General features: G+C 37.5%; 1 protein-coding gene across 5 annotated transcripts; it reads left to right on the top strand.

The window, feature by feature from the left end:
• The first annotated feature begins 38,462 nt into the window (after positions 1 to 38,462).
• MANEA (mannosidase endo-alpha) lies at positions 38,463 to 51,532 on the top strand. Of its 5 annotated transcripts, none has more exons than XM_026666584.2 (5): positions 38,463 to 38,634; positions 43,519 to 44,106; positions 47,124 to 47,233; positions 49,053 to 49,129; positions 50,188 to 51,532. In XM_026666584.2, the coding sequence occupies exons 2-5, from the start codon at positions 43,563 to 43,565 to the stop codon at positions 50,822 to 50,824; spliced, it is 1,368 nt and encodes a 455-aa protein (XP_026522369.1). In that variant the 5' UTR covers positions 38,463 to 38,634; positions 43,519 to 43,562; the 3' UTR covers positions 50,825 to 51,532. The 5 variants fall into 5 exon arrangements, with proteins under 5 accessions (XP_026522369.1, XP_087799375.1, XP_087799368.1 ...); XM_087943249.1 differs by having other exon boundaries at positions 38,629 to 38,880; XM_087943242.1 differs by lacking the exon at positions 38,463 to 38,634 and adding an exon at positions 38,719 to 38,875.
• Positions 51,533 to 72,089: the final 20,557 nt, after the last annotated feature.

Genomic DNA, 72,089 nt, shown 5'->3' with positions numbered 1-72,089 from the left:
CGAATAGTCTCTAATCTGCTAAGTAAAAATAGCAGATAGTAATTATTGGATCCTGCAAATAGCAGGAAAAAATAAACACACACACTCTCTCCATTGTGATCCTGTTAAACTCCCACTTCCCAAACCTTCCTTGCATTTCCAGTATATATTTATACATGTTAACAAGTAGGTGCCTATTTGAACTATTAAAATCTTTTCTCCCAAATTAGTGGAAGCATTCCTATTAATTATGGTAAAAGGGAAATTTCCATAGCTCAATCATAAACTAATTTTGCAAAATTTTTGCTAAACATATTTGAATGACATTTTCCATTGATTGGGGTGGGGGAAGAGGCATGATGGAAGAGAAGCAGGCATTATCATCTCTGGTAAATAGGTGTTTCGCTACTGGCTGCCCCAAATAGTTCACATTGTGTAAACAAGTACATGGCACCTAGGTTTGAGGGAACAACAAACAGACCACCTCCTTCAGATCTCACCCACAAATGAACATGCTTAATTGCAGAGCAGAAAACTGTAAACCAAATAACCTTTAAAAACACTAAGCCAACAAGTGATTTTTAGCATATTCTCATATTCTTCAACTATCTTTGTGCCAATATACAATATAACAGTAATTTAATGAATTGTTGTATTGCCTTAACAGTGGCAGATGAACTAGAAGACACAATAAAGCACTAAGAAAGAAATGACTTAAGTTGTGGATAAAGCATGTGAAATTAAATGTATAACAGAATTGATGTTCTTAAAATGGCAATATATCTACCATTCCAGTAGAAGGAAACAGAAATGTCAATGTCAACATAATGACATTCTATTTAATGTAGAGTCCTCATTATTTTAAAAAATGGTAACAGAAACTCCATTTGATAAAATATAGAAGTAAATCTTAAATGTGATAGTGTCAGACCTCTCTCAGCCAGCAAGTAAAAAAGTGCAAGAAAAGAATTTCAAGACTTCTGAACTGTGATAAGTAGATTTATTGAAGCAAAGTTAATGGAGTTGTTTGGAAAGAATTTCAGTACTTATAGAGGAAATGGAAGTCATATTCTTTGCACTTCCTTTTCCCTTCCATGTGATAGATAACGTTCTTGTGCCAGAAAACATTCCCTTCTGGTTTCTCACCCCCTATAAGACATACTATTAGAAATTGTAAGATTAATTGATTGCATAGAAAACTAGTTATTGACTTTTCTCAAAAGAAAATCAATGTTATTTGGTACCTTCAATGATTATCTTTCTATGTTTTATATGTGTGTATCAGAGGTGGTATTCAGCAGGTTCTGACCAATTCTGGAGAACCAGTAGCAGAAATTTTGAGTAGTTCGGAGAACCAGCAAACACCACCTCTGACTGGAGATTTTACAGTATTCTTCCCCTGCCACGTCCACCAAGCCACGCTCACAGAACTGGTAGAAAAAAAAAATTTGAATCCCACCACCGGTGTGTATATATTTGTATTTGTATGTGTGTGAATGTATGTATGTATAAACATTGGGAATTTCTCAAATTCCAGTAAATCACACTAGCTTGATAACACATAGATTAAGAGATATAGATTAGGTTTTGAAATATTTGATGCCACAATTCACATATGGCCTTTCTACATATCTGTGCCATGTGAGGGTTCATTACAAATATAAGCAATATATTTACTGAAACCATGACAAAACCAGTTCTTGTATTCCCGTTGGTGATCAGCTGTACACATAGTTATTCCATAACTAGGATCCATGCAAAAATTAGCCAACTGATTTTACCTGTTCACCCTGTGCTATTTTGTAAAAATTATGAGAGTAGAATAATCCAAGTAACAAATACTTGGGTTTAAGGGTTATTTGTTTAGTTTAAAAATTTAGAATCATGTTGTGTGACCAAGGGGCTATAGTACGATTCAGCCAAAGTTGACAAATGTAAGAGATGAATTAATAAGTCACAATAACCTGTCAGTACAACTTCTGTGTGTATTCATAATGCTTTAGATCTGTTGCCAAGCTTGTCTTGAGCAACCTTTCATTATTCCAGCCAAACGCATGGCCACACAAAGGACTACAGGTCAAGACCATCATCACTGTTTCAATTAGACTGATCTGTAAGCACATAATAATAAAATGTGTCCCAGCAAGTAAGCAAAGCAAGTCATTTATTAGTTTGACATTAAAGTAATGATTTTGTATTTCCTTTTCTTGCCCTACCAGTCTATTTTGTTCATAATGAAACCTGCAGATATAGGGAATTTTAGAACATTCCTGTGTCAGAAAGCTTCCATGGACTTTTCATAAATTAGAAGAATATTCCTGACAATGAAACAATTTCATCTATATGCCGGTTTATGGAATTTGAACATTTGCTACATAGATGCCATGCATCTAGCACAGGACAGATGTAGAAGATGTAAAATACTGACTTCTTTAAAACAAAATTTACATTCACCTTTCCCCCTTCATTGCCTATATGCAGCCACAGAAAATTTCACAGGGCCTGCATGTATTCTAGCCAATAATTTAAGGAGTAGTTTATATATGCCAGGGGTCTCCAACCTTGGCAACTTTAAGACTTGTGGACTTCAACTCCCAGAATTCCTCAGCCAGCAAAGCAAAGCTGGCTGGGGAATTCTGGGATTTGAAGTCCACAAATCTTAAAGTTGCCAAGGTTGGAGACCCCTGATCTATGCAATCTTTAATGCAAGCACCTGAAGGCAAGACAAAAAACAATGGATGGAAACTATTTAAGGAGAGAAGCAACCTAGAACTAAGGAGAAATTTCCTAACAGTGAGAACAATTCATCAGCCTTCAGAAGTTGTGCATGCTCCATCACTGGAATTTTTTAAGAAGAGATTGGAGAGCTATTTGTCTGAAATGGTATAGGGTCTCCTGCTTGAGCTGATGGTTGAACTAGATGACTTCCAAGGTTCCTTCCAACTTTGTTATTCTATGTTCTATGATTATTTTTATTAATGTCCCTCTCCCCAAACAAAGCTATCATTTCAAAATCTTCTGTGTCTCAGACTCTCATTTATATAATCTTAGCTAATAATATGGCAGGGATTTGCAGTGAGCAATAGAAGGCTGATACCATCCATTACAAATAAGTTGGATCAAACACTGATTTTATGTTGATGATTTTTTCTATCTCTTAGCATTACATGATTTGAAACCTGTATTTGAAAGTTCCTACAGTATGTGCAAAGCAATTTCGAAACCAGAAAATATCTGGCATTGGTGACTAAATACTATTTTACTTACCAGTTTGCATAATCAGATTAAATATAGTACTACATGACCCTTCACTGTCAACATTTTAAAGGGAGGGGTTGTATCAGATATAGCCCATGCATTTAATTTCACTCACCTGCCTATATATTCCCCTTCAGCCAATTACTTAAAGACTGAATTGCTCTCAAGAAGAAATGTATATTGCTCAGTCTCTATAGTCTCTGAGGTTCCTTCTGCTGAGAAAACAGCAGCAAACTTTAACAAAGTCTACTTGTTGGTTCTTTTGTTAAGTGGGGGCTTCATTCCTTTTTCCTTCCTTCCTTCCTTCCTTCCTTCCTTCCTTCCTTCCTTCCTTCCTTCCTTCCTTCCTTCCTTCCTTTCTTACCTTACCTTACCTTACCTTACCTTACCTGAACTCAGGCATTATTCAGTTCACTTGAAGCTCAACTGATGCAAGTACTGAATAGTCTTTTTCTTTATAAATGATAACATTCTTCTCCTACTCAATCTTCAAACAGATTATATTTAGCTCATGATCTTTGCTTTGTTGAGCCAGTTGTTACATTCATTGTCATCTTTCATCTCTTGCCCAATTATTGTGGTGCCAATTAATACAAATGTAAAATGAACATTCCAGGTATAGTTCTGCTGGGGACAAATTTGGACTGCCAAGTTAAATAACATACTATCCTTTCAGACAGCCATATCTCTGATAAATCTAACTTATTCTAGTTTCTAAAAAAAAAAACCCAATAAACTGACCTCTCTTTATATCCAACCTTGGAGTTATGTCAATGCCTGATACAGGTTATGTCTTACAAGTACAAGAGCCTGCATTGCAATTTGAACCTAATGTCCTGGTGCAACTCTTCATATATGTTGTATTTTTTCAGCAGAGATTTGGTCAATTTTTTACATGTTTTGTTTTGAACATAAATGCACACATTTAACTGTGATATCCATGGTCTCTTGGAATGCCCTCGATATCTTAAAAAACCAGTAGATAAACCAAATGGGATGGCTGTGGAGCAATTTTACTTTCCCACTGGGAGCATCTCCATTTTTAAAAAGTCAATAGATATTATTATCTACTGACTTTAAAATCAATAAGCCTTATCTGGAGATCACATTACAATTTCCCCAGTTTCCAATCTCCATCCATCTAACTCACTTAGCTAATTAATGGTACAGACTTGTGTAGTAATTAGGAAGAGTTCAAGATTTTAGTGTGAGCTTTTTAAAGTTGGCAAAGAGAAAAAGACATGGAGTTTATTTTGAATGATAAGTAAGTTACATTCATTTTCAGTCTTTTAGATGCTTGGATAAGAACATAATTTAAAAAAATATTTTAAAACCTGAAATAAGCTGTAAATATAATAGAAATGGTCCTATGCATATCCTTATCCATCACATTTCTGCTACACTAAAATTGAAAACATCTTAAAATGAGTTCAGAATCTCAGAGGAGCTCATCCAAAGAGCCTCTTTTTCTCTTATCTTCTTACAAATATAGCTATACAGCTAGTCTTTGACTTATGATGAGTCACTTAGTGTCCATTTAAAGTTACAATGGACTCTTGAAAAGGTACTTAAGAACTTCCAAAGTTCTGACAGCTGCCACCCACCAGTATTTGGGGCAACATTTATGGCCATTTACAGTATCCCTCAGACACTTAACTGCAATTTATGACATTTTTCCAAAAACCAGCATTTACTTTTGGTTTTCATAAAAATAAAAACACCCCTTAGCAAACAATGGCTTCATTTAACAACTGTGGATTCACTTCACCATGGTAACTTAATGATCACCACAAAACAAATGGGATTACTTATTTCCTGACTCTCTTTGCAGAGTCAGAAGAAGCCTTTATAGATAACCCTCACTCCTTTTTACGTTTATAGTTAAAAGCAGAGAGCTCATAATTTCAATTTGTTGTTCAGTTTCTAATATCCAAGCTACAAATGTTCTTCTTTATGGAGCCAGAGCAACATACAAAAGAGAAGCTTGGAGAATACAGTTCAGAAGGGGACGAGAAGAAAAAGGAGACAGCCACAACCAGCCTACAACGGCTGAGCATTAGAGTGGTGCAAAGGCTTTGAAAGAGATGATTGTGCTTATTTTTGAATTGTTAAATCGGTGTGTTTTTATTCAGGCTAACACAGCTGCTTTAAAAGCCACTCTTAACTTTCCCCATATGATGTATTATCACAGTTTCTTTACCTAACTCATTTCCCAATGATAAGAAAATAACTAAGGAAATCAGGGAAATCAGGGAAAATGGTAAGGGCAGCCATTCCACATTAAACCATTTTGCTTCAGCACCTGTTTCTTTATAGTCTGTTTCTACTGAAATCAGTAATGGGACATCCTCTGATACTTTGATGTGATCTCCTGGAAGTGGTCTAGGACAATTTGCCACAACCACAGTTGTCTTGTTGGCAGCAGAATGACAGAGGCAACACAGAACAACCTTCAGCTGTAATTTTATTTAAAAATAAAGGGTTGCCACGACTGCTGCACTAACAGGGCAGCCAGCTGGCGGGCAACAGCTGATGCCATTTGACAGCTCCCTTTTATAGTCAGCTGTCAAACAGCATCAGCCAATAGGAGCAGTCCACGTTCCCGCTGGATGTGTGGACCAGAGTGAGAACTTCAGCTCAGTCTCTTCAGAACACAATACTCCTTTCTCCCTTAACGGAGCATGTGTAGTCCTTTAAGTAACTTGGGCGCTTGCGCAGTTGGCCAGATTTTCTCAGCTCTGTTGGTGCTGCTGCAGAATGGGAATCCTCTGCTTGGCGAAGAGTCTCTGGCGACGATGGAGCAAGCATCTGAGCTTCTGAAGGCTCAGGGTGCAGAATCGTCAACTGTCCAGGTAGGCTCGTGCTGCTGTCTGGTCTGTGGTGGCTTTCTTTGGGCGCCAGTAGTCTGGTTACAACAAAGCCGTCCAGAGGGGCACCTGTAGAAGTACTCCAATGTCCCCTTAATTGATCAACATGGCAGGGCCAAATGCGACCGTCTTGCAACTGGACCCTATATGGCTTAGGGCCGGTTACTGCCAATATTCGACCTGGTAGCCATAAAGGGTGACCTGCATAGTTCCTGGCATAAACCTGATCATTTTCAGCAAAACTCCTAGCCTGGCTATTGGAGCCCAAAGGCGTGAGTGGGACATAATTTGGATGGAGTCTGTCTAAGGTGGTCCTCAGATGGTGACCCATTAGGAGTTCAGCTGGGGACCTATTTGTGGCAGCACAGGGGGTTGTGTGCTGGATTAGGAGGTACTTACAAGTCTGGAGTGCCAATCAGCGGGCACAAGCCTTTCTAGAGCCTCTTTGGTAGATCTGACAGCTCTCTCAGCCAGGCCATTGCTGGCTGGGTGAAAAGGGGCTATTAGGGCATGCCTGATTCCTTGGTTAGCCAGAAATACCTTGAATTCATAGGATGTGAATTGAGGGCCATTATCTGACACAATGGTGTCAGGAAGGCCATGGGTAGCAAACATTCACAGCAGGGCCTTAGCTACAGCTTCTGAAGTTGTAGTGGGCATTAAGGCTAGCTCTACCCATTTTGAAAAGGAGTCAACTACTACTAGAAATGTTTGCCCATGGAAAGGGCCAGCCAAATCAATATGTAGCCTGAACCATGGGGACCCTGAATCTTCCCATCTTCCCGGAGTGGCTGCAGGTGGAGATGGTCTGGTGACCTGGCATGGCTGGCAAGCATTTACCCAGCTGGTGATCTGAGCGTCCATGCCAGGCCACCAAACATAACTGCGAGCTAAAGCCTTCATCCTGACAATGCCAGGATTGCCTCGTGAAGAACTTTCAAGACTGGACTCTGTAACTGGGGAGGAATAACCACCTTGGTTCCCCATAGCAGGCAGCTTCTCAAGGAAGACAATTCTTGCTGACGGATTTTAAAAGGCAAGAATTCAGGTGAAAAGGGGGCTTTAAGCCACCCCCTTCCCACCCAGTCAAGGACTTGGGATATTACCTTGTCCTTGGCAGAGTGGGCAGCGATGTCAGAAGCAGTGATGGGAAGTTTGAGGTCTTTGATCAGGAACACAGCATTGCTGGGTGCAGGATCCTCCACCAGAGTAGGCAGGGGATAATGACTGAGAGCATCTGCGTGGCTGAGGTGTTTGCCTGCTCGATGTGTCAGCATATAAGAATATGCAGCCAGAAATAATGTCCACCTGGTCATTCTTGGAGACAAAATCTGAGGTGTTTGTCTGTTGCCAGATAGAAGACCCAAAAGGGGCTTATGGTCTGTGTTTAGCTCGAAGTGGTGACCATAGAGAATCTCATGAAACTTTTTGACTGAAGCAACTGCAGCCAAAGCCTCCTTGTCAATTTGACTATAGTTGCATTCTGCTGGAGATAACATTCTGGAAAAAAAGGCAATGGGTGCCTCAGAACCATTGGGTAGTCTGTGACTTAAAATGGCTCCTATGCCAAAAGATGAAGCATCTGCAACTAAGACTAAAGGCAAATTTTTATTGAACTGAATCAGGACAGCTTTAAAACCATAGGCTTCCTTAGGTCCTCAATGCCAAGAGGAGTGTTTGTCCAAAAGTCTATGCAGAGGTTCTGCAATGGAAGCCTTATGAGGCAAAAATGAGGCATAAAAGTTAAGGAGTCCCAAGAAAGACTGAAGTTCAGTCTTGTTAGATGGTGTGGGTGTATCGTGGATTGCATGTACTTTGAATTCAATTGGGTGAATGCCAGAGGCATCAACTTTGTAACCCAGAAATTCAACCTGTGGTGTGGCAATAGTGCACTTCTCTTTCTTCAATTTGAGGCCTGCTCTCCTGAAACACTCAAGGACACCTCGAACTCTTTGTATTAACTGAGGTTTGTCAGAAACAGAAATTAATATGTCATCGAAATAAGGTGTTACACCAGGTAACCCTTATAGCAACCTCTCCATCAATGACTGAAAAATTCCTGGGGCCACACTGACTCCAAACTGGAGATGCCTACACCTGAAAGCGCCTTTGTGAGTTACAATAGTTTGTAGTTCAGTGGCTGTGTCATCAACAGGGAGCTGTTGATAATCTTGTAACATATCTAGTTTCGCGAAAATGGTCCCTGGCTCGAAAGAATACAGCAGATGCTGGATAACTGGGACTGGATATGCCCTAATATGCAAATATTTGTTTATGGAACATTTATAGTCTGCGCAAATCCGCAAGCTGCCATCTTTTTTAAAGGGTAAAAATAGGTGAAACACCTACTTTCCCATTTTGCAAAGTCCACAGTTTCCAATATTCCCTGGTTAATTAGTTAATGCAGATATTTGTTTATGGAACATTTATAGTCTGCGCAAATCCGCTAAGCTGCCATCTTTTTTAAGGGGTGAAACTAGGTGAAACACCTACTTTCCCATTTTGCAAAGTCCACAGTTTCCAATATTCCCTGGTTAATTAGTTAATCCAGTTCCTTGTCCAGCTTAGGGCAGATTGCAAAAGGCACACTTCAGACAGATTGGAACTGCTAGACAGTCAAAATTGAGGGATATTGGGGTTCCCACATAACACCTTAGGGCCTAGGCCTTTGCTGAATACATCAGCATAGTCTTTAAACAAAGCATCCACCTCTAAATTGGCAATAGAGTGAATTCCTCCTATATGAAGGCCAAGGGCAGGAAACCAGTCTAACCCTAGCAGGCTTGGGAGGGCACCATCCACCACAACCAAAGGCAAGTGACCCTTAAAATTTTGAAAATGAATGAAAAACTTGCCTTTTCTGATGACTGGGGTGGTTCTGCCTTGGTAGTCACATAGGGTTAGATTGCAGTCTTGAAGCCTCTTCTTTGTCATCCGTGGAAGGAGTCACTTCAAGGTGCTCCACGAGATGATGCAGAGTGCTGAGCCAGTGTCTACCTCCATCTTACAAGGTTTTCCTTCTAAATAAATAATAACACTAATTTTGTTAGAGCCTTTGTCTATTGGTTTAGTCTGGTAGCAGGTGAAACAGTCTTCAACTTGTATTTGAAAATGCTGAGTTGTGTGAGGTTGCTGTGGCTGGGTAAAAGTCTTTCCTGCCTGACAGATCCTGGCTAAAGGATCTGTGTTTCTTCGCCAGTGTTTCTTTGGCATTTTAGACAAATGGCATTCCTGAACTTGCAGGATGCCCTGAGGTGATTTCCTCCACAGCTTAGGCAGATGGGCTGCGATCATGGAGGCTGATTGGGAACAGACCTGTTTCCCCTTTGAATGGTTTTGGGTTGCCTGAGGCGATTTATGTCACTGGTTTCATCAGAGCTTTCCTCTGGAGAGGCTTCATCTTAATGAATGGCTGAGCTATTCTGGCTGACAGGGTTTCCTTGAATCTCTGCCACTAAGAGTGCTGATAGTTCAGCGGCTTGAGATTCCTCTATTGCTATTTTAAGGGTCAAATCCCCTTTAGCCAGAAGGAGTCTTTGTAACCTTAGGTCCCTGACTCCACAGACTAGTTGATCTAATAACATGTCCTCGAGGTAATCTCTAAACCCAAGTGTAAGGCAGCTGTTGATAAAGCTGCCATATACCTGCTCCTTCAGCCTGGGTTTGTCTTCTAAAAGTGTGACGCCTGGCAATACGAGAGGGCTTAGGGGAATAATGGTTACATAGGATTTCCTGCAATTCCTCCCATGGAACAGTTTTTACTGATCGCGGTGCCAGCAATGTGGTAGCAGTGTCAAACACCATGGCTCCGCAAAAACTTAAAAAGTACGCTTTTTTCCTGTGGGTAGAAATGTCAGCAAGGTCAATAGCATCTAGAAAGCAGTCAAAGTGATTTATGTAAGACTCCCATGTCTCTGCTGTCAGTCTGAAAGGCGGGAACACTGGGGTTGAAGTCATCTCATCTTCAGGCGGTGCTGGGTTCTTTTGAGGGAAATTGAAATTCGCGCTCACAAATAGTAACAATCAGCTCTTAAAGTGACATTCAGCTCAGTAGTGGCTTCAGCTCTTTAAGTGACTTTCGCTCAGCATTTGTACTTGGTTGTCTCTAGACATATCCCACCCTCGTCGCCAGTGTTTTGTTGGTGGCAGAATGACAGAGGCAACACAGATTAATCTTCAGCTGTAACTTTATTTAAAAATAAAGGGTTGCCATGACTGCTGCACTAGCAAGGCAGCCAGCTGGAGGGCAACAGCTGATGCTGTTTGACAGCTCCCTTTTATAGTCAGCTGTCAAACAGCATCAGCCAATAGGAGCGGTCCACGTTCCCACTGGATGCGCGGACCGGAGTGAGAACTTCAGCTCAGTCTCTTCAGAACGCAATAACGGTCAATTTGCCATGGTCAATTTGCCGCAGCCAACATGCCATGGGACAACTCATCATGGCCAACTCACCATAGGACAAGAGTTATACTAATATCAAAAAAATGGTGCAAAAGAATCATTTAGTAAAGGATGCAAAACAAGGAACGAAATGAAATGTGAATGACCAACTTTAAAATAATGTTTTAAATTATTTTAAATAATTAAATTAAATTGTTGAATTTTCCTGCAGTGAGTTGGCTGTTGGAAAGTTGGCTGTGGCAAGTTGGCCACAGTGAATTGTCCCGTTCCACCTGGAAGCCACCCTTTGTTTCCTTAATAGTGTTGGTGATGCAGTGATCAGCAATGATAAGAAGCACTCTAACAACAGATTAAGGCAATGCATTCCATGCTTATTTCTTAGTCACAGATATCAAGAGGCACTGATCCAGAGAGTAATTTGAAGGCATCCTGGATAGGAGCCATAGCTCCCTGGCTTTGTTTTTCATGGACTTATTTGATTCCTTTTTAGAGCTGTTATAGTGAATAAATCAGCCCAATTCTTTCAAAAGGTTCCCACATGTAGACAATGCAACGAAGTGCCAATGCACAAAGAAGATGAGGAATCCACCATTTATTTCCATGTCTGATAACTGATATACCGAGGGAATGACCCATAGCCTCTCCCTTTACTACAGGGAACAAAAGTTCAATAATCTTAGAATTCCAGCCTAAAGAAGAGAGGAGTGATAAAAAGGAATTTTCTCAGCTCTTCTCTTAGTTTAATAAGCCTTGTCTTAAGAGAATGAGATTGCGGGGAGAAATAACTGAGAATAACTAATTTGGAAGGACATCTGAAAGAAATCTCAGGCTGAGGAGTCTCTGGATGAAAGCAGAGATGGAAGTAGTTTATTAAAGAGTAATTTACTAATCTCTGTAGATTGGGGCTGGAATGGCTGGAATGGAAGTTAAAGTAAATCTTAAATCTCTGTCTTTGGGGAGAGAACTGTGATAGGAGAGATCTTTGGAAGAAAAGAGATGGAGGCAGAGGTGGTATTCAGCAGGTTCTGCCCAGTTCTGGAGAGCCAGTAGCAGAAATTTTGAATAGTTCAGAGAACCGGCAAATACCACCTCTGACTGGCCCCGCCCACATCTATTCTCTGCCTCCCGAGTCTCAGCTGATGGTTGGGTCTTCTTTGGTTGTCCTGCAAAGGAGAACGGAGCTGAAAAGCAGGTTAGTGAGGTGGGGAGGGAATGGGATTTTGCAGTATCCTTCTCCTGCGACACCCACCAATCCTTCCTTCCCTAATCCATGCCATGCCCACAGAACTGGTAGTAAAAAAAATAAAATCCCACCACTGGATGGAGGTAACTTGCTTGGAAACATCTCTGGGGGAAGAAAGAAACTGGAAGCGGAACAGGGAAGAATTACCCTAAAGTTCCTAAAGTCTGGTATCTAATTGGAGTCTGATGAAACCTAGAAAGGCAGAAATATTTACTGCAAGAATCATTCTTAATATTGCAAGGCATAGTAAACAGCTTTAGCTAGAACTTTCCATCAATATTTTAGCCTTTATTGTCTGAAGACTTTTCCTCCTTAGGGTAATTTTTTTAGTAAATATGTTAATTGAAGGTTAGGGTACTTTTGCAAAACAAATAAATTCTTATACATTTTTATTCCTTCTTAAACTTAAACTCAGTTGTCACCCATTTTGGATCTGTGATGTTTATTGAATTCCATGGTAATTTAATTCTTGTACTTTTGTGCTCCTTAAGTTCTTTTATCCCCAAATCCTATTCATAGTGTATCTGTTCCCCGTTTCCCCATAGTATTTCATGGACATCTGATGTTTTGGGATGCTGCTTGTGGTTTGTGGGAATTAGTGCTAACCCCCTAATTCCATCCACTTGAAAGTGAAAAAAGAAATAATAATTGTAATAAGTTTTATTTATTTACTTGGATTTCACTCTTCTTTTCAAAGGTGATAGGGCTGTTTGTTTCTAGTTACATACCTCAAAGTTACAAGCTGACATTACACAGTCTACTTTTCCATTTTCATCATCATTATTATGATGCCCTGTTTACAGGCAAGTAAGTGCTCAGGCTGCAAGATATTTTATCTCTTTCTGAAACTTGTTTTAGGCAAGACAGATGTTGGCAGCAGGAAAACACACACTAATCTAGGACAAGTTAGAAATGAGGGGAAGGTGCATAAAACTTTCGGAAAGAAGGCTTTATGACAGAAGGGGATTGACAGTCTTCTTCTGTCTTTTCTCTGATTGTAGTTGCAGGCTTCTTCAGCAATGACAGCTGCCTGATTGTCATTGCACCTTGAGGTGTCACAATAAGGGCCATAAAGAAATTCAGTAGTTTTTCTCTTTCTTATCCAAAGACTCATACCATAATCAAACTTTTTCAATGTTATTGCTCATTTGCTGAACTTAAAGTTCTATTCGCTCACACATTTACACATATATCCAAGGGTTTATTCTATGTCCAAGAAGGAATTTGATTTCCAGAAGGTTTAAGATAGGAAATCTACTGTGCATAGTGTCTCATCATATGTGAGAGCTTCCAGGGATTTCCATTCCCATACATTTTTTTCCAGCTTTCAACAAGGTTTGTCCAGTTCATTACAGTTTAGTCAGGCCATCCTAGAACTTTTCTCAACTCCTGTATGTATGTTTGTATGTATGTATGTATATGTATATGTATATGTATATGTATATGTATATGTATATGTATATGTATATGTATATGTATATGTATATGTATATGTATATGTATGTATTTTCTTGTAAATTTTAATATTGTGATTTTATACATTTATTTGTATATTTATGGCTTCAGTTTAATGTTTTACTCCCAGAGTTGTCTTATGGCATGACGGGCAGCAAATCAATTTAGATAACTAACTAACTAACTAATAAATAAAAATCCAGTGAAGAAGTTCTTTTTCTTGAAGTTACGATGAACCTCCCCAGGACTACCTGCAACCAGGATTTGAAGTTCTGATGGCCACTCCAGTCTCCTCCTACAGTCACATGATTGTATTTGGGGCATTCGGCAACAGGCCAACATTTACAGATGTTTGCAACATCCTGCAGTCATGTGACCGTGATTTACGATATTTTGCCAGAAGCCAGCATTTGTTTCTGGCAAAAAAAACATCTATTGCAGACAATGGATTTGCTTTACAACCACTGGAAAAAAAAATGTTTTAAAATCAGTATGCACGATGACTCCCTTAACAACCACCATGACATATGACCATAATTTCAAAATTTAATTACAGTGGTAAATTGAGGACTAACTGTAATGTCTTTCATCTAAGCTCCTGGAAGAAGATGCTGTTTTTCTTAAAGTCACTTTCTCATTTATGATGTGTTTATAGGCATCCCTTCCCTTTTGCTAGCTGATTTGCGTATCAACAATTTGATGAAAGTTACAGAAGTCATTAAGGTATCTTTTTAATTGAACACTTGAAAGCTTGAACAGCTTTCCTGAATAAGTCTATTTAGATATTTTGTTATCACCATATAACTTATGCTGACCTTTGAAATAAAACATGACAGTGAATTAAAAGAAAAAGTAGGATACCTGTTAACTGAGGCCTCCGGCTATTCATTTCCTTACAAAACTAGTTATTAAGGTTTATTCTCTTCTTGCAAAATGTGTCTAATGCAGAATAGTATGCAGTAAAGCAATCACATCGTAATAATATGTTCTACATATTTGGGGAAAGGGGTATTATTACCTGGTTTGAATTACACATCTTCCATTTCTGAGAAATCCATTTATTAAGTAATTAAATAGCTCTGGGATTCCATAAGTGGGTTTTGCAAACACCAAAGTTGAAGTATGCTCCTTCTTTCCATGCATTTTGCAAGAATAACCTCTATTTCTCTTGATGGATGTCGGGGGCCTCTATGTTAAATCTAGTGAGAGGGTTGAAAAAGGAAACAAGGGTAGAATGGAGATACATTGCAGGCGACTGCTCTCTGAAATAGAAACTGATTTATAGCACAAGTTAAATCAGTCTCGGCCCAAGAATTGACCCTGTGTATGTGCCTAGGGCAGTGGACTCACAGTCTCCTCAGCTATTATAGATTCTCCTGACTTTCTGTAGAACACTCTCCTCTCCATCCCATGCCATGCCATGCCATCACATCCATGACATAGACAAGACTAAGAAACCAGTGCTGATCAGGACTACTTATATTGAACAGCTGTAGTAACAGAATCTTGCCAATTTGAAATGTCCCTCCTTTGTTTTTCACTTCATCATCACCTGAATTAGAAGAGGATGACTGTAGTGTTATTTCAACTAGGAATGGGGCTCATAGCTGCCTTTGTAGCAGCTCTTCCTCCTGTCCTTCAAGGCCATTCCTGGTGCCCTCTAATATTACAGAAGGTGGGGGAGTGGCTTTTTTTTTAAGTGGGTTGCAGTTTTTTTGTTTTCTCTCCTAGGCAAGTGCAGTCCTGGAAGTCCATAGGTGCACATACATGCATACACGCACATGCCAGTGACAGTTTAGTTTTTCAAAGATAAACTTTTAACAAAATCTAATGATTGCGTAGGAATCTATTTGGGAAGGAATGCAGTTGTTAGGATGATTAGCTTTCTCTGCTACTTATAAGCAGTTTTAGAACACTTCTACGTGACAATGACTTTGTCACACTACCAATCAGGGAACAACTCTTCTGTTCACCTCTGTACCTAGCTCATGGTCATGATAACATACATGAAAGGAAGTGTGTAGGGGGGCAATGAGACATGCAGACTAAATTTGTATATGGGAGAGGCACATACCCTTCCTTTTCACAATTACTGTATATGGTATGTACTTTGAAGAGGAAATCTTTACACAAAGGTATGCATGGCTAACTCAGTTACTCTAAGAAGTATTTTGCATTTAGTAGTTCTGTGCTTTTCCAGAAGAAGCACTGCTAATCTTCATGCTCTTCATGTAGTCAAGGATACCATAGGTATCCTTGGGCATTTGACAATCACTTCTGTGGACTAAATAAACCAAGGGTTTTGTGGCATATTAAATACTAACAAATTTATTTCACAGAGGCTTTTTTGAATATGTTATTTTATCACATGGATTGAGCAAAACCCTGGTTAAAAGTTTTTGAACACAATCACATCCTAGTCATTCCATTAGATAATCATTTCACGCACATTTTTAAAAACTGCCATCATTTCCTTTCACTGACTGATCCTATTATCTTCTTTTCAGAAATACATTCAGAATTCTTATTTATACGCTTGCAAGTCTGCAGCTCACAGATAATATCTTCAGCTATTCATCAGAGTAAAGAAGAAATATCAGCCTGGTTTTATGGGTAATGTTAAGGCATGGTTTGTTTTAAGCACTTTTTTAATCATATTAAAATAAAACCAAAGAAGCCATATTTTGATTTAGTCTCATTATTCCACAGTTTTTAACTACCATATAAGTTTTTTAAATAACTTTTAATAACGACATTATCTTAGTCACATAAATAGAACTCCATTTTTATTCTTTTCGGAGTTCAGAATATGGAATATAACAGACATTTTGACATGGGACAAAAATTCTGTAAGCTATGCATTCATTTACATTCATTTGAGGATTTTCATTCAGTTAAAAACACCTTTGTCAATCAACTGTTTTCATTATTGTTTCAAATGGCAATTTTCAGACAGATTTGGTCTAGTGGCTAAGACACTGAACTTGTTGATCAGAAAGGTCAGCAGTTCGGGACTTCCGGTTTGTCGGCTTCACGAGCGGCAGGGATTTGCGAAGCTGCGCGATCCCTGCCGCACTAGCGTTTTTTGGGGCTCCGACCCAGACGGGTACGGAGCTAGGCCACCCTGCAGGGGCAGCTGAAGGTAGGGGATCCGGAGAAGGGTTTGGGGGTGTTGCAGACCCTCCCTGGCCGGCAGAACCCCTTTTCCCAGGACGGTGCAGCGGCGAATCTGTAATGGCCGCCACAAAGAAGCTGGCAGCCGGGTAAGAATGCGCAGGAGGAAGTGGAGAAAGTGCTTGAGAGGAGAAAGTTTTTCTTGGCTCCTAGGACTCTAAGACATATTTAATAAAATTCCTGAAAAGTATGACTTTCTGAATAATACCTGCCAGAAGAGGAAAAAGCGGCTGTTTGAAGGTGCTGAAAGGATAGCTTTCCTCTTTTCCTACGGAATAAATAACTGGATATTAAGAAACCTATTTCTTTTAGGTGAAAATTGGTTTTAAGCGATGAGTGGGAAGAGAGAGGATTAAAAAGAAAAATATTTGTATGCTAAGACTTTGTTGGAGCAGATGCCTTAAGGATTTGAAGACTAGAATATATTGTAATAAGATTTTAAACAGATTTGGACTTTCTTTCTCTTGGATTGATATTACCCCAGAAGGAGAAAGTGAGAACTCTGCCTTGGTTTGGACTGACTGATAACTTTGGGACTGTTTTATTTTTTTTTTATTTTCTTTTGAATATTCTGGTTGTTGTAAGAAGAAAGAAGGGGAAAAGAAAAGAAAAGATTTATAATGGCTCTTTCTGTTGAGGAACTAAGAAAAGAATATGAACAAGCAAAAAAAAATGGTAAAGATGGTGTGGAAGAGGCTTTCCTTTTTTTGGAAATGGCGCTTACTAATTATCAACAAACATTACAACAGATGAAGACAGCAGAGGAACAAGAAAGAAAGGAAGGAGCCATTTTTAATGAATCACAGAATTTGATCCAGAAAGAAGGAAGAGAGAAAGAAAAGAAAAGAAGAGAAAAGAAGAAAACTAAAGGACTTAAGGACTTAAGATCTAAAAACATTTAAGAAAGGGAAAAATAAGGTGCAAAACCAATATGATGATAGTAAACAAAAGGGAAAAGGAATACGACAGAGAAGGGAAGCCGGTAAGGCAGAGGCTAGAAGAAGGGGGTAGAAAGGTTTGTTGGGAGAAGAAAGAAAGGGAAAAGGTGGAGAAAAGCTACAATGTTTTGAAATTAAATGAAAAAAAGAAATTTTTTATGGATAATGGATAAAGTATAATTTTAAAAAAAAAGATTTTACAAGGTACATAAGATGAGATGGTAGTATTGTAATGGTTTAAGAGTTGATAAGAGATTAAAATGTTTAAATGTTTAAAAATGATTGGCTTTAAAACTTAATAATAGGGGAGGTTTAGAATATTGTTTTAATTAAAGAGTTTAATAAGATTATGGTATTGATGTTATTATAAAATTTTTATTATAGTATCTTTTTAATATTTGGATTTATTGTCTAATTATGTACTTAATTATGTTGGATGTATTAGTTAGATAGAATGTACCAAGCAAAATCGGATTGGGTATTAGATATTATTTTAAAGATTAATTTGATTAACTTAGGGGGAGATAGAAAGGCATCATACTCTGATTAATGATTTCAGGAGAAACTTATTTTCTTTTTTTTTTTATAAGGAATGAGACAAAGGGATGATAAAAATGGACAAAAGATATAAATATAATGATTCAAACTAAGATGATTAATTAAGATAGAATTAAGAAGTGTGAAATATGTGGGAAGTTAATATAGAAGGCTTAGAATGGTAAATAAAATAAGTAATGATATGTAAGATGAGCATGAATATAATTGAAGTCCATGAAGAGAGAGACACCTGGGTCCAAGTTACTTTCCAAAAAGATTTTTTTATGTTTTGTGTGTTGTGTGTATATGTCTTTTTGGGGGAGAATTAGTAAAAACTTGTAGAAATATAGAATGAGAATAATGGTAACTAAGTCAGAAAGAAACAGATGAAATAATAATAATGATATTGAATAAGAGTAAAGAGAAGTAAAGAGAAATTGAATAAGAGGTGTTGGTATGTTGTATGGAAATGGTTTAAAACAGAATCATAATTTATCTGACTTGTTAAATTTACAATGAAAAAAGGTTTAAACATGTAATGAATAATGATAATTTGTGTGTTTTAAAAATTAATAAAACTTGTTTAAAAAAAAAAGAAAAGAAAAGAAAGGTCAGCAGTTCGGTGGTTCAAATCTCTTAGCACTGCATAATGGAGTGAGCTCCTGGGACAAGTTTGCCAATTTTTACATGAAAGCACGTAAAAATTCAACTAGAAAAATATGGACCACTTTATGTTCTGTGCACCTTCAGCATTTAGTCATGCAGCCAAATGACCACAGAGACATCTTTGGACAGCGCTGGCTCTTCGCCTTTGTAATGGAGATGAGCACTGCCCCCTAGAGCCAGAAACGACTATCATGTATGTGCGAGAGGACCCTTTACCTTTACCTATGAGTTCTATTTCCACCTTGGGCATGAAAAATGGCTGGATGACTTCAGGCCAGTCACCCTCTCTCAGCCCAACTCACCTCACAGGGTTGTTGTTGTAGAGAAAATAAGAGGAGAAAGGAGAACTCGATATGTCTGTCATCATTTATGAAAATAATGAAAGCAAGATAAAAATATGTAACATCCATACACACACAGATCTTATAAAGAAATCATGGGCCTATGAATTTTGTCTGCCTTCCTGGACTGATGCTCCTTCATATTTTTCAGGTATACCAGGCAATTTAATCAATTGTGGTTATGAGATATGTCCCCCACAATACTTGAGAAGAACTAGTTAGCTTTTGATGTACTGTATTAGATATGGGATGCATACAGTACAACTCTCCCATATGTGGCCACTGAGCCATCTTCACGGCTGCTATCTAGGGCAGATATCGCATGGAGGGCTAGCTCTTGAGGAAATTATTTCTGGATTAGGCTGCTTAGAAACCATTCCTATTGATTTCAATGGCTAGTATTTTCATAATGTCAGCTTTATCTTGTGAAGTCTCAGTTTGGTAGGCTAATCATTACATGAGGCTGCAAAAAAAATATGTTAGTGAAAATTTAAGCCTATCTTTCTGCACAGAACTTTTCTGCCTGTTATTATTCATATTAAATGTTAAGAAGATAAACACATCACCAATCTATAAAATAAGGGGGCACAGAAAAAGAAGAAAAGACACAGTTACGGTTTGATCAATTGGCTAATAAAATGCAGGTTTAATTTATTTCAGTAAAAGCTTAGGAAAATCAACCAGTGAGAAAAGTGGCTTCCTCAGTGACAAAAGTAGATTGCCTTTTGGCAAGCCGTTGGGTTCCTTTCAGAGATGGTATTCAGCAGGTTTTGACCAGTTCTGGAGAACCGATAGCAGAAATTTTGAGTAGTTCAGAGAACCAGCAAATACCACCTCTGGTTGGCCCCACCCCCATTTATTCTCTGCCTCCCAAGTCCCAGCTGATCTGCTGGGTCTTCTTTTGTTGCCTTGCACAGGAGAATGGAGCTGGAAAGCAGGTTAGTGGGGTGGGGAGGGAATGGGGATTTTGTAGTAACCTTCCCCCAGGAGTGGGGAGGAAAAGGAGATTTTATACTGTCCTTCCCCTGCCACGCCCACCAAGCCATGCCCACAGAACCAGTAGTAAAAAAAATTGAATCCCACCACTGGTTCCTTTACTAGTATTCTAAGCTCAAGTACTTCGGTTTGTATTAACCATTTAAGAGAAAATATTTTTCAAGAACTGCATAATTCAATATGCAAATTTTCTGGCAAGGACTCAATACGCTCTTGAGTTGCCACCAGAATTTAATCTGAATTTAAAATAGCTACAGATCGAGTGTTTCTGTAGTGATTAGGTTATTTCTAAATGACCCGCTTTCCTCACACGATTTTACCAATGCCTAACAAAACTTGACAATAAGCACCCTTGTCTCATCAGGCATTAAGCAAATAAGTACCCATGGGTGTTCTACTATGGATTGTGGCTATGGTTTCTCTCCATTTCTCCCCTTCAAGATGAGATGGGGACAATGGGAGCATTCAGAGGCAATGAGTGAAACATTGTGTTCCGACTGAATTTGGATTTCTCAAAGTTAGGAGATGGCTTATAGTTGAAGCTACCAGTAGTCCAGTCACCCTCTCTCAATCCAACTCACCTCAGAGGGCTGTTGTTGGGAAAATGGGAGGAGGAATGTGTGTCTTCACTCCCTTGAATTATCTTCACCCCCTTGACTTGTAAAAAAATAATAAAGGGAGGGAAAGAAAGAAAGAAAGAAAGAAAGAAAGAAAGAAAGAAAGAAAGAAAGAAAGAAAGAAAGAAAGAAAGAAAGAAAGGAAGGAAGGAAGGAAGGAAGGAAGGAAGGAAGGAAGGAAGGAAGGAAGGAAGGAAGGAAGGAAGGAAGGAAGGAAGGAAATAAATTTCCTTAAATCAGGTTTGTGAACATATTCAGCCATACCAAATAAAGATCAAGGAGTGTGAGCTTTTACCACTTACTTGGTAACAGCTTTTTCCTTAGACAGGAAAAAATATAGGAAGCTTGTAAAGATATTTTAGTACCTGATTTATTGCCAGTGGGTTGCTTTTAGCTTTTGAGTCTTATGGACAGATCTATTTTTATATGTCATGAAGATTTCACCAAGCTTTTGGAGGCTGAAATATCTTTTATGGCATCCTTAACATTATACTTGAGAATTTAGAAGCGTGGGGTGGTTGTGACATGTCCATCTGCTATATTACATTAGTGATAATCATAATGTTTCTAATAAGCACATGGTTCACTTTGTACAAGACAATAATACCTCCAAAGTAGATTTCTAATAATTCTTCTTAATGGATATGATAAATTCACACATTAAATTTTTCAGACTTGAGAGCACATTTGTATTTCTGGCAAAACACCATCAATGCTGCACCTCTTGCCAACTATGAATATTTTAATAACTTGATTAACGTATTTGATTCAAAGAGTCATAGAGAGATGCTACATGAACTCTCACATATACTGTGAAGCACCTTGGCCCTTCAAATCCAGGCTATTACCACACAGCACACATAGAAATTCAAAGAAACCACATTACTGTCAATTGCTGTCAGGAGTCAGCTGGAGTTGGGCAGCCTTACAAATATGACTTATAAATAAATACAATAATAAACACAAAACAGATACTGTATCCATATAAGTTTTACTAGCACGTTCTAGGTTTTCATTAACTGTAGAAAGCCACCAGGCTTCACCCATATCTACTCTACTGTTCTCAGACAACTTCCTAAGTAGGGCAACTCAGAATCCTACAGTGTACAGGTAGTGTCCATCTTATGACCACAATTGAGCCATAGGTATTATTCAGCAGGTTCTGACCAGTTCTGGAGAACCAGTAGCGGAAATTTTGAGTAGTTCAGAGAACCAGCAAATACCACATCTGACTGGAGATTTTATAGTATCCTTCCCCTGCCATGCCCACCAAGCCACACCCACAGAACCAGTAGTAAAAAAATTTGAATCCCACCACTGAATTGAGCCCAAAATTTCTGAGGCTAAGCAGAACAGTTGTTTCGTGAGTTTTGCCCCATTTTACAATATTTCTTGCCACAGTTGTTAAGTGGATCACTGCAGTTGCTAAGTTAGTAACATGGTTGTTAAGTGAATCTGGATTCCCCATTGACTTTGCTGGACAGAAGGTTGCAAAAAGTGCTCACATGATACTGGGAAGACTGTAATAATCATAAGTCATGAGTGAGTTGTCAAACATCTGAATTTTGAGCACACGACTGTGGGGATACTTATGAAAAATGGTCATAAGTCTTTTTTCAGTGCTGTCGTAACTTTGAAAAAGTCACTAAATGAACTGCTGTAAGTCAAGGACCACCTGTAATTCTGAATCAGGGTAATATAGGACTGTTGAGATTTCTTGACTTCTAGTATAGCCAGTATTGACATTGATGTGGGACTGTGGGAAATGCAGTGCCTTACTCTAATAAGCATTTTCAGAAATCCAGGCTGTTATTGCCCTTGAATTTCTTGGGTTTGGTGATACTGTCTAACCCCCATTTAATTTGGCACCTTCTTGTAAAGCAGCAGTCCCCAACAGAAGTGGTATTCAGCAGGTTCTGACCAGTTCTGGAGAACCTGTAGCAGAAATTTTGAGTAGTTCAGAGAACCCGTAGCAGAAATTTTGAGTAGTTTGGAATACCACCTCTGACTGGCCCCGCCCACATCTATTCTCTGCCTCCTGAGTCCCAGCTGATCAGCTGGGTCTTCTTTTGTTGCCCTGCATAGGAGAACGGAGCTGGAAAGCAGGTTAGTGGGGTGGGGAGGGAATGGGATTTTACAGTATCCTTCCCCTGCCATGCCCACCAAGCCATGCCCACCAAGCCATGCTCACAGAACCAGTATTAAAAAATGTTGAATTCTACTACTGGTCCCCAACCTTTGCAGTTTGGCAGCCCAGCTGGGAGGGAGAGGGGATCCAGGCCATGTAAGCAGGAGACCAGCATGCACACAAACTGTGTGTATGCCCCCCCCCCCAGTCATGCAGCCTGGTTGCAAATAGGCCATGGTAGTGGGCTGGGGCCCAGAGGTTGGGAACCCCTGTTGTAAAGAGCCTCAAGCAGAATGTCAGAGGAGAACAAAAGTTATAGTTATTTATTATTCATAGTACAAAAAGCTACTATTTCATTATTTGGAATTATGAGTTTTTTAAACAAATTCCTTTTCTCTTCCCACTGTCTCGTTTTAGAACATGCATTGACAACCAGCAAAAAAAGTTTGTTATTAATGTTTATTAAATAAACAGAGAAGAGATTTCCAGTTTGACGTCAGTTGGGGTGGGAGAGCAACATGCATCATTTATGAGATAAATTTTTATCCCTATTAAATAATGGCTACCCAATGACTTACACAGATTTTGCTATCTAAAATTACACAGCTATGTCAAAAAACATTTGAATGATAAATGAAAGAATCCAAAGTGCAATTCTCCTTGAACTAGTGTCTCATGCTACGATTCTCATCATCACTAACTCTGGTCTTATGGGAAAAGTAACACAAAGTATTTAAGGTACACATTTGAGAAGATTGCCAGACTGCATGGACATGATAGAAATAAACCTGGTCATATATAGAATTTCCATTCTGACTACACCAAATATTATTATCAAGAAGAAATCCATTAAATGTTCTACAAGCATATGTGTATGTACAGGTTGTACTTGACTTACCACAGTTCGTTTAGTGACCTTTCAAAGTTATACTGGCACTGAAAAAAGTGACTTATGACCAGTTTTCACACCTATGACCGCTGCAGCATCCCCAAGGTCACATTACTTACATTCAGATGCTAGACAATTGACTCACATTATGACCATCATTTATGACCCAGGGTCATGTAATCACCTAATTCTTCCCATATATTATTTGCTATAATTCTTCTTACAAATAAAAAGTAGCAGATATTATTTTATCAATTAAGTCCAAGAATTGATAATAGATTGTTTCCTATACATTGGAATCTTCTTTCTAAATTCACTTAACAACTGCAGCCTGACTGCAGTAAATTGGGCAGGGTCACTTGATTTGTACTGGTTTTAATTGTACGCTGTCCTGGATCAGTTTTGAATTGGGCCACCCCCATATACGATAGATAGATAGATAGATAGATAGATAGATAGATAGATAGATAGATAGATAGATAGATAGATAGATAGATAGGCAGGCAGGCAGGCAGGCAGGCAGGCAGGCAGGCAGGCAGGCAGATAGATGTAGGTGCTTTGAACAACAACTGGCCACAATTTCTGACCATTGACCTTTTGCTCATTTCTAGCTCCTCCATGTCTCTACTTCAAAGAAAGCAGCTACAAAATATATAAAAGAAAATGTTTTCATTTCATGGCTCTACTATTCAGAGTGGAGAGTTCCCCAGTAAAAGCCACAACAGTAATAAAAACAGAAAGAGGATTAGATCAGGCTTTTGAAAATTACCAAAAATCTTTTCAGTGCCACAGTATTGTTGCTCACACAACTCAGGTTCTCTTATAAGAAATCTGTCAAATGTAGCCATAAAGATCAAAGACCTTATCAGCTCAATACCATAATAAGCTATGAAGTGACAGAAAAGTTTCAGGCTGAAATTACTGGAAACCCAGCTCTGATGCACAAGAACACAGTGTTCTGTAATACCAGTATTGTACTCTAATATCTTCCTTTCACATACTGCTCTGCCACCTCAAATGAAGCTTTTCAAGAAAAGGAAGTGCTATAAGCCCCAATGTGTACAGCTATTCATGCCTGATGATCTCACTGCCTCAAGGAAAAAATTGGCAAAAGAGGGAAAGAAATAATTTCATGACAAATCAGAAATTTGTGCCAACAGCAAAAAAAAAAAAGAGAGAGAGATCTCTTTCACCTCCTTTTTGCCTACGAGGCTTTTAAAATTGGTGATGACTAACTGAGCTGAAGAATGTACTCATTGCATATCTGGAATTTAAAAGCCACGGTGGCACAGTGGTTAGAGTGCAGGACTGCAGGCGACTTCTGCTGACTGCTTGCAATTTGGCAGTTCGAATCTCACCAAGCTCAAGGTTGACTCAGCCTTCCATCCTTCCGAGGTTGGTAAAATAAGGAGCCAGATTGTTGGTGGGGGCAATATGCTGACTCTGTAAACCGCTTAGAGAGGGTTGTAAAGCACTGTAAAGCGATATATAAGTCTAAGTGCTCTTGCTCTTGCTATTAAGTGCATGGAAAAACCAGAAGAGAAACATCCACTCAGAAGTCCGAGAGACCCATTGTAGAGGCTGTCCCACAGCATTATGGGCTACCCATCAATCCTGATTTGTGGAACATTGAGACAAAGCTGATCAGGCTCCACAAGCTGCTCCAAAAGCTACTTTTTAAAAAAAAACTGGGGTTGTTCATACACAGGAGTAGCTTTCTACGTGCAAAATTCTGCTGATTAGAAATGTGAAGGGGCACTTTGCTTTGAGATTTTGCTACTGTTTGAGTGCTTTATTTGAAGCTTCATCAAAAAAAGTGTCTGTTCCAACTACAACATGGTCCTATAAATAGTCTAGTTATATTCTCTTGAGTGTGATGGATGAAATGGGAACATGCTTTCTGAATAAAATAAATCAAATCATGTAAGCTTGACTTTAAAGCTTTTGGAGACAGATAAAACTGAACCCGAACCCTGTTCAGAAATAGCTCAGCATGTTAATAATAGATGCACGTATTCTCTTGTAGGAAACTAAACCTTTGTCATTTTTTGGCCTCTCGCATTAATGATAACTGAAACCAATAAAACATGTGGTGAGGTGAACTAGTGAATTGTCATGATTTGCAACACCCTGTAAGAAATACACAAAGTGTGGGACTTTATGAAGGACAAATTTTAAAGAGCAAACTCAGACCAATCTGCAGATAAGTACCTTAAGTAAATCATAAATGAATGTCCCAGTACCAATCTTTCTTCTCTTTAATTGCAATACAGATATTTAAGGAAACACTACAAATCAATATTAATACAGTCAGTGTTCCTTTAGACAGAATGGTCCAATATGACTTCATCAAATACAAAACTTTATTTGACATCCTGGTTTTGCTCATCTATCAAACTTTATCAGCTGGCTGTTCTTCTTCCAGATGAGTTTACTGAAGCTTTGATGGGCAACATTTATCAAAATAATCATAATGGAATATATTAAAATAATTTAATGTATTATTAGTACAACTTATAAGTCAGTTACATATGCCTATCGGAGACAATCATTTTGACATGATGCTGCTTTTCATTTTATAAAGTTTAATCAAATCCTATCAATCAAATGTTCATATGAAATCCAGAACATGTATAGGAAGCCTATTTTTACCACCTTACAAAATATTTGACATTCTTGATTAGAATGGACAGCCCTATTTATTTCAGGATCTACTACCTCAATTTAGAAGTTAATATTCTATTGTCACACTTCATCTTCCTTGTTCACACACACACAAAGAACATAACAATCTTCTATCACTTCAATTTTCATATTTCATGTTCCAGACACTAAAAATATTATACAGTACTTCTTTATAAAAAAAAATCTTCATAATGAAAACCACACCATTAAATAAACTTGAGTCTGCATTCATTCATTCATTCAAAGTGAGTGGATTTATTGATCTTTTCATACTCCATTCCTCCCCAGCCCCCCAGCCCCCGAAATCTCTATGTCTTAAGAACATGATGCACACTGTGAATGAGACAAAGATAAACATTTATGTATACTGAGAGTATTTACACCAAGGCAAATTCCTTGTGTGTTTAACCACACTTAGCCAATAAAGTATTCTATTCTATTCTATTTGTATCCAACCAGATGTCCACACAAGTTCTGTCTACTGTCAGCTATTTGCATATCAGGAATTTCAGTAATCTCTTCTGAAACTTATTGGTCCATTTACTTATTATTTACCAGTTCCCAAGATCAGGTCTCTATTCCTTCATTTCAGTAGTGGGATTCAAACATTTTTTTACTACCGGTTCTGTGGGCGTGGCTTGGTGGGGTGGTATGGCTTGTTGGGTGTGGCTTGTTGGGTGTGGCAAAGGAAGGATACTGTAAAATCTCCTTTCCCGCCCACTCCTGGAGGAAGGTTACTGCAAAATCCCATTCCCTCCCCACCCCACTAACCTGCTTTCCAGCTCTGTTCTCCTGTGTAGGGCAACAAAAGAAGACCCAGCCAATCAGCTGGGACTCCGGAGGCAGACAATAGATGGGGGTGGGGCCAGTCAGAGGTGGGATTTGCCAGTTCTCCAAACTACTCAAAATTTCTGCTACCAGTGCTCCAGAACTGGTCAGAACCTGCTGAATACCATCTCTGCTTCATTCCAACTTTCACCTCAATGATCTTTCTGATCACTAAGAGTGATTTGCATAAGCAGGTTGATTTGGTGCTCTCTGAGCTTGCTTATTTTCTTGCAAATGTTTCATTACCCAAGCACTGATGATGTTACTTAGTTTGGGTAATGAAATTCTGCAAGAAAACAGGCAAGCTCAAAGAGTGCTAAGAACCCCTCATGTCATCCTTGAGTTACAAATATTCTCCTTTATTTTTAGAACATAGAATAACTTTATCGTCACTTTCAATGTACACTCATCAGCATACATGTAAACCATTCCTCAGATGGCAACACTGGATAGAATAAAAGGAAGACATGAAAAAAGAATCTCTATTTTGAGAAAATAAGCCAAAAAGAGGAAGGAGGGAATGCAGAAGTCTATACACAATTTGCTTCATTTTGCAATATAAGTTCTTGTAGCAATGTGTAATTCTAGAACTAGAAAACCTTGAATTACGCCGTCTTCGGTCTGACTTAAGCATGGTATATAAAATCATACATTGCAATGTCCTACCTGTCAATGAATACTTCAGCTTCAACCATAACAACACAAGAGCACACAATAGATACAAACTCAAAGTAAACCGCACCAAACTTGATTGCAGGAAATACGACTTCAGCAATAGAGTGGTCAATGTCTGGAATACTCTACCCGACTCTGTAGTCTCTTCCCCAAACCTCAAAAACTTTAACCTTAGACTGTCTACTATTGACCTCACCCCTTTCCTAAGATGTCTGTAGGGGGCGTGCATAAGCGTCCCTGTCCTATTGTTTCTCTTATTCTTTTATTTTTCTTATATGTACCCATTTCATGTATTCACAACTATGTATACACTTATACTTATTATCTTGTAAACAATTGGCAAACCAAATTAAAAAAAAAAAAGATACTGGCTAGCAATATTAAGGATATTAAGAAAATGTTTTCTTAAATTACATTTGATTCCAAGAATTACCTCTTACATGAGTTGCAATCATTTATGAACAGACATTTATGAACAGACAATAAATAGAAATATACAGAAAACATAAGACAATTTAGCATTTTCTTTGGATGTTCTTTGGTTCAATGCCCATTAGAGATTGGTATATTAGTTCCAATCACTTAGAACACAGAAATCCTGGTCATAGAACTGGCCCTGAAGGTCATTTACAGCCCATGGTTTCATACAAAATACAATATCATTTTTCAACTCAGGTAAGATGGCTAATATGTTAAGGTGGTAGTGGGAAGGACAGAGAGAGGGAGAGACAGGAGGAAGTGTGTGAAAAACTAATCTATAAACATTTGATAAATATAAACTGCTACATTCTTAATGTTTTCTCCAATGACAAATTTTGACACACAGTTCCCTGACATGCTCTTACCTGAATCATAAAAATAGTGCATCTGTCACTAGCAAATGGAGGAGGACTTTTATTTTCCTGGAATATATTGGTGAAAATGCTGAAAGGTAAGAAAAGCTCATCCCTCATAGCATGCCTTTGTTTCTCATTACGGATGGAAGAGAAATCTCCTTGTTTCAAGCAAATGCACTTAAATGCATAAAGTGACTTTCTTAAAGGAAAATGATTTTGCAAATTTATAATGTGCTCAATTAGGAGAAAACTTGAGGAAAATGCAAATGAATTTTCCTACAAGCCACCCACCCACCCACTACTTTTTAAGCCACGCGCTGATGTGGAAATAGAAAGTGTTGAACTCAAGGCTGGAAAAATGAAAAGTGATAGATATCAAAACAGGCTTTCAATTCCAGACTTTTCATTTATTTTAGCATCCTATGAAATAGTCACAATAATATATTAAAGATAATTTGTTTATTGGGGGAAATTACATGAAACATTTTAAATCCATGTTTATCAACCTATACACTTAGGTTGGAACAATATAGAATGGCATGGTGGCCTAGAGGTGAAGATACTCACCTCCCACTTGGACGGTTGAGAGTTCAATCCTAGGCAGCAACAGATGTTTCTCTATCAAGGTGCAAAGAGAAAATATCTGTTCCACATAGGAGCAAGAACGGGCATCTGACCAGTAAATGCATTGTTCCATTCAGTCACCCCAGCTCCATCCCAAATAAAAAGGTCATAAAAAGAAGAAAAAAAACCACTTTGGAACAAAATAAATAATGTCAAATTGTACAATGAATCCTACAAAAACTTCCAGAACCCTATATCAAAAAATATATACCTGTACTACAATAAAGTTTGCTAATGATTTCTCTATTTAGTGACTGTATCTATCTATCTATCTATCTATCTATCTATCCGTATATATATACTTCAGAGGTGGTATTCAGCAGGTTCTGACCAGTTCTGGAGAACTGGTAGCGGAAAATTTAATTTAGTTCAGAGAACCGGCAAATCCCACCTCTGACTGGAGATTTTACAGTATCCTTCCCCTTCACGCCCACCAAGCCACACCCACAGAACTGGTAGTAAAAAAAGTTTAATCCCACCACTGATATACATGTGTGTGTATAGCTAGGCGCCTTCAGCATAAAAATTGCAGTTTGGATTCTCATTTCTTTAGGCACTCTGCTGATTTACATAATGGCAAAGCTATGAAACAGTGTGCACAATAATCCAAGTCTTAATTCAATTCCAGTCAATGGTTAGTGCTGTTTGATTTGGTCTATGATGTGGCAATACTGGAACAACTGGTTTTGTTTTCTGAAAGGAATTTAAAACTCCCCCTTCCTCAATTGTTTTTGGAAGATTATATGCTTGCTAGGAAAAGTCAACAATTGGACACATCAGGATTCAAGTGTGGTGCACAGGCTTATACAGTGTATTTTTAATATATGGCTGCATTTGGAATTCTATGTACAACTCAGAGTGACTCATTAGGATGCTTAGGGTGATACTGACTGCATTTTTATCTCTTCATTTGATATCTCAGTTGCATGGATGAGTCATCGGTGGAAGCTTCTGGGAGCTATTTTTTAAAAAATATTAAAGCTGGGAAGCTTTTTAATTTAGAGGATTAAAATATCTAATAAATATGTAATACAATGTAGTAAAATAGAGCAAGAGGTGTTGTTTTGCCTCTTCAGAATTCAGTTATAAAATTAAATTGATGGACAGTGGGTTTAATACCAACTGGAAAAAAATAGCATTTCTTCCTAAAATGCATGATTCATTGCAGCAAAATTAATGATGATCAGTAGCTAAAGTCAAGAAGGATGATTTTAATTTTACTTATCTGCACATCTATTGATAGTTTTAGTCAGGATAATGTATGAAATCCCTGATTTTGAAAAAAAAAATGTAGTGGGTAGTAGATGAGTGATATGGGCAAGTACTTTCGAATTCTTCAAATTCATAAATGTTTAATTCTTCTTTTTAAAAGCACACTGACAGATGGCTTTCTGTATTGTAATTTGTTCATAATACATAACATTCCTTTATTTGACTTAATGGATCTGTAATAAGGCAAATCCAGCAAGTTCTACCTTAACGTACCTGTGTTCTGCATGTAAAATGATGCCATTAGATCTATTTTCCTTTTCAATGGACTATATTGGGGTTCCCAAATCCTGGTCCATGGCCCAGTATCAGATGGCAGCCCAGTACTAGACTGCAGCATGTTGGGAATTGGCCGTGCAAGCAGGTGAGCACATGAGCGGGTGAAACTCCATTTGCACACAAGTTGAGGGTGGTCATGCAAAATTATCCCATCTTCCCCTCTCCCGCCATTGCTGCCACCGCCGGTCCACCAAGCTGGAAAGGTTGGGGATCACTGGACTATATGATAGAATGACCACTGGATTGTATGATAGAATTAATGTCACTCCCAGAGTTTCTGATCTGTGCTCAGTAGATTTAGATTGTTTGTTTATATTTATATGGCCACTCAACTCACATACAGTAATTCCAAGTGACATACAGCAATAATAACTTTATATTAAGAAATACATTTGGTTATTTTTCAACTTACAGATTAACAGAGTTGGAAGGTACCTTGTAGGTCATCTAATCCAACCCCCCCACCCAAACATACCCTACACCATTTTTGACAGATGGCAGTCCAGTCTCTCCTTGAAAGCTTCCAGTGATGAAGTTCCCACAACTTCTGAAGGCAAGCTGTTCCATTGGTTGATTGCTCCCACTGTCAGAAAATGTCTTCTTTTTTCCAGGTTGAATCTCTGCTTGGTCAGTTTCCATCCACTATTCCTTGTCTGGCCTTAAGGTGCTTTGGAAAATAGCTTGACCCTTTCCTCTCTGTGGCAGTCCCTCAAATATTGGAACACTGCTATCATGTCTCCCCTGGTCCTTCATTATTGTATGATATAGTGTTAAGCAAGTTAAATACAATAAAATGGAATGACAGTTCCATTTCTGACAATGGACAATGGACTGGAGGATATATTTTTTCTTGTTACCATCTCAAAATCTATTCAACAAGTCCCAGCAGCTTTCTAAAATATGTTTGTATTCAGATTTATAAAATAAATGTCCACTTATAAAGTGTTGGATTTCATTTCCAGATTGATGTTGATAATTTTTCTTTAATAGTTATCCTAAAAATGAAATAAAGATTTTAACACTTTTTTCTCATTGACATAGTATTAAACATAAATGAATTGTGTTACAACTCAGGTGAGAAATAACTTAGGAAACCTGTGCATATTATTCATTTTATCTTATTGCAGTATTCAGGTTCAAAATCTATCTCAGTACAAAAAAAAGCAACTACTACACTTAAGTTATATAAATAAATTCAAGATGAAATAAACTCTCAATCACCTTAATACTAATAATAAAAAGCATGACACAGAGTGTGCATAAATATAGCGCATAATGAGAAAATGATAAATCATTACACATATAAATAAAATTTTAGATAGTATTTATGGAAGGATCCTTGGTGCTCTCTGAGCTTGCTTTTTTCTTGAAGACATTTCGTGACCCAAAGTAGGGAGCATCATCAGTGCTAGTAAGAAATGCAGTTTTCTGTCAGTTTATATTCTGGTGGCTTGCCCTGTCAGTTTTGGAAGGGGGTGGTCTTAGACATTCTTTGATTGGGCTGTTTACTGTTTGGCTTTTTAGCAATTTTTTGATTGGAGTATTATTTATTTGGTCTGGGGTTAACCTTGGAATTAATCTATGCTGATCTGAGTGCTGCTTACTGGTGGAGATGTGCTGGAGTCTTTTTGTTCCCTTTTGAGATGGTTGAGTGTCTCTTTTGCATGGGCTATATGGCTCAGTGGCTAAGATGCTGAGCTTGTTGATCAGAAAGGTTGGCGGTTCAGCGGTTCGAATCCCTAACACCATGTAACAGAGTGGGCTCCCGTTACTTGTCGCAGCTTCTTCCAACCCAGCAGTTCGAAAGCATGTAAAAATGCAAGTAGAAAAATAGGGACCACTTTGGTGGGAAGGTAATAGCATTCCATGCGCCTTTGGTGTTTAGTCATGCTGGCCACATGACCATGGAGATGTGTTCGGACAACGCTGGCTCTTCGGCTTTGTAACAGAGATGAGCACCACCCCCTAGAGCCAGAAATTACTAGCATGTATGTGCGAGGGGAACTTTTACCTTCACCTTTATATATATATTGTTAATGTCTATGTGTCTATCAATGGCTAATTAGTCATAGTGCCAGGCTTCTAGAATTCCGTGGCTTTGTTGGACTTGACCTGATCTAGGATGGTCACATTTTCCAATTGAAATTATGGTTAAATCTGTCTATATGTTGTGAAATTAAAGAATTTTCATCATGTCTTCTGATTGCTTCATGGATGCGTTCTGCCAGTCTTCTGCCTGTTTGTCCTACATAGTGGTTGTTGCAGTTCTTACATTGTATGTTGTAGGTGATTCCTGTTTTTTCTTCTGGGGTTGCTGGGTCTTTTGGTTTGCTTAGGATGTTTTAAAGGGCTTTTGTTGGCTTGTGTGCTATGCTGATTCCATGTGGGTTGTAGTAGTCTGTTGGTGGTTTCTGAGATATCCTTGATATATGGCAGTTTTTAAAGTTTGTGTTGGTTGTGCTGTATTGGGTTGAGTGGTCAGGGACTTTTTGATAATGTTGTGTAGCCATATTGTTGGAATATGTTGTATAGATGCACCATTTCCCTTTTCTGCTGTTCCAGGTTGCTGCAGAGACAATAACTTCTCTTGAACTGAGAATATCTCAAGGCATATATCTGATGATTAAACTAAATCTACATTCAATAGTAATACATTTGGATCACTTAAACTAAAAATGTAAAATAAAATGAAATAGAGCCCTGAAACATATTTTCAGAAATTTAGTTCACTGATTCAGAGTTAATTTGGGGAAATTTCCTTCAATTTTCAATCAGAAAGCTTTAACTAAGTCAGATCAGTTATGGCAAATATTTCTTACCTTAATGAAGGCATAACTACTGAAGCTTAGTTTCATTAAGTTAGAGATCCCACTTCTTCTGCAGCTGCTTGCCCCCATTTGCGCGTGTCATCCCCGGCCTCCGTTTTGTAATCAGAGGTTTCTGGAAAGGCCTCTGCAGCCAATAACAGAGCTCTGGATCAATCTGGAGCTGTTTAATCAGCTACAAATGCTTTCCAGAAAGCCTCTGAAGGCAAAACAGAAGCCAGGGTGTGCTGTGCATGTCAATCCAGAGCCCATAGCTCAGCTGCAGAGGGCTTTTCAGAAGGCTCTGATCGCGAAATGGAGGCCAGGGGTGATATGTGCAAGCGGCAGCAAGCAGCTGCAAAAGAAGTGGGCCAGCAGTGGGCTCCTGTTGGGTGGGATGTTGGTGCCACTGCCATGAAGCAAGTCAATAATTAGATCCCTTAAAAGAAGCCCTAGCCGTTTTTTCAGGGGTCAAAAGAAAATAAGACCGGGTCTTCTTTTCAGGGAAAAACGGCATATAGAGGTAAAAATTACCATTACAATAAAAATATTTTATTGCAACTGTTGAATGCTTCTATGTTTTATAGGAAGAAACAGGTAACTTCAATTAATTACTTAAAATACACTTGGATTGCAACCAATATGGTCTAGTGTTATTGTGGTGTTATTTGGGCAGAAACCATTTCACTATTACTTCTATTAATTGGGTTTTAAAGATATTTACATTATTCTGAATTATATACGTCATTGGTTCTGAAATTAGATGGACAAGAGAACTGAATACTGGGTGCTCTTACGTTTGCAATTCTAAAAAATATGTAAGGTTAAAAGGATACAAACCAACAGCCTGACTACCAATCCGAGCTACTAATATTCAAACACAATTCAAAGGATACATACTCAGTTACACAATGGTTTGAAAAAGTTATTTCTCTTTCTATTGAACTGTTTAAATGGATTTACATGAAAAATGTTCAACGCTGAATGTGATTCAGTATGTGGCAGGCCAGACAATGTATTAACAAGCTTTGGGATGCCTATATAACACTCTGCTTTGGAAAGTGCATTGGTTAACAGTAGGTTTTACAGGTATAAGTCAAGGTGCTCAAAGGTGGGATTTAGCCAGTTTGGCCCGGTTCAGGCGAACCAGATGTTAAATTTACATCTGGTTTGCTGAACCGGTAGTCCACCCCTCCCCTCCCCGGAATTTTGGATGCAGGTAAGTGCAGGGTCCATGCGGAGGCTCTTGGAGGGTGAAAACTGTGTTGAACCGGAAGTTCCAGAAGTCCAGAAATGGGTCTGTTTCTGGCTTCTGGAGCCCCTCCAGAGCCCAGGGAGGCTGTTTCGCCCTCCCAGAGGCTCAAAGAAAGCCTCCGGACTCTAGGGAAGGTGAAAAATGGCCAAACCGGAAGTTCTGATAGGCCATGCCCACCATGGCCACATCCACCCAGCAACTGGGCAGAGAACTGGTTGCTGCGATTTTTAAATCCCACACCTGAAGGTGCTGGTTATAACCTTCACGACATAAGGTCTAACTACTTGATCTATCTCCCACAGTATCCGTCCATTCTATTCCATGTTTAGCATGCAGATCAATATGTTCAAGTCCCATTGATAATACAATATGATCTGATGGAACTTGGAAGCATGCCTTCTCTTGTCATCACTCCTACCATCTGGAGCAGCACTCTCTCTTAAAAAGTGCATGGCTCTCAATCTGATCCTATTTTTAAAAAGTTCTTAAAACCTGGTTCTTGGGCTAATATGAATGATGCATCCTTTCTGGAGGCTGCTAGGGAAATCAGTTGGATTTTGCTATGTCATTTGCCATCTCTTTCGTTAATTGTTCTATCTGCTGTTAAATTTGTCCATTGTGCAGTCACGTTGAATTAGGCAGCCTTATAAATGAAGTAAATTAAGCTTCTCGATCTGAATTTGCATTCTACAACTGAAAGTTCTGATCTGACCCACTGAGCCAATTTGAGGATATTAACTGATCTCTCATCATCACAATTTCTACTTTCTGGGACCACTGAGAAGACAGACAAATGGACAGCAATCGAAGCAATGTAATGTGTGAGGAGATGAATGCTGCAGCTGAATTAGATCATTTATTTTGAATGGAGGAAATAAAATATAGCCAGAAGCATTTAATTCTGAAAATGAAAATTCTTCAGCAAGAAATTAAAGCTATTGGATATAAACTAAATGATTCAGCAACCATGGCTGAGTAAGTAATAATGCTGAGAATAACATTCTGGGGAGGAAGTGAGATGACATAAAAATGAAATTGATTTGTGCCATAAAATTGGGGACCTGGAAAGCAGAGAGAGATATAACAGTTCAAGGTTTTACAGAAAAGTATGCTAGACTTAATGTAGAATCATTTATTATCAGCTGGCCGACTCAGGTGTTAAAAGTAGATGGTAGTGTTGCACAAATGATAGAAACAGCACATGAAGTTGATACATCAAATAAATCATAGTGATCACTTTATATGTTAAAAATGTGCATGAAAGTAAAGTTTCTTCATGGCAAGATTTGGACACTAGATAGAAATACAATTTGCTGAATGGACAGTGCTAGGGGTAAAAACAACAAAGTAATGTAACAAATTTAAGGATAATTTTATCAGTAAAAAGTGGTAAAAAGAGGTGACTGAACCTGAATATAATAAAGTTGCCTAACAGTGGAAAAGTAAGAATCCTCAAAAGTCACACCTTCAAATGATAAATTCTTCTTGTAATATGATTGTTGCTGAAATAATACAAAAAGGGGACTTTTTAATCATTAGAACAAATCCAGAATCCATTCTGTGGCAAAACTTTTAATGGTCAAATGCAAACTTATAATATAGTAGTTTCTTTCAACCCCCCAAAAACCACATTTTGGAGGCCCAAATATTAAAACCATGTAAGGTTCAGAAATGAATGAGAAGGGCTTTAGAAGTTGTATGTACAAGTGGTCCTTGGTTTATGCCTCAATTGGGCCAGAATTTCCAGATAGAGTATCTCTGTCTTTAGATGAGGAAATTTCTTGTGGATTTTCCCAACTGGAGTCAGTGGGAAAGCCAGCAGGAAGTTGCAAGCCCCAGGCCAGCTGGTAGGTAAGCAGTGGCAGGTGAGGAAGAGAGCAAGGGGTATGTGGGAGTCATGGAAGGCATGTGTAGGTCAAGGAGAGTGTGCAAGGGTGTGAGTGTTATGTGTCATGCCCCTGTTGGAGTCTGAATCCGAGGAGGAAGACGAACAGCTGACAGGAAGCGGGTGTGTGGCTCTGTTGGCTGTGGAGGAAACTGGGGAAGGGCAAAGTCAGACTGGGCAGAGCAGGAGAGAGGTAGAACAAGGGAGTTCAGAGGAAGACCCAGGCCCACCCCCTCTTCATCCTAGGGCATGCAGGGAAGAACGGAGAAGAAAGCAACGTGGGTTGCAGGCTTATGGGGGAGGAAAGGTCCCTGATTCCCTTCATTAGGCATAGAGAGTTTAAAGGAGAGGCAGCTGAGAGCGGCATTTTCTGGGAACAAACGTGAGTTTATCTTGTGTTCACTGTGGTTATCTGCATTCTTGGCAATCTCACAACTGGGTTAATTTTCTGCTGTTCCTTCACTTCTAGAACTCCTTATATTGCCCTGCCGGGTTAATTACCTCATCTTGCCTTGATTGGACTTAATTAAAATTTATTATAATATGAACTACAAGTAGAAACAGAGATCAGAAAATACAGGAAAAAGGAGAAAAGGGAGAAAGAATGCTAGGGAAAAAAGTAGTAATTGGGCTTTTTATGCCCTTAACACAGGGCTGTGAAACTCCCAGCCTGCGGGCCAGATGCATCACATGTATGCCCGGTTGAGCAAAGGGGGGGAAAGTCCAGATACATTACGGGACAATGATGTGACAACTTGAGTTTTACACCCCTGCCTTAACATGGGAGAGGCAATTGGGCAAAAAACTGGAATGTTGCGGACTCCTCCATTTTAAGCCTTCCCTTTTCCTCCCCATCTGATGATTCAGAGAGAAACTATTGTAGTAATTCCAGAACCTAAACACAGGCTTAATTTTTTTCTTTTTGGGCAATATTTTGCCTGAAATACTAGAAACATGAACAGTACAAATGTTTTTGAGTGCTTTGTTCATTTTATGCTCCAATGCATTGCTAAGAAGACTGCATTTGCCCTAATCTGTGATTTAAACTTTAATTCAGGGGAAGATTCTCACAAATGCATTCTTGGTCCAACATACAGCCCCTTGATTAATCTCAGAATGTACAGAAAACTTTATGTAGAAATATATATTAATGTTCAGTTCTATTTTGATAAATACGACAACCAAATTCAGCCAATAGGATACAGCAGATGTACCCTGCTACCGGTATAATTTTTTTGTCAAATAGTCTAAGAATTAAATTTATTTTTCTGGTTCGTTATTTACTGTGCTTCGATTTGAAAAAGCCCATAATGTATTCTGTAACAGATAAGCAAAAAAATAAATAAATGTATTTCTCTTTCTCTAATGTAACACCTGCCAGATATGTACGATCTCAGCTCCACAGCGGCTAAAAAGCTAAGAATGGAATTAAAATCCAACACACGTGGACTCACACACGCCATAGGAATAAGTGCACGGAGTGTCACGGCTTGCGAGTTTTTCTCTCTGCAAGAATGGATAACAATGAGTTAGTGAAGATGGCATCTTCGCGTTTCCATGGAGGTTTAAAAACCCACAGTGGACTTCTGAGCACCTTATCAACAGGCCCGCAAATGGACGCTTAACCGAAGAAAAAAAAAATTCGCATGCTTGCTAACTCAGGTCGCGAGCCCCAACACTTCCGGAGAAGAAGAAGAAGAGGGAAAAAAAGCCCGAAGGTAGTTCGGTTGTGCCGACAAAGAAAGAGAGGCGTGATCAGAGTAACTTTACTGCTTTCCTGGAGGTAAGGGCAACGTGCCTTCTACCTTGGCAACTGCGCATGCTCCGATGGAGAAGACAACCGCAAGCTAGGGGGAGCCAACTCCGAAAAGAGGCTGGTAACCCTGAGCCTGTGCTTCCTTCCCCGATCGGTCCATTTTAAATCTTCCGCCTCCTCCGCCGTTGCTCCCCCTCCCCCTTCTTTCGAATCCTTGCTTGAACTTTTCAGTCCGGTTCTGCAGACGGGTGAGTAGCAAGGAGAAAGGCGCCAGGGGGTAGCGCTTGCTGTGGATGCCGCCTCCTCCTCCTCCTCTCCTGCGGTCTTCCCATTAGCCCGCTTGCCTAGGGATAACGCGGAGGGGGCGGGGAGTCCCCGGGGGTGGTGGGGAGAGGATAGATCCCCTCTCCTCTGCTCTTCGGTTGCGGGGAAGGAGAGCCTCTGCCTGCGCAGCCCTTGCGGGGATCTCGAGTGGAAGAGGGCTCCTCGGTCAGGTGCAGAGCTATTAAAAGCAGCAAACAGGAGCCTTTGGGCTGGCTGTGCAAGAGAAATAATTAGGCCAGATATCGGTTACTCAGCTTGGCTGGTTACGTGAATATTTGTGTGTGTGTGTGTGTGTGTGTATATCTCTGTGAAGATTCTCAGTCATTCAGGTCATTATTGTACCAAAGGTGCTTTTCTTTTTCAAGAGGCAACTTGGACTTTATGGTTTTTCTTTGAAGACGTTTCACTCCTCATCCAAGAAGCTTCTTCAGCTCCTTTGTGTGTGTGTGTGTGTGTGTGTGTGTGAGAGAGAGAGAGAGAGAGAGAGAGAGAGAGAGAAGGAAGTGTGGGGGGGGGAGGCAGAGTTATCTGGAGAGGTAAGATCAAATCTCTCTAATCCAGCTCTATCCTTGAAGACTTCATGAATGTCTCAGTAGGAAGGCTTTTTTCCTTTAGCTTCTTCCCAGGTTGTTCTTCTGGACTTCCATCTCCATCCTATTATAGCCTGGGATTTCTCAGTAGTCTCCCTTCCCTCTGCTAATAAGAAACAATTGTTTCCAAAGGCAGCTGAACTTGAAGAAGTGCTTTTCAAGATCAGCCAAGGTCAATTTCTCAACATGAGTGTGTGCGGGGTTTATTGTGAGACCCAACTATGATTATGTCTAGTCTAGACCTCCTGACCTTTTGCAGATGCTTGTGTCCCTCGTGTGGCATAAGCTTTGATCAATTACAATTCACATCAAGAAGCTTATGCCTTAACACATCCATGCTATTTTTGGGTTGTTATTTTTAATGTATCGTGAATATATCCGTTCTTCTGGAAACTGCTCATGATGTTAGTTGAAGATATCAATCAGAGTTCACCTTGTTTTTCTACATATTCAAATTATCATTGGTGGTTTTTTGTTTTTTTTACATATTGCACTCACTTCCTTAGTTGCCAATTTTGTTGACTATGTTGCTTGGGAATTGGGAGAGCTGTAATAATTTCAAAACTGACCCTATATTGCAAAACTTGTAAAATATTGTAAATCTGCTTTGGATGAACACAGAGAGTAAATGCAGACTATGTAATAAAGAAAACTTGATATTCTGTTAATGAGGCCTAATATTTTTCTTCAATTTTGTCATTACTGAACAAAATACTTTGGGAACTTAGTAAATCACAAGTTATAGGCAGATTTGCTGACTTCTAGCCTTCCTGAAACTGAATGGTAGATCACTAGGGATTGATCATTAAATGTTTATGTTTTGAACACCCATAACAACTCTTATTTCTCCATCCTCCTGTGTTTTTACCAGCTTAGAAAGCACACATGGAAAACATTCAACTTCTCTTTGTCTAAACTAATTTCTCCTGGCTTTTAGCAGAGGTAAAATTGTCAAAGATAAATGAGTTATGTCCTGCTTTTCTTTGTGCATTATGTATCTTTCTGACAACATATGTCATGTTCTCCATGATAATAGATTATATTTAGATTTACATCTAAAATCTAAACATCACTTAAGATATACCAATATAACATTAGTGCTTCATGAGCTGCATTAGCTCCTAGTATCTGATTTTCAGATACAATTCAAACTGTTAATTTCCAGCTACAAAGTCCTTCATGATTCAGGGCTATCTTATTCTGGACTATCCCCAATTATTTCTCTCCAACAGAGTGGGCATGGTTGGGTCTCCTGTATAAACCATGCCATTTAAGGTGCAATTTCTCTATCATAGCCTCTGCCCTAAGAAGGATTTATTCCTTCCCCCAAATCAGATAGGCCTGGCCCTGCAAGCCTTTCATAAGGCTTTGAAAACCTGGCTTGTCTCCCAGGTCTTGGGCCCGGTTTTTAGATGAGCTCATTCTTTAAAGATTAAGATAATAATTGTGATTGGCTTATTGGTGTTATGTTTTGCAATTTGCCTTCTGGGCTTTCATTGTGGCTTTCATTTGTTTACTTGTTTGTAACTCATTGTTAGGCATCCAGAGTTGGAATTACTAGTTGGGTGGCAATATAAACTGGGAAGTGTATGGAAATTCTTTGTCCTTTGCATTTTGTCTCCATGTTACAATCCAGATAGTAAAGTAAATGTGTCCCAAAATGGAGATGTTTTGTTCTTCTTCTATTGACTTGAACATGTCAATCCTTTGAGACTAGTAGAAGGGGGAAGCTTAAGCTGGTATGGTTTATATTACAGTAGTTCTTGTTGTCAGAGAAATCACATACCATAAATGATTTCTGACTTTCCCATCCTCTTCAATCCTCAAAGTACTAATAATGGGAAAAGCAGGACTGTGCTCAGTGTCTTTTGAATAAATGCCCTGTTTTATCAAGATGTTCATATCTATATCACTATATCTGAATGAGATACTTAAGGTTATAGAAATAAAGAGAGGGGTGTCAACCAGGAGATCAATAAACTCATTGAGAGCATGGCAAACAGAAGACCAACCTGCCTTCTTTCATTAGCCAACGAAGAACCGTGCCTGTTTTTACTTTTGTGTTCTTTTCTTATTCCTTTTGCTTTTTCTTTTAACCTGTTAGATATCGTCCTGGGCTGGGACTGTTTTATATTTTAAAGATAAAGGGTTCCTTGTCTCAATATTAGAACAGTTGCTTTATGTGTAGAAGATCCCAGACAGGCAAATATTGAAAGAAACATTGTTGTATTGTGCCACAAGATCCCTGGCTTTCATGACCCATAAGCAAATGGGTCTTGTATTGAACAACACTGAATTTGTAATTCCGCCCTTCCTTGCCCCTCCCCCCATGTCCTCATTACCCCATCCTAGCAGATTAGCCAGAGACTTTTTCAGGTAGCCTGGGATACTGTTTAAGTAGATGAGGTACTGCATAGCCCTCTCAACAATGGGAAGCATTTCCAATTATTCAGGCTTGAGAAGGACTTTGAGCTACTCAGGTGACAACTTCCAGTTCTTTCACATGCTCATTGAACAGCTTGTTGAACTACTTTGCAGGCAAGAGAAGACTAATTGACTGACTGACCTGACTGACTGACTGAACAGGGATGGAGATTGATAAAGTGAGGAAGAGCTTTTCTCCATTGCATATCTGCTGTTGTCTGAACATCACTACCCTCATTCTTTCTATTTGAAACCCTAAGCTTCTATTGTGTATTTTCATGTACTGTATTATTAGATTATTTGCAAGCAACAGCTAGAAGCATGATGTGTCTTGTTTTCCATCCTTAATGCTTTTTGCAAAACAGAAAATATCTCCCTAAGTCAGCTCCTTCTTAACTTCTCCGTTTTGCTTTACTTTTCCACTTTTAGTGGAATTGTTATTTTAATTTGTGTTTGAAAGTCCACAGTAAAAATATCTCATAGCAATGCAATTTCTTAATATGCTGTAATAATAAAACATAAGAATTGGAAGCAATAATCTGCAGGGTGACAAGGGGTAATAAGAATATTTCTGCAATTAAAAATATTTAGAAAATAGGGTAATATAGATACTGATAACTCTTATTAAAGGGGGGGAAATATGCTGTGGAATCCAATTGAGAAGATGTAATGACTAATGGTTTATTGGGAATTAAGATGAGGGAATAAAGGTATATTCTAATCATTAAGGTGGAACACTTAAAATAGTAAAAGGGGAAACTTATACTTGTTCTTTTTTCTTTTTGTGTGGGTGTGTTAAGATCTGTATTAATTTAGAATTTATAAAAAAAAAGTGTAATGGAAAGGGAATGTGACAGACTAAAGAACCAGCTAAATTAATAAGCTTAATAAGTTTAATATAGATTATTAAAAGCAAGGAGAGACATTGAACTTCATTATTACCATTATTAGGCAAATATATATTGTTTATTTTTATTTTTAAAATAAATATTAAGGATTATACTTGAAATAATTGAAATGAAATTTAAAAATGTTTAGATTGGGATTAATGAAAGAATTTAGAATTAAACCTTATTATTATTTATTAGGCAAATATATATTGTTTATCTTTACGTTTAAAAATAAATATTAAAGGATTATATTTGAAATAATTGAAATGAAACAAAATTGATTGAAATTAATGAAAGAGGCTAGAATTAATGTGTTTGTTTCTCTCCTTACTGAAAATTTGGAATGGAAAAGGTAATAATAGAATTAAGTATGCATATATCAATGTATAATTTCTGTCATATTTGTATGTAAAGATGATGACCCGGAAATATGTTGTCCACTAAAAAGAGATTTTTCTTTTTAATGTGAAAACTGAATAAAGTCTGTTTAAAAAAAAAAAAAAGAATTGGAAGCAATAATTAGATAATTAAGCTCAATATCCTGTGTCTCTTATATTAACATCTTCCTTATAAAAAAGTATTAGTTTTGTTTCTATCATGGGGGTTGGGAAAGACTCTTGATTTTTTTGATAGAATTATTAATGGATCATAACATGAAAAAATGAGAACTGTAGCCTTAGAGAACTGGAGTGCTGTGATCAATACTAATAGCATTGAACTAGATGATACAATATGATCAACATAAATCAGTTCAGTGGTTTCCTATGTTAAGATGTATTCAGGGTTTAGGAAATTTTAGGTTATATATAAATATTAAATAATTCTATAATGTTAGAATGAATTTGGTTTAATTGATTGCAAAATTTAAAACTCTACAGTCATGTTCTTTTTTTCTTGTTTACAGGCAGCTGGACGCTTCCTACCTGTGTCCTGAACTACCATGATATCATGGCAAGATTTCGCAGGAGAACATGCATCGTTTTGTTGCTTTTTATTTTATTTATTTGCTCTATAATGATGGCGCTGAAAACTCTGAGACCAGAAAGAGTTGGGTTTGGAGATCCATTTGGTCTTGGCCTGTTACCAGATTTTCAGCAACAGACAACACATTTAAAAAAGAAGATCAGTCTGCATAAAGGAGCAAAAGAAGACAGTTTCCCAAGAACCAAAAGTGTTCATCCTCTACCGATGAATCTCAAAACACCTGCAACTTCTATAAGAAAAATGGAAGAGCTACCTCCTCCAAATTATAACTTCCATGTATTTTACTACAGCTGGTATGGGACTCCACAGTTTGATGGAAAATATATTCACTGGGACCACCCATTATTGACACACTGGGATCCAAAAATTGCAAGTGGTTATCCAAAAGGCAGACACAGTCCTCCAGAAGATATTGGCTCAAGCTTCTACCCAGAACTTGGACCTTATAGCTCTAGGGACCCATCTGTCATAGAAGCTCACATGAAGCAAATGAGATCAGCATCCATTGGTAAGTATTCCATCTCTTTCCACCTCGCTCCCCCCCCCCCAAAGCTCTTGTCTGTCCTACATCCCTTTGCTTGCTTGCTTGCTCTCAGCCTCCTCTCAAAACCTTGCAATCTTCACCTCATCTTTCCAGACCATTTATTCACCTTCTGATCCAATTTATTCACCTTCTGCAGCTCTTTTTTTTTTTTTTCATTTCCCTTCCTCATTCTCAGAAAACTCCCCTAAAACAAACTGGTTGCTTGCTTGCTTTATGCAGTGGTGGGAGCAGTAATGGTCATCCCTCAGTAACACCCCAGCTTTGTGAGCTGTTTGCCTTGTGAGTTTGCATTCTGGTGCAATTCAAGATACTGATACCCTGTTTCTCCAACAATATGGCCTCCCCCAATAGGAAGTCCCAGCATGTTTTATAGGCATGAAATAAAATTAAGCACCTCCCCCCAAATTAAGGCCTATATTAAAACATGCGAAATGGGGGGGGGGGGAATGGTGGTGGGGGCTTACAGTTAGGAAGTACTTTTGTTGCACACCCGGATATGGTGTTGCCTGCGTTGACCCCGATATGAAGTGCCCCACCAACACCGAGGTCAACATCCAAGCCATCGCTGCCCGCCCGAAGATGCAACGGGGGGGGGGGGTGGAATTAAGTCACCCCCGAAAAGACGGACTAGCCATTTTTTCGGGGCTCAAAAAAAAATAAGACCCGGCCTTATTATATGAGAAACACGGTAGTTATCTATAATCTTCACTATCTGGCATAGAGCCTGATTTACTTGAGGGACTGCCTATCTCCCATAGTATCTACCTGGCTGGTTTCATCAGGGTCGATGTGCTCCAGGCTGCTTCAATTAAACAATGCCATCTGTTAGAATCTGGGAAGCATGCTTGCTCTGTTCCCTCTAGAATGAGGCTTCCCAAGATCCAGAAGTCTTCCACCCAGGCTGGTGTTTTGAAGGGCCTTGAAACCTGGTTCTTCACTCAAGGCTTAACAAAATAGAGTGAAACCCCTTCACTTCATCCCTGCCCAATGTCTTGTTCTTGCCATCTTTTTGTGTATTTATTTATTTTACTCTGTATTATTGTATTTCCCTTGTTTTAGTATAGGTAATTCTCATTTAATGACACTGATTGAGACCATTTTTTTTGCTAAATTATGCGGTCGTAAAGTGCAATATCATTTGATTCTTCCAGTTAGCAAGAGCCGTTCCAATAGTCCCCAATTACCATTATTAAGCAAATCACTGTTGGTCATAAAGTGAGGACTCACATGACCATGACTTCTGACTTCCTCTCGGCTTCCCCATTGACATTTCTTTCAGGAAGCTGATAGGAAAAGTCATACATCGTAACCATTGGATGCTGCAGTGGTTGAAACTTTGAGGGCCAGTCGTAAGTGCAAACTATTGCTGAACAAGTGGGCATTAACCAAGGACCATATGTAACTTTTTAAAAAAGCAGCAGCAGAAAGATGTTTCCATCTGTTTCAAAACACAGCTGTGCTGTTGTTGTAGGTAAAATATAACAAACAAAAAATTAGTCCTAATGTCCTGTACTGATGAGAAAGCCGTAGCTGATTTTGCTATTGTAAAATATTAAAAAGTTAATTGATCCAGTTTTTGGAATGTGGCTTTCACTGCGGTATACAAGCCTAATGTGATTTTTGAGCTGATGGAAAATGTGCACCCCAGATCTGTTTGATATGATCATTTAGTAAATTGCATAGATCTTTTCCTCAGTGACTGAGTAAAAAGCCACAGAGTTCAGTAGTATAGAATGCCACTTGATGAATTGGCCTGTAATTTAAGACTTGAGCCCTTTTTATCAAGCCTTTCCTTTATATGTTAGAACTTACCCTGTCTTGTTACTCATGGCTTCTTTTGCCAGTTATTTATTAATTAATCAAATTTATAGGTTTGCCAATTAAACTTTTGGCTGTAAATAATCTAATACAGTGCCAACAAAAGAAAGTGATAGCCCCGAGATTAACATCTCAAACTCAGCAGCACATATTTCCTAGCCTACAACTAGAGAAAAAAGCCCAATCTTCAAGGCCAATTTAAAGGATATCAGGGCACCTTAATTTTTTGGGAAATGCTATTTAAGAAAGCAGGCATCCCAACAGAGAAAGCATGCCACTAAATCTCATCAGAGGAGCTTGTTTTAAAGATGGGAGCATGTCCACTCTTTCTTATCTTAGAGAATAGGCAGAAACACTGAGAGAAAGACAGTCACCCAGATAGTAATAGTAGTCCAGCCCTAGATCTGGTAAGACTTTGTGGATCACAAACAGCAAGATAAATTATGCCTGGAAGCTTAACTGGCAATCAATGCACCTCACACCAGAGAAAATTAGAACATCAATCACTGCCTTCACTACTTCCTTCTGGACCAGTTGTAGTTTCCAAGTGGTCTTTGAGGGCCACCTTATGTTGAGAGCATTGTAGTAGTCCACGTGGGAGGTGACTATGACTGGTATCATTAGTGACTATGTCATTATTGGTACTAGTGACTAATCATTAGTGCCTATGAGAAGGGATTCCAGTTAAGAAAAGAGTGCAGTGGTGCAACTGATGAATCTGGGGGAAAGCCTTCTTAGAGACAGCTGCCACTTGCTCTTTGAGAAGGAATTGAGTCCAGGAGAACCTTCAGATTGTGAATTTTGGAAAATGCTATCCAGTTTCCAACTAAAGATGGAAAGCCCTTGATGCGTTTCTTGGTTGATAGCTTGAAGTTGATACGTGCAGCTGGTATCATCAGCATATTAATGATACCCAACCTCATGCCAATAGATGCTTTCGCCCAAAGTCTTCATGTAGATGTTAAACAGGAGAGGTGACAGCACTGAGCCCTGTGGTGTCCACACGTCATCGGCCTATTATAACTGAAGTGGCTTATAGCAAACTTTAAATAAAAACTTCAAAATGTGGTTATTTTGTGAGGCTTTACAGAAAACATTCGGGGTGGTGGTGGGGTGGTATCAATTCAAATTTATAATAAAAAGGTATATGTTTTATTCCTTAGGGGTTTTGGCTCTTTCCTGGTACCCTCCTGTTATGGCTGATGAAAATGGAGAGCCCACTGATGGGCTTGTGCCTATAATTTTGGATATTGCACACAAGTATAAATTAAAGGTATAGTATTTGAAATTTGTAAAAACTAGCTGTAATGGGTTGAATAAAATAGTCTACACTGTTATAGCAATAAAATGAGTTGATATTTTATATCCATTTCTCTCAGATTAAATTCCATTGAACTCAGTTGGACTAGTTCTGAGTAGTCATACTTGTAATTGTACTATTAAATATCATTAATAATTTATTTCAGTAAAAGAGTGCTTACAAAATCCTATGTTGTTACCTTTCATAAGTTATATATATTCAAACCGACAGCAGTCCTATCTTTTAAATTAATTTTAATTTTGTACCATTCTAGTTAGAAAGCTATTTGAAGCAGTTATAGAGTCGTCTTCTTAGAAGCAACAGTTCCCTCTCTTAATTCAAAGCAAATATTACCAGATAAATATATATGTAAATATATGAGACTTTTCTATCTCAAAATTTGTTCTTAATGACAGTAACTTCTAATTCTTTTGAAAATGGAAGAATTGTCCTTAGTCAAAACTGAAATGATTGCCCTTAAAAAATGCAAGAGTTAAAAAATAATTGGCATGTGTTTGAGAAATCTAAGGTACAGTTTCTTTAAATCTAATCATAATTGGATTATTTAAATATTTAAATATTATTGTAAATATTATTTAAATACTTTGTCCCAACCCAGAATTGGAAATGACACTATTCCATCCCAGATTCTGAGTAAAAGATAACATGTACACTGGCTAGAAATTGTGTGAAGAAATGGTCAACATTAGCCTCTTTAGTAATGCGTTGTCATTATTGCCAGTTATCTCTTCCTTTCAAAGGATAAGGTTGATTAGGGAAGCAGGGGAGATGTGTTGGAGAAAATTGTTTGCTAATAAGGTAAATCCAATTACATATTCAGGTAGAAATTGCTGAACTGGAAAATTAAATAATTTGAACTGCCCAAACCCTAAAATCGATCCCAACACTAATTAAAACTGAACGTTTAATAAGTTAAGCATTTCTTGCAAATTAGTACATATATTTTTCCTGGAGACATTAATATCTTGAAATGCTGTTTCTCTGATAAAATAATCATCTAGTGAATTTAATATTAGGTGACTCAGTGCCTCTACAGTTTTGCACAAGGCTTGAAACTATTGGGCAGATATGCTTCAAAAATGAATCATAGATGGCAATGACACTGAGACTCTTAATCATTTGAAATTCCAGACACATTTCTCTTTTCACTGTCAGCACATTTAAATTTGATGTTCAGATTGGAGTTGGCAATGTGCTTATATTTTCTTTTTCTGTGGGCAAATTTAAAACGTCACAGCATTGTGTTTAGGTGATTTTTCAGCAGAGGAAAACATAGTTTTAATACTAAAGGGCTATTAACTTTCTCCTGGGTGTCATCTACCAGCCCTTTTTTTCTGGTTTAGTTAATAATGGCTGCCATATATATTTATTGTAGTACTATACTGTAATTGTTTTTAATTGTCTTTATGATTGTTGCTGCCTAGAGTCACATCTTAGAAGGGTGGCCATAGAAATTAATTAAATGAATAAAGCAAAAAATTAATTGACATGGCAGCATAGAGCATTTTTGTTCTGTGTTTGTAACGAATAGCTATGCTTTCCATTTTCTAACCAATCTGTGTTGGGTGACAACAGGACAAACTCTATTCCCATGTAAAGAACTAAAAGTTTCTTTTCCTTTAGTTTTTTTCTCTTATTTTTCTACTAAACGTGCAAATATAAAATAAAATTTATATTCTTCAGAAATAGAGGGCTACTGACTTTAAGATTTTTTCTGCTCTTTTGAGACATTCCATTTTTTAAACAAAAAAAAAACCTTTTTATGTTTCAGGTCACTTTCCATATTGAGCCATATAAAGACAGAGATGATCGTAGCATGTACAGCAATGTCAAGTATATTATAGACAAGTAAGAACTTGGTGCAATATTTGAATATGAATATGATAATTTTATTTTGTCTCGTCTGACTTTCTTATTTACCGTATTTATCGGCGTATAACACGCACAGGCGTATAACACGCATCTTCATTTTAAGAGGGAAATTTCAGGAAAGCGCCCGTTTCACCCCCACTCCCACCCCCCGCGCGCGCTTCAATCCACAGTGTCCCATTCTGCCTGCCTGCCTGCCTGCCTTAGTTTCTGGTTGTTTGGGAGCAGCTTCGGCTGAGAATAATAACTATTCGCCTCTTTTACTCAGCCGAAGCTGTTCCGATTCAACCATTAACGAAGGCAGGCAGGCAGGCAGAACGGAGCACTGCGGGCGGGCGGGGTGGGGGTGGGGGAGAAACGGGCGCTTCAGGGAAGCCCCCCCCCCCGCTTCTTTGAAGCAGTTTCTTCCTGTGCTGGTGGAGGAGCGAGAGAGCGACTGACAGAGCTGACCCAGAGAGAAGGACAGGCTTCGGTTGCTTCCTCCCTCCCCTTCTTTCATTTGTGTCCTTGATCCCCGATCCCAGCAGCATTCACCGAAGGCTTCTTAACATTATATCGGCGTATAACACGCATACATCATTTGCCCCCTATTTTCAGGGGGAAAAAAGTGCGTGTTATACGCCGATAAATACGGTATATGTTTCATGGTGGTTTATCAATTAAAAATTAACTCCTTATCAATAGACACAGTTATCATTAAAATAAACTGAACTCCCATTCTTTTTGTTCAAATTCACAATATTTAATATCATTGATGTCATTTTTGTTACTGTGTCATGCAGCAACAAATAGGGGGTTACAAGCAGAGCAATTTGGTAATTTTATCTTCCTAATAAGACTACGTTTATTAAATTTGCTTTGCTGAGTTGCAGTTAATTGTGTTTAAAGACTTATCTAATGCTATTTATGACATTTGAAATGAAGTATAATTGAGAGAAAGGCAGGAAGAGTAACTTTTAAGACGATTAGAAATATATATATGAAACATTTACTTTTTTTTCTCCCCCCCTTTTTTTTTTTTGGTTGTTTGCTTTTAGATATGGAGACCATCCAGCTTTTTACAGACATAAAGTCAGTACAGGTAGAACGCTTCCCATGTTCTATGTTTATGATTCTTACATCACAATCCCAGAAATGTGGGCAAACCTGCTCACAGTATCAGGATCTCATAGTATACGTAATACACCCTATGACAGCTTATTCTTTGCCCTTCTTGTAGAAGAAAAACATAAACACGAAATTCATCGAAGTGGCTTTGATGGAATTTACACCTATTTTGCCACAAATGGCTTCTCTTATGGTTCAAGCCATCATAATTGGCCCAGTTTAAAAGCTTTCTGTGACATAAAAAACTTAATGTTTATTCCAAGTGTGGGCCCAGGCTACATAGATACGAGCATCCGACCTTGGAACAATCACAACACACGCAATCGTGTCAACGGGAAATATTACGAGACAGCATTCAGTGCTGCGCTTCTAGTAAGACCTGAAATCATTTCCATCACCTCTTTTAATGAATGGCACGAAGGGACTCAGATTGAAAAGGCCATTCCTAAAAAGACAGATGTGACAACTTATCTGGATTATCAGCCGCATAAACCAAATATTTATCTGGAGCTTACTCACAAGTGGTCTGAAAAATATAGCAAAGAAAAGGACCAGTGGCTTACATGAGTTGCCATTGTGGTTGAGAATTCGACAATGAATCTATGACTGATAGATTGAGAAGATGTTGTGAGGAAGTGGTCTGACTATTTCTACAGCTTTGTTATAGAAAGTTTTCACTTTAAGGAACAAAGGTAACAACAAGCAATACTGTCCCTTCAGTTACTTTATTATATGAAGACTATGTTGGCTATGCTTAATATTGTATATATTGTTCTGTACTACAAATACTGTTTCCAGAGTATTTGAGTGATAGTACAAATAGACTGTTAAAAGAGCTAAATTCAAAATTGGCTGCAATTAAAATAGTTATATAAGATATCTGCATGCAGCTGATTTTTTTCCCCCATTTGGGGGGGAGGAAAACCACTCTCAAAGCAAAACAAGTTTAGAACCCATTTCAAATACAATTTGAAAAGCTGTAGTTGAGAAATAACTTCAAGCAAAGGTAATACTCACAACTAGTCCTTTCTCAGAAAATCTCTTGGATCAGAAGCTTGGAACAACTATGTACAAAGATATTTATCCAAGTCTATTGAAGATTAATGTATATATGATGCATGTTACTGTAAAAAGAAGAATTTCTCTGGGAACTTTTTAGTTCAAGAACCACTTAAAATTAGTGCTATGTAAGAGCACAGTATTGTGGTCCTGTTCAGATCTTGTTTAATCACCATGTGAATAGCTGGAATTGGTAATAAATTCCCTGTTATTATATTTAGTGTGCTTTTCATGAAAAACCTTTTATTTGCCTTTACTTTATTAAAATTAGGGAGGGAAGTAAAAATTTCATAATATTTCTAGACAGTAATAGTTTCAATTTAGTTATTTCTAAGAGGTGGTAAATTTCCACCCACTTTTTTATGCAAATCACTTCAAATAAAATTATGAAACAATCCTAATTCTCTTCCTCCCCCGCCCCCAAAAAAAAAAAGGTTGAAGGAAGGAATTAAAACAGTTACCAACTAAAATTGAAATACTAGGAAATTTAAAGTGTCATTCAATTTATTCATAGAATAGTCTGACCTGGAAAAAGGACTTTTAACGGGAAGGGCTGTTCCTAATACAGAGAGCTGGGTGGAATGCTACCGGTTCTGCCCGGCTCTATAGAACCAGTAGCTCTGAAGTGCAGCAGACAAAGAACCGGTTCTATGTCTGCTGCTGTTTGGCCCGCCCGCCTGCCCAGGCTGTTACCTGACTTTTATTTCCTGCTTTTTCAACCTCAGCTGCTTTGCGTAGCACAGCTTGGGTTGAAAAAGCAGGAAAAAAGTGCTTTTTCAAATGCTGCGCACCCGCGTGTAGCGCTTATCAGCTGTCCGGACGGCACAGCTTTAGGTGTATTACACACGCATGCAAAACATAATCACCGATCCAGTAGTAACACCAGTTGAATCCCACCCCTGCTTAAAAGCCACATTTAGTTCTGTCCCAAACATCAGAATGTATTTTTTTTTTTAAAAAAAAGAAAATGGTCTAGCAAAATATCTTGCTTCTCAGAACAGGATCAGAATATGTTTTCACAAACATTCATTGTTAATCCTCAAGGTACAGGAGGTCATTTAACAAACATTCAAAGTTATACCAGACCCCACCCCCCAAAAATACATATGACCCTGTTTCAAAGTTACAAATTCTGCAAAGCCCACCTGGTCATTTGCAGAGATGCTGCCGTGTACCCAGCTATTTTCCCCCCACAATCTGCCCTGCTGCCCAAGGACACTGGACTTGCTTTACCTCCCACTGGGTTCCACATGGTCCTTGTCCTCTCCTCATAATCCCTCACTTTACCTTGTGAAGATCTGTAGAGCTGCGGAGGGAAGGAGAACAGGCCTCTCTTTTCTGGGCCATGTAGGAGAATTACACAAGTAGTGTTTTGTTTTGTTTTTTAATCCAATTGCCTGTGCAGCCTAGCAATGAAGCGACTGATCTGCATGATTGGTTGGCTTGGGAAAGCCCTGTGTTTTACAAAAAAAAATGTTTAATTCACTAGCCAAGCAACCCCTTTACCTATAAGAGCTAATTTTATAAATTATGAGCTGAATTTTATATTTCCTACCAAATCATAGATTATAGCTAATGCATACAAACCACACTATACAACCATAGATAACAATGTTCAGGTTTAAATTTGTTATACAACTCAACTTTCATAGATGCCAGGAAAGAGCTTTATTAATGTTATTTTCTTGCCAATAGAAAACTTAAGTGGTTATTGTTTATTTCTTAATATCACTTATTAATTACTGTGAATGTTTTATGAGTTGTCCCTTGCAAAGAAGGGATAGGCAGTCTGCCAATGGCAGAGAGCTTTGTGAAACAACAGCAAGCAAGATTATACAATTGAGTTTAGTTGCAAAATGGTCGATTCATCTGCCCCTTTGGAGTAGGTAGAATTTTAAGGAAGGAAATGGAAGCATAAGCTTACCATTCTGTCCTTTGATTACATGAACATCCCAGAGTGAAAATATATGCTGAAATATTTTATCCACTTTTAATGACATCACTATGTCATCACAACAGGTTGAACAGTGTGCAGACTGATCAGAGTAAGCATGCTTGAAATTGCATTACTGATATCTTAAGATGTCTCCAAAAATTTGACACTTTCATGTAGAGCATTTACAGTATTTTTAAAATAAATAACACTTCAAAGAAGGCCAGATGTCATATTGACAGAATAAAGAAGCTTAAGGATATCGTGAAGCTTAAGGATATCATGAAAGGAGAAGCATATTCTCAATTACTTTATTGGTCTACTCTTAACACCAGAGAAAGGGAAAGCCCTTGTCAGAAGAAATGAATTTTTCCTTGACTTGTCATACTCAATTCACAGATAGGAATTTAGGAATAATCAAGCTCTGAAAACAACGTAGCTATTTCTTTAGGCCAGGGTCTTCAAACTTGACAGTTTTAAAACTTGTGGACTTCAACTCCCAGAATTCCTCCTCCAGTCATGTTGGCTCAGGAATTCACAAGTCTTAAACTTGCCAAGCTTGAAAACCTTTGCCTTAGGCACTTTGAATAATCAGATCAGTTAGCTAAGATTCTATATCATTTATTTCTCACTTCCATTTGCTCACTTGGAAATACGATAATCCATACAGAGGTGTATGGATTGAAAAGAGGAACCACATACATACATAGTGGGAGCTTCTAGACACTCAAGTAGCCAGCTTGCTTTTCAGAGTTGACAGCTGCAGCTGTGATTTCAAACAATCTGCCAGCTAAATAATAGGTCTTTCTCCTTCTCCCCTTCATCATAGAATATTGCTGGTTCCACTTCATTGGATATCTGAAGTTTGAAGAGTTATGCACAATTGTTCTGTCAGCTAGAATAATTTATAGCAGCGTTGTTCCTTTAGATGTTTAAAATCTTGAAAGAAAGCAGTTTTGCAATATTACAGGGGACGGATTACAGCATAGCCTTTCATTTTCAGTTTTTAGTGTTATTGCAACTGTTTAGCTATCTCATTGACTGTTCTCATCCAGTTTTAATAAGATTCCTTCATTTAACAATACAAGTTGCCCTTGTCCATATTTTCATGGATTTGGGTCCTACTTGGGTATTATACATGCACAACATGGCTTTTGATAAAGTATATTTGTTCAGTCTCATTAGCATAATCTGCTTATCAGCTAAAATGAATTCCACAAATAACAATAGTACATAAATGTTCTAAGCACAAAGCCTATCCATAATTTCAAGAATGGAATTTAAATCCAGTTAGACTTTACTCCTTTCACTTAATATACTGTTTTGGGCACATAGGATAGGTCAGGAGCAACAGGTAGCAAGTATAACACTGACTTATCAGGTATGTAGATTGTCAAGTGGGAACTTAACTCTTCAGTGTGCCATGATATACTCTGTTGGGTTCTATAAGATCCATGATAAAAAGCTGTTTCCTTGAAAAGACAAATTGAAATGTTTTAATAAACAGATGACCCTTTCATTTCATGAAATGTTTACGAGTACTAATGTTATTAAAATCCTTTTTTGACATTTTATTATTTGGATAATATATTGAACACTTTAGCTAACATTGAACAGTTATCTAAAGAGTCCATGGATAAATATTTTAGTGAAATATGCAGATAGTTTTTCTTGTGCTGTACTTATAGCAAAATGACTAGATATAGTTAAAATGACTTGCCATTTCTTCTTGGAGAAATGAAACAGAAAACTGTAAAAACAGTTCATAAATTAATGTGTATTCGGTTAATCTTGCTCTTAACTAAGTACATTGAGATTTTTGTAACCTCAAAAAATCTGCTAAAGCTTGTCAAGCGGCACATAGTCTATTCCTTTGATTAATTTAGGCAATTTATTCCTGCTCAAGAGAGCAACGTTTATAAGGAAGAAATAATTTTATTACTGCAATTTGCTCAGAAAACCAAATACTACAAAGTATTGATGCACCTAGGCAATTTTTCTCCCACATATTCAGAATGAAAAAAAATGATTACCCCAGGAAAGGAAATGCATATCCTTGTTTACCAGGTTTAAACAAACAACGCACCATGAATAATTTGGTGAGAGTTGTTATTTTGTATCTGCTTTGATCCTCAATAACAATGCATTTCAGAACTAAGGTTCCTATGAATATATAATTTTTGAATATTTCTCCTCATATAGTAATTCATTTTCAATAAAACTGGAGAAATACTGCCCGATAGGGATGGCAACCTCCAAATGCCTATAAACTCTCACAAAATCCATGATCTTACACAAAAGAAAAGTCCATTTTTGTAAATTTCTTTCAATATTTGCATATTCATTCTTATTCAGATTCTATATGCAAATATTTTCCCATTTTGTCCACGTTAGACTTAATCACAAAAACAGTTAGGCATTGAACTCTGGTTTCAGAATTTTTCTTGTTACATACCGGTATTATCTGCAGTAGAAGATACATTAGAATTGGATAACTTGAACATACATTTTTCACATATGTTGAAGTTAAAACACATGAAGTGGGCGGGGAGGTTGTGGATTGATGAATACTAAACTTCCATAGGATCATTAAATAGTTGGGATTTTGTGAAATATGTTAGATGGCAATAAAACTGGATGGCATTAATAATTTCTAGAATGCCAATAGAAACCGATACCTGTCAGCTATCAAGAACTAACTTTATCAATTGAGCTGAAGTCTGCCATATGGAAAAGAATCTGAATATCTCAGATTAGATACACAATGCTTAGCTGATAGTTCTTTATTCTGCCACTCTTTGTTACTATTTAATTAGATTGATTTGTGTCTACATCGGAGTCATTAATTTACAAAACTGATAGCAAAGTTTCTACAGTCCGTTGAAGTCAATATGCTGACTTGTGTTTGTGGAATTCACTATGGTGGTTGCAGGCAAAAGCTAGATCAGTCCAAAGTTACTATTAGTTATTTAATTGCAGCTCTATCTAAATATCCAAGGACAACTGGATATTTAGTTTGAATAGTTAGTGTAGTAAGGCATTCTGGTTTGATTTAAAACCAGCAGTCTTCAGTGATGAAATTCAACCAGAGATTTTTCATAAAACTGCTTAATGTGAAATTTCTCTCTTGTATATATAAATAATTTGACTCATGGTTAATACTTTGAATAAGTTAGCCTTTAAAAATAGCACTTTGTGTATAAATAAAGTAGGTTATCTATTAGAGCTCATCATTTACCTCTTTTTACTAAATATTAACCTTATATGTTGCTAATTGTTGATTTTTTTATGGAAACAAACATGCTTGGTTACAAATGCTGTAATTCCCCTGATGTAGAAGTCAGATAACTGGACTCTTGCTTCTGTTTATTATTGATGTGGCAATCTTATATTTTTCATTTGGATGCCTATCCCCGAGCATGAAAAACATGATAAGCAGTGTCACTGGGTATAAATCAACTATGTGAGCTGCTTTATTGACTTGCTTAATAGTCAATATTTATATTGGCATTCTTTTGCCATGTTTTGTTCAACTAAAGCACAATGGGTTAGTGGAAAATTATTCATGGATACATTTCTGAAAATCTACTGGAAAATAATATATTTTACTGTAATACATGTTACATGTAATGTATATAAAGGCTTTAGTTTTAAAATGTTAATATTTTAATCGGGCATACTACAAAAATTCCCCAGTGTTTTTCCCAAGGTGTAAGAAAAAGTTCAAAATCAGAGGCAGGGGTTATGTATTCGAGAGAGAAGCTGTGATTTGTGAAAAGTCACTTGCTTGTTTGGCTGTTAAAAAAACACTTTTGTTTTGAAATAAATAGAAATAGTGAAGTCATAAAAAAAATGGAAATATCCATTTCAGATTGCAGACTTCTAATTTCTGTAAGAAGCCAGAGGGCTTTGCAAATCCTTTAGAAGTAGCACTTCAAAGACACAAGAGCAAAAGTTGTGTAGTACATGCTTATTTACATTGTGAAACATCTCTTTTAAAGAAATTGCACAGGAAGATCTAAAAACTGTGAAGCTGTGGGCGGATTTAGCAATAGAATGTAACCCTAAACAGGATGCTGTTACTAGCATTCCAAAGAAATTATTTGAAGATCTTTTAATATAGTCTTCCCAATATTGGAGCACTGCAAAGCTGTAGGTCTTTAGCAAAATAAGCATAATTGTAACCATAACACAGGTCCATGAATGAATATTACACCCAATGGATAATGGCATTGTACACAGTTTCAGGGTACTTGAAATACCTATATTGGTATTTCAAAGTGTTCTAAAATTTTACAAGCATATTATAGGAGTATTTGGCCTACAGCACATCTAAAATGCCATATTCTTTTAGTGAGTTTTTGAGAAAGCTTGAAAAAAACATGATTTACCAAAATGTTTAGCTATGAAGCCTTATAGGTTTCATGAGATAGTAAAATAAACAACAATCTTCCTCTTAATCTCCCTGCTACTCTTCCACAACCCATACATTCTGTCCACTTTCAGGTAAATGAGACTTCCCTTAGCAAATTTTGAAGTTTCATGTGGAACTAAGGTAATCACTGCATCAATTTATAGAAGCAAAACCGTTAGTTTTATAAGTGTCTTTTGATATTTTTAATACATGTGGTATGACCACTGTTCAGGCTCAACTGAAATCCCACAGGATTGGAGGGGGGAAATTATTTGAAACCATTTTAGAATAAAAATTATTTAAAAATATTAATTTACAAATATTGGATACTTTATTTTAATGACATTGCATGATAATGTGTTTTAATGTACAATACCTCATTTTTGGCACCTTTAGATATATCTACCACTCATGTTAATAATGTTTTGATATGCCTAATTTGTATTCAATATGTAGAAAACTGAAACATACTGTATTGTTCATGAAATACAATTTTCAAACAACATACTTCAAAAATCATTAAAATCCAACTCAGTAATTTACAGTATAATTAACACTTGAACAAAGGACTGCAAAAGATCCACTGTTATGTTTAATAAAGAAAACCTGTTTCTATTATTTCTGTTGTTTGTATTCTTGTAATATTAACCCAAAATGGGGCAGGGGCTTTGTAATTATATTTACTAGGGAATTGGTTTAAATGGCTTCCATTTAAATTTCAGGCAAAAGTAAATATTTAGTAATTGATTCTTAGAAATTTTAGGAAGTAATCAGAGTTTTAAATATTTTCAATGTCCTGTCTCTAATAGTCAATTTCCAAATTGTTTCTTTCTTGCAGTTTCTCAGCACTTGAATCATTTTTATACTAATTCACTCTTTGTATTATACAGTGGAAAATAATTGGAATTCTGACCTTTGCAGCTACACTATTTTCTGTGCAGGTTCTTTTCCTATTTGGAAAATCCAGCATCTCCCTCTCTCTGTGTCTCTCTCTTTCCCTCCCCTAAAAAAGCTCTAATGGAAAAAGGATTTAAAAAAAAACAATTTGTGAAGCTGATATAATTTTAATCTTAAATAATTCATTTAAATATGTATGATCAATTAGTTGTCATTTTTATCTGTGTATCTCTGAAAAAATAAACTGTACCCAAAACTTAATTATTAACCCAATTAAGTCCAATATCCAACATACTTTATTTTTAGGAACAAATCAGATGAAAGAAATCAGTTCTGAGTTAGCATACATAAGATTTTGTTATAAAAATGCTTCCACATTGTCTTCACATCTTCGAAAAGTAATACCATACAACTGCATTCACTTCTTCTAAAAGTAATACTATACAATTGCATATCAAGAGACACTTCAGGATTATTGAATTCAAATTATTCCAGAGTGGCTTTTGCAGAATAATTGGATTCTATTATAGTCTTCCACATTTCTCAAATGTGTTGGGATCCTAATCATACCCAAACATATATCTCATTATATATATAGATATAAAATATGATCATTTGCCCAGCACCAGTTATGTACTCAATTTGTTCTATGTAGACAAGTTTCAATTCCTAGCCTGCTTGATAAAGGCAGAAGAGCCTTTTCCTGCTCCAAGCCTTTCCTGAGGGAAAAACAATGGTATTTGAGTTCCACAGCTTCAACCACTGTTCCATGTGGAGTCTTGTAACAATAAAACAGGGATGGAGTGAAGGAACATTATAGGAAGCTCCACAGGCTCAGTGAGCCATCTTTATATGTTGTCCTAGAATAGTGATGGCTAACCTTTTCAGCAATGAGTGCCCAAAGTGTGTGCAAACTCCCAAAGTGCAATGCATGTGCATCTCCCACGCATGTGCCCTGCCCCCATACCCGCCGCACATGCACCCTGTGCCACTTGCACCCTGCCCCCCTGCATGCGTGGCAGAGACCAGAAGACTAGCTAGCTGGTGGGAGGTGCACATGCATGCACAGCAGAGCTGTTTTTGGGGTGACGGTTCGCATGCCTGCAAAGAGAGCTCTGCATGTCACCTCTGGTACCCATGCCATAGGCTCGCCATCATAGAAGACTTGACACCAAATCAGAAGCTGAAAAACAATCTATACATCTCCTGACTGTTACAGTCCTCAGTTTAAGCATTGCTCCATGTAGCATTTGAAATTAGCAGAAATATTGTAGTAGGTCCTGATTCATCATTTAGTTCAGGGCTGTCAAACTCCAGGCCCACAAGCTGGATACCTCATGCACTGGCCACACCCACGCCTGGTTTAGTAAAGCGGGAGAAAGTCCCAATATGTCATGCAATGCCACCTTTAACAACGTGAGCTTGACGCCCCGATTTAGTTCATTCATTCAGGTTTTCACTAATTTTGCCTTTGTGTTCCCAGGTTTGGGCATTGAGATCTTGGAATGCAGACTGAGTTGCCGGTTAACTCATTCCTGAAGTTAAAGGTGAATTTTAAATAGAGCAAATATTTTTAATTTTATTAGGGATTGATTATCCATCGTTTAACTAGTTGACCAGTAAATTCATTGCATTCTTTTTTTTTAAACAAATTTTATTCAGTTTTTCACATAAAAACAAAAATCTCTTTTTAGTGGACAACATATTTCCAGGTCATCACTTTTATATACAAATATGACAGCAGTTATACATTAATATATGCATACTTAATTCTATTATTACCTTTTCCATTCCAAATTTTCAGTAAGGAGAGAAACAAACAAATTAATTCTAGCCTCTTTCATTAATCTCAATCGAAACATCTTTTTGTTTCATTTCAATTATTTCAAATATAATCCTTTAATATTTGTTTTAAAAATAAAGATTAATAATAATAATAATAATAATAATAATAATAATGATTACCAATGTTTCTCCTTCCTTTTAATAGTCTATATTAACTTATTAATTTAAGTGGTTCTTTAGTCTGTCATATTCCCTTTCCATCACACGTTCTTTTTATAAATTCTAGATTAATACAAGTTTTAACACTAAAGAAAAAAAACAAGTATAGGTTACTGCTTTGAATGTGACACCTCAGTGGTTAAAATATACCTTTATTCCCTCATCTTGATTCCCAATAAACCATTATTTTTAAGAAGTTACAACAATAATAATTTGGATTCCGCAACATATTTCCCCCCCTTAATTTTTAATAAAAGTTATCAGTATCTATCCCTCCTTTAATAATCTATATTACCCTATTTTCTAAATATTTTTAATTGCAAATATATTCTTATTACCCCTTGTTACCCTGCAGAATCCCCTTTTTAATTCATCGACCATTATCTCTGAAAAAACGATTTCTTTTCAACATTGTACTATTTCCGTATTTCTTTATTTCATGCACCTGTTTTTTACTGCTTCTCCTCCCCCTCTTTTCCCCATATCTTTTCTCATTCCAGTTTGTATCCCTCTCTTTCTTGATATTTTCCTTTCCCCTTTTCTGCTGGGTCTTTCTGCCTTTCCTGACTTCACAGGTATTCCCCTTTTTGATTGCCTTCTTAAATCTCAACTTTTAAACCTTCCTTCTTTCCCCACTTCTTTGAGGTGTTATTTGTGTTAATTGTCTATTTAAGATGTCTTCTCCTTGAGTCAACTCCTCCTCCTCTGAAGCTCTTTCTTCTTGTTCTTCAATCGCCATTTCCATTTTTTCTAACACAGAGCAAAGTGATTTGCCTCTTTCCTGTAGTAATTCTCTCATATTTTTAAGTTCCATTTTTAATTCCAGAAGAGATATCATCATTACACACTCTTATATTTTATGATCATTGAAGTCCACAAAAAACACTTTTACTTTCCTTCTTTCTTCTTTCAATTTTCTAAAGTTCTCAATTATTCCAGCCCAGAGTCTATACCAAAAACATCAGTCAATCCCACAGTCAGTCTTTCCTTGCTTTTTTCTTTATTCTGGTTCAGCTTTCACTTTCTAAGATTCTTACTTTGTTTCAATATTTCTTTAACGTTATATCAACACAAGTTCATTCAGAAACAGAATACTTTCCCTTTTGTTTGAGCTCAAGTTTTTGTCAGAAAGTGACACTCTCCGTTATACAAAGTCTTCACCTTTTTCCCTTATTTTTTTTTATTTAGGGTTTTTCGAACCTCAATATTTCAGCACAATCCAGTCTCCAATTTGTAATTTTTATTATTATTATTTTTTGACAATCTTAAGTCCAGCTTTGTTTTATGCCTGTTTATTGCCAAAATATTTTAGTCCAATTTAATTAAGTCTTTAGTTCCGGCTTCTTCCTTTCCTGGTTCGAAGCCCCGCTTAGCTGTCAAAAATATTTTCTTGTTTTTTTTTCTTGTCCCTTTGTAATTTCACCGCTCACTTTTCTTTTCTTAAAAATTCAATATTACCTTAATCTTGGGGTACTTTTGTTTAGTTGTGTCGCCCAGTTGTCCCGGTTCAGATGTTATCCACCTCTTTCTTCCCTCCTGCACGAATCTTAGTCCAGCTGAGTCCTCCTCTTCGGGGTGGCCATTTTAGACCACCACTGCAGTCTTCAGGGGGGAAAAGACCAAGCCCAGGAGGGGAGATGCATCTCCCCTCAACCTGGCTTGCGGCTGCCCCTTACTCCACCGCCCCGCCAAGGCAGCTTCAGCCCCTAATCGCGATGATCGTGGCTCTCCAATGAAAGAGCATGGACCATAGCCACAGAGAGTCATAATCTATGGTCCGTCAGCGAGGAGGGCTCAACCCGGAAGCCAATTCATTGCATTCTGTTTACAAACAAAGTCAAAATTTGTAGCATCATACTTCCAAATTCCTGTATGTATTTTCAAAATCTGGGCACCCTTCTTTTTCTCACTACTTCATCTCTTTAACATCATTTTTTTTAAAAAAAAAAAGTTTAATTTCTTCTGTCCTGGCTAATAAAAGGCCTCAATCTTGCTTTGATTCAGAGATCCAGCCAAACTGGGAAGCTTCTAATTCAGACCTGGGCATTTTATGGCCTCTGGGCAACGTCCAGGCCCTTGATGGTCTCTGTCCAGCCTGCAGTAGGGGGAGGCATGGTAGTGAGGGGGCAGAGAGGGTTACAGAGAACAAGCAGAATTGCTGCAGTAGCAGAGGGCCATGGCAGGGAGGGGTATGGTGGCCCTCCATCTCGGCCCCAGTTTTTCATGTGGCCTCTTGGGAAAGTTAATTGCCCATGCCTGCTCTAATTCAATCCAATTCAAACAGTCTTCCAGCCATTACATACCTACTATTTATGCATTTTTTAAATCTAAGCTATTGATTATATGGCATGAAGTCAGATTTTCTCCAAGATAAACAAATGGGATAGCTGATTGCATAAATTATATTGTATTAAAATAATGCATTATTGTATTAATTGTATTAAAATAATGATGAATAGCATTTCATTCCGAATAACATAAATTACAGAATTTTACTTAAATATTATTTATAGAAATCATTTGAAGAAACTGAAAAGAGGATTAGGAGGTTTCTTGACAGGACAGGACGGGGGGGGATCCCTAGAATTCACCATGGAATGAGAGCACATTATTGACTATTTATGTAAGTTGTTGAATTATTTAAATAAAGTAGTTCACTGGTACAGCAGCTGAGTTCATTAGTGGAAAATAATGAAGGCTAGAGCAACAAAATAGCTGGAAGTTGCAGGTTAATATAATAAGGGTAGATGAGTTTAAATATGGATGGATGGTGTTGTTCTGCATATAGCTAAATAAATTAAAATGGCAATGAATTGTTGAACAATAGTAAGTAGTATTATTTTGGTCTGATAAATTAGAAGAAAAATGTCTGAAATGTCAGAAAAAGTTTCCAAACAGCACTGTTCTTATACAAAATAATTTCCCAAGAGGTAATAACCTTACGTTCAGGTTTGAAATCTGAAAGTTAAATGAAATTAAAAGGTAAGAGAAGAAAACTTCTTTGCCATGCTGAAGAGAACACAATGGTATTGACAACAATTTGCTGTATATATTGATTCCACTATATTGATCAGATGTAAGTATGGTAGTTTATAGTTTGAAACACCCAATAACAGGTCAGGAAAACCCTTAACACAGTTTACTGAGGTTTTTTTTTATTCTTTTTAATGATTCATACTTTTCATTAATTTGCAAAATATACATTTTAGAGAGACTTAGGATGTTGCACTAGGCTAGAAAAGAACCAGCTTATAGTCCCTCAGCTGAATTCTACTTGTCATTGGGTTTATACATTACACAAAACTACCATAGCTGTCAACAGGAGGAAGAAAATCTCTAGTTTTCATCATGATGGCATCATGTATATATCATCCTTTTCTTACAAAGTCAACTTACTACAAGAATTTATGTAAACTATTGTCTTTTAATCAAAAATTAGTTGATTAGTTGTTAATGATTAGTTGTTAGTGATCTAATTTACACTAGAGTTCAATAATAATGTTCTTCCTTTGCTTTGGATTTATAGTGCGGTATATTGGGCAAATGTGACCAATTGTGCTTTAATTTAAAATCATACTTAAATCTTTCTGATAAGGAAAGAACCATCACCATCTCTCACCTTAACCTCTCTATATATGAGACTAAGGCTGTGTGTGCTTAAAAATATATTCAAAATAAGTTCTTTTTTTTTATTCTAGAAAAAAACATTTATTTGACATACATTTAAAACAGTCAAATCAAATATATATATACATTTTACAACATATATTGAGCAATGGTTAATTTTTTTTCTTTATCTTTATCATTGACATGATCTGCCTTGTTACAATATAGTTTATAATTAAATGCACGTCTTCTGTCATTTCCATAACTTATCCAAATATCAAATATTACCTTTTCTTTAACCAATCATACCAAATGTTCCATATTTCATAATAGTCACTATCTTGTTTATTTTTTAACAATTTGTTTAGGCTATCCATCTCAGCACATTCATGTATTTTTTTAATTACCATATCATCTGAAGGAATGAAAGACAGTGCATAGGTTATTCTGGCCGCAGTTATGATGTGCAAAATTAAATATTGATATTTTTTCTCCATGTTTAATACTATCATACTTAGCAGAAAGGTTTCAGGTTCAAGTTTTAAATTTTGTTTTGTTATATTTAAAATCCAATTTCTAATATTTCTCCAAAACTTCTGAGCACATGGGCAAGTCCACCACATGTGAAAATATGTTTCTTGTGCATAGTTACATTTCCAACAGTTGGGTGGTAGGTTGGGGAACATCTTAGCCAGTCTCACAGGAGGTAGGTGCCAGCGATGAACCATTTTATATAAATTTTCTTTATACGAGACTGACATGGTTAATTTGTAATTTGTTTGCCAGATGTGTTCCCACTTATCTAATTCAATACTATGACCCACCTTTTTAGCCCAAATTATCATAGATTCTGTGACTGTTTCTTCTTTTAATTTGTAGTCCAAAAGATATTTATATGTTTTACTAATTGTTTTCATTTCCTCTCCTAGCCATATTTTATCTAATTCTTGTGGGATCATATTAAAGCCAAATTGTTCTCTATCTTTTTTATAATGGGTTTGTATTTGTGCAAAGGGCCACCATGCTATCTCCTTTCATTGAATTTGTATTTGGTTCCTATTTTTAAGCTCAGCGAATGCCTGGAGTTTATATTCCTCTTTTTTAATGTTTAATCCTCTAATCTCTTGATTTTGCCTAATTTGTGCTAAAAGAGTCTCTTCTGCCAATATATACAGTAGGGGAGCTAGGGGGCAGCCTTGTCTTACTCCCTTATTTATCTTTATGGTATCTGTATTTTCCCCATTTATTAATATTTTTGCAGTTTGCATGTTATAAATTGTCTTAATAAATCCTATAAAATTTTCACCAAATTTTATGCCCATAAGTTGTTTAATAAGGAAGTTCCAATTCAGGTTGTCAAAAGCCTTCTGGGCATCTAAAAATATCAATGCCATTGTCTTGGTTGAGTATACTTCATAATATTCTAATATATCCATAATGGTTCTTGTATTTGTTTTTATTTGCCTATGGGGGAGGAAGCCATTCTGGTCAGTGTGGATAATTCTACTTAATACTCTCATTAATCTTTCCGCCAATATTGTAGCCATTATTTTGTAATCTACATTTAAAAGTGATATTGGTCTATAGTTTTGAATTTTTTGTGGGTCTGATTGTTCTTTAAAAATAAGGGTAATATATGCTTCCAACCATGATTTAGGCATGTTAGCATTCTCCAGGGCTTCATTGTACAAGTCCACCAATATCTCATCTATCGTTTCTTGGAATTCCTTATAAAATTCTGAAGGAATTCCATCTGGGCCAGGGGGGCTTATCTGCTTTTTGTGTTCCAATTGCCTTCCTAATTTCTTCTATAGATATTTTATTATTCAAATTTTGTTTCTCTTCATCAGTAATTTCAGGCAAGTTCTTTTCATTCAAATATTGATCAATAGATTCTTCTGGTATTTCTTCCTGTTTATACAATTTCACAAAAAACTCCTTAGCAATTTCTTTCTTTTCTTGGGTCTGCGTGCATAATTTCCCTTCCTGATCTTGGAGAGCTACGATCGTTCTCTTTTGTTGTTCTTTTTTAATTTTATGGGCTAACCACCTCCCCGGCTTATTTGCGTATTCAAAATAATTTTGTTTTGCTAATTTAATTTTTTGGGCCAAATCTTCCTGTACATTTAAATTTATTTTATGTTTTATCAGATCAATTTCTTTCTTAATGTTTGAATTGTTTGGGTCCTTTTGTCTACCTATTTTCAAATCATTCAGTTTCTCCCTCCATATGTTTTGTTGCTGTCTTTTTTCTTTATTCTTTTTAATACTATAAGCAATAGTTAGACCTCTCACATAGGCTTTGGCCTTATCCCAAAGATTCTGTAGAGAGGTATGTTCTCTTTTGTTTATTTCAAAAAATACATTCAATTCTTTCTTTATCATTTCAATATATTCTTTATCTCTTAATATGGTATTGTTAAATGTCCATCTTCCAATTTTTCTCTTTCCTTTCCATTTAATTTGAATGGGATTATGGTCAGCCCATAGATTTGGCAAAATCTCGATCCTTTCAATATTTTCCATTAACCCGGGGTCCATCCATATCTGATCTATTCTGGACTAAGAGTGGTGGGGATTCGAAAAAAAAGTATATTGTTTTTTATTTGGATTTAATTCTCTCCACACATCTTTCAAGTTAAGTTCTCTTACCATATTATTAAAAGACGAAGGAAGTATTCTCCTTTCCATTTTTTTTTTGGGGGGGGGAGTTCTATAATCTTTATCTTTATCTGGGACTGCATTATAGTCTCCTACAATGCATACATTAGCATACTCAAATTCTATTATCTTATGGTGAAGCCTATTATAAAAGTCTTTTTGGTTTGTATTCGGGGCATATATTGTGACTAATAACGTCTTTTTCTGATTTACATTTATTTCTATAAAGAGCATTCTCCCTTCTTGATCTTTTTATATTTGTTTATGTTGCAACCAATCCTTTACATATATTACAATACCCCTTTTTTATTTTCAAGTGCTGAGTACATTTTATTCAAATTTATATTCTTTAAGAGGTCTGTTTGATTGTCTGGAATATGCACTTCTTGGATACAAGTTATGTCAGCGTTTTGTTTTTTAAGTTTCTCAAATATCTGTTTTATTTTTGATGATAGATTTAAACCATTGATATTGACTGAAAATAAAGTGATTTCTCTATCAGTGTCACTGACTGTGTGAGGCATTTCTCATTTCATTTCTTGTTCTAGGCTCTCTTTTTCTTAGTCTGTTGTCTTCCCCTTCTTCTCTAAGATTTTGGGGTTCAGAGTGTGAATCAGATTCTTTTTCTCCAGAGAGTTGTTCCTTTTGGCTTCTTGTATTTAGTTCGTCTCTACTTTCTTGTTCTTCCTCGGGTCCTAGGTGTCGTTCACGAAATTCCTGTGCTTTTTCAATTGTATCAATTTTGTATTTTTTGTTCTGCCATGAAACTAAAAGCCCCTCTGGGGTGAGCCACCTAAATGGAATACCATTTCTAATAAGCTGAGTTGATAAAAATTGGTAGCCCCTTCTCTGCTCTCTGACTCTCCTAGGTATTTGTTTCATTGTAACCACTTCATGATCTTTGTATACAAGTGGTTCATCTCTGGTCTTACTATAGAGCAGGTCTCGTGTTCTCTTCCTTGCAGATCGAATATGAACCTCTCGGGGTAGTCTGTCTCCTCGCATAGTGTGTATATACTCTGTAGACCTCGTCTACATCATTTTCAATTTCCAGTTTGGGTTTCTGTAAAGCCGCCGCTATCAGATTCATCATAATTGCACGTAAATCTTCCTTTTTGTCTTCCACCACATTTTGGAACCTAAGATGAAATGATGCCTTCTCTAATTCCATGTGTACCATCAAATCCCGGAGTTCGCAGTAGAGCACTTTCCAATTTTGTTCTGAATCCTCTAATTTCTTCTCCACCATCTCTGTTCTTGCCTCTACTAAATGTAATTTCTGTTCATTTTTTATCACTTTTTCCTGCATCTTTCCAATCTTACTATTCAAATTTTATATTTCATTTTTCACTTGTCCTATTTCAGTTCTCATCTCTGTTTTCATGTCTTCATGGTTCCTCACTATCAATTTGTGGGTTTTTGCCATCATTTCCTGCATCACAGTGAGCGTTGCCTGTACTGTCTGCAGGCATTGAGCTGAACTAGTTTTTTCTGCCAGTAGCATTGCATCTATAGATCTCTGCCTCATAGGTGAAGACGTCGTTGTTGTAGTTTTCTTTCCTGATTTTACATTTGTAATTGATGTTGTCGCCATTTTAACTATCTGTAGCAGCTGTTTCCAATCTACCATCAACTATCCCTAGTGGAGCACTATTTTCCTCTCCTTTTCAGTTCAATAGTAATATTAATACATATATTATTATATTATTAATTAACCAAAATTCTATTATGGAAAATCACAATCAGCTCTTATTTCTATTTTTTCTTATTGAACTTATTCAACTATTACAATACTTAAGAGAATTCAATATTAATCAAATACAGATATATTTACTCACTAAATCAACAGTCTTATATGCTTAACTAATTAATTTAAAGCAGCCAATTCATTAATTCATTAAAGTAATTAAATTCTTATCTATATATAAATATCAATTAATCTATTTATTTAGAGTTCTTAGTTATATGCTTACCTCAGAATAAAAATACCTCAATTTCTTACTGTATGATTATTATTTGGAGGTCTGAGTTCTATATTTATACAACACACTTTCAATTGTCCAGTTATTCAAAAATTATTAACCAGTATTCTTAACTCAATATTCTAACACATATATATCTATTAAGATTATGTTTTACCAATATTATTTAGTTACATCTATGATTGACCAGTTGAATGATGTCCATGGATGATCTTCTTCTTCTTCTTCTTCTTCTTCTTCTTCTTCTTCTTTGATAAATATCTTATTACAGTTCTTAGTTCGAGTTCAAAATGCCCTCTTTAAATTTGCACAGTCACTTCCCCCATTTTGTTTCTCCTTTCTATTTTGGCTTCTTCTTCTTGCTCCTTTATTCTTTTTCTCCACACAGTCCTAGTTCCACTTATAAATCTTAGTTATCTTATTTCTTCCTTTTTTCTTTATCACAGTTATCAGACAAATATTGTGATTATAAAGTTTCTTTCCTCAATCCTTTCCTTAAATCTTTTAAAGTGTCAATTGTTCTCTTTTCAAGTTTTTACTCTCAGCTGTTCTTCCAATCTCTCTGAATCACTTGGACACGTCACTGTCACTTTCTCTTTCTTCCCACAATTCTCAAATGTCAATCACCCAAAAATATAGTTATACAACCCCCTTTTCAGCTCCCAAAGTAAAAGTAAACGGTGTTGTCTCGCCCTTCAGCTCCTCTGTTTTCAGCGCTCCATTAATCGGCACAAATTACTGCCGTTTCTTTAGTTAGTACTCCTTCTGATATTTCTGCCGCTTTGCTGCACTGTTCAGTTTGGAGTTTCAATTTTCAATTTCCTTTTGTAGTATAAATCAGTATTCTGGAAATCTTCTTTAAGTTCACCTTTCCACTACTCAATTTGCTGTTTTCCACTCTTTCCTTCCTTCTTCTTTAAGCTGCTGGGCTGCCACGTCTATGGTTCCTATCTGTACGATCTTCCCGTTCTGCTGCTGGTTTTTGGGGGATTCTCTTGTAATCTCTGGGATCGCGGCATCTCCCCGAGATTTCCAGGTCTTCCCCTTTCATCTGTCTACCCCTCTGAGGTCCAACTTGCTCCTGGAAGCCACCAAACAGCGAAAATCGAAGCCTTTCGGAGCGGCGATCCGCTCCTCAGCTCCACATCAACGCAGCGCCCAGCTGGAACTCAAAATAAGTTCTTATTTGCAAAAGCCCAGTACTTCTGCTGTCCATTCAAGCAAACCTGCATTCTTTTTTTGCCTCTGGTGAAATCTGAAAAAAAAAAGGTGTGATTATTTTAATGAGATGTGTTGCAGCTGAAATGAGAGAGAGTTTATTTCCAGGACATTTCCCCTTGTGGACTTCATTGGCTCTAAACTATTAAAATGTATTCAAACATAGCCCTGCTTTTGTTGGCTGTTTTCAGCCAACAGCTACAAACCATGGATAAGAGACTCTGTCTAATTTATGATCCATTAGTCTGAGCTTATCTCTATCAACTGATTTATGTTCAAACTAATAAGACAGTTAAACATTTACCAATTACCTCCTGTTTTGTCTGATGCTCCACCTAGTGCAAGACATCTGCTCCTGCTAACAGAAGTCCTGAAACACTTCTTCTATGTCATTTCTGAAGCACACACAGTCCTATGTAAAACTGTATAGCAAGTAAAATGGAGCCATCGAGCCCAGATTTATCTATTTTAACCTTTCGAACAGAATTCTTAAACCAATGGTGTTTCCTAGATTTTCAGCTGAAGATTCAGGATGAAATCAAAACAAGCTCTTGGAGCTCCATGACAACTGAATGTAATAACACTATAACTTATTTCATTGTAGTAATGAAAGGATATCCCTTTACATCCCAGTGACTCCTTGAGTTGTAATGTTATGTGTGTGCATTTTCTCAAAGAACATGTATGACATCTGTGACATACAAAAGACTAAATTTCATCCACTGGAGAAAGAAATGATGATATACTCTAAACCAGGGGTCGCCAACCTTTTAGATCCCAAGGCCCACTAAATTCATACTTTTAAATCCCCAGGACCACTAATACGATTTTTTTTAAAGCTAATATATTTAATATAATTTTTTTTATATTAAATATAAATTTAATAATTTTTTTGTGTGTGTGTGTGTGTGTGTTTTCATCGATTTTCACGGGTACAGGTATACAAGTCTTGGCGTGTTCAGGTCTTTTCCCATGTAAGGTTGAGAGCATCTTGGCAACGTTTCGACGAGGTCCCACTTGCCATCTTCAGACTGGTGCTTTTGGCTTCATGCTCGTGTGAGCAAAGCGTGATCGGAGCTGCCGTCTCCCTATATATCCTGATGGGGAGGTTGGCTGGGTTGTCATTTCTTGATTGGTTGATGGAGTTGATATTTGCAGATTCCTTCAACCAATCAAGAAATAACAACACAGCCAACCTCCTCACCAGGATATATAGGGAGACGGCAGCTCTGATCACGCTTTGCTCACACAAGCATGAAGCCAAAAGCACCAGCCTGAAGATGGCGAGTGGGACCTCATTAAAACGTTGCCAAGATGCTCTCAACCTTACATGGGAAAAGACCCGAACACACCAAGACCTGCATATATATATATTTTCTGAGGTTCTCGCGGGTATTTGTATGTGGATCTTTGGTTATTCGGGTTTTCTCCCGCGTAAGATTGGAAGTATCTAGGCAACGTTTCGATGAAGTCTCATTCATCATCTTCAGGCTTCTGTCTTCAGCTCTGTGCTTCTCAGAGTGATGTGAGCTTGCAGCTGCTTCTTCCTTTTAACTGCTAGTGGGGGTGTGACTTGATTGGGTGGGGGCTTGGCTGTGTTCTGATTGGGTGGGGGTGTGTTCTCATTGGTTGGGGGTTTGGCTGTGTTCTGATTGGTTGGGGGTTGGCCATGTTCTGATTGGCTGGGGGTGTGTTCTGTTCAGGTGGGGGCTTGGTTGTGCTCAGGTTGGTCTTAGTTACTGGGGAATTTGAGCTGGTGAGCTGTGATCTTGCTGTTTGGCTTCGAGTTCGTGGTCATGCTGCATCTTCATGGTGGGGGTCAGTTCGCTTCATGTATGGCTCAGAGGGGTTTGAAGTGGGTAGTGATGCAGCTGCAGTGCGGCTTCTGGTCTGTGGTTGTGTCTCATCTTCTGTGTGGGTGTGAGTCTGCTTTTTACGTGGAAGTGTGGTGGTGGCATCTTGTGTGGCCCTCGTGGGTGTGGGTCTGGTGTCATTCATCATGTTAGGCACTCGTCTGTTCATGAGGGCGGGTTTCCAAATGGCTGGTAAGCGGGAGGT

The sequence above is a fragment of the Notechis scutatus genome, chromosome 1, assembly GCF_049901735.1.
Source record: "Notechis scutatus isolate UNSWTSFEM ecotype Mainland chromosome 1, rNotScu1.2, whole genome shotgun sequence".
Taxonomy (NCBI): domain Eukaryota; kingdom Metazoa; phylum Chordata; class Lepidosauria; order Squamata; family Elapidae; genus Notechis; species Notechis scutatus.
Note: the sequence above shows the minus strand (reverse complement) of the source record. Positions and strands in the feature narration are given on the sequence as shown.

Bases quoted from the DNA above. Each gene is read 5' to 3' on its own strand.
- MANEA (XM_026666584.2), top strand. From the start codon at position 43,563: ATGGCAAGATTTCGCAGGAGAACATGCATCGTTTTGTTGCTTTTTATT. The intron at 47,234-49,052 runs GTATAGTATTTG...TTTATGTTTCAG, and splicing joins CACACAAGTATAAATTAAAG to GTCACTTTCCATATTGAGCC. The intron at 49,130-50,187 runs GTAAGAACTTGG...GTTTGCTTTTAG, and splicing joins GTCAAGTATATTATAGACAA to ATATGGAGACCATCCAGCTT.